At 39.8% G+C, this 68,386-nt stretch overlaps 1 protein-coding gene, 1 long non-coding RNA gene and 2 pseudogenes across 6 annotated transcripts; 3 read left to right on the forward strand and 1 right to left on the reverse strand.

Moving 5' to 3' along the window:
- The first annotated feature begins 29,679 nt into the window (after positions 1-29,679).
- On the forward strand, positions 29,680-31,967 carry LOC103927227 (L-type lectin-domain containing receptor kinase IV.1-like). The gene is made up of 2 exons (XM_009336123.2): positions 29,680-30,614; positions 30,690-31,967. Exons 1-2 carry the CDS (start codon positions 29,783-29,785, stop codon positions 31,784-31,786), a joined length of 1,929 nt encoding a protein of 642 aa, XP_009334398.2. The 5' UTR covers positions 29,680-29,782; the 3' UTR covers positions 31,787-31,967.
- A 1,130-nt stretch (positions 31,968-33,097) lies between these two features.
- On the forward strand, positions 33,098-34,137 carry LOC103927237 (annotated as a pseudogene).
- Positions 34,138-35,076: 939 nt separating this feature from the next.
- LOC103927223 lies at positions 35,077-38,069 on the forward strand (annotated as a pseudogene).
- A 606-nt stretch (positions 38,070-38,675) lies between these two features.
- Positions 38,676-43,581, reverse strand: LOC103927218. 5 transcript variants are annotated; one of them, XR_007258226.1, is made up of 5 exons: positions 43,061-43,579; positions 42,101-42,734; positions 39,375-40,684; positions 39,231-39,297; positions 38,676-38,890 (listed from the first exon to the last, which is right to left on the reverse strand). It is a non-coding gene; the product is annotated as an uncharacterized LOC103927218 (long non-coding RNA). The 5 variants fall into 5 exon arrangements; XR_007258223.1 differs by having other exon boundaries at positions 39,231-40,684; XR_007258225.1 differs by lacking the exon at positions 38,676-38,890 and having other exon boundaries at positions 39,030-40,684; positions 42,101-42,336; positions 42,582-42,734; positions 43,061-43,581.
- Positions 43,582-68,386: the final 24,805 nt, after the last annotated feature.

Consider the following 68,386-nt stretch of genomic DNA (forward strand, 5'->3'; position numbering starts at 1 on the left):
CTTACCAGTGATATCGGGCCATCCTCTTTACTTTTAACATCACTTGTAATACCGATTTCTCTACACATTCCGCTTGTATTCTAAATTAGATGTATGCTCTGAACATGTCATGCATTATCACTATCATTTTTACTGAAGACTGAATATTATTATATTATTTTAGAAAGGTTTGTATTTGAATATTACCTTGAGTAGTTCGCACAAAATTTAAATGCATGTTTCACATGTTCTCGCCATATGCATTCATTAAATAGCTTTTGTCACCCTCAGGTGTCGGTCAGCACGTGGCCATCCTGCTGACCGGGGCATGTCAGATTGGTATCAGAGCATGCATAAGACTTCATTCTTCCATTTGGTAATCATAAGCTTTCTTGTATCCATAATCTTTCGCCCTTCTAAATCTTTTTTGTCTCTTATCAGAATCATAGATCCTACTGGTGGGAATATACCTCGACGACCTCATTCTGGTCTAATGGGAGAAATTCAGCAGTTGACCTCTGTGCTACAAAATGCTTTTCTTGGTAGTAACAGGCCAAGTCGTACATTTATGGAGATTGCACATAGCCACGACATTATAGAACTTAATGTAGTTGGATCATGTAAGGAGGTTGAAGATTGGTTAGAAAAGATGGAGGACACCTTAGAAAGTATGAGATGCCCAGCGTCTGAATGGGCGAATACCGCTGGTTGCTTCATTCAGGGTAACGCGTGATACCGGTGGAAGTCAGTGACTGGGCTCTCACCCACGTAATTTTCTAATGACTTGGGCTACGTTCAGGATACCATTCAGCCTAAATTTTTTGAGCCCCGATTATCAGCTAAGGAAGAGACAGGAGTTCCTAGAGTTTCACCAGGGAAATCTGAGTATTACATAGTTTGATAGCACTTTTCAGCGCTTAGCAAGGCACCATGAGGGAACATATGGGAACCAGCAGAAGATGATGATACAGCTACAGATTGTTATGAACGATGACTATCGCAAGCTTTTGGCACCACATAAGCATGCATCCTATGAGGAGATGATTGAGGCAGCCTTGAGCATCGAACAGTCGAGGTGGAACATACTTAATCAGAATCAGCCTAGAAGCCAGAACCAACGTCAAAACCAAAACCAGACACGAAACTAGAATCAGCGGGGTTGTGGATTCCGATCCCAGAGTATGAAGGAGCCTTCTACTTCTTCTAATTCCTTTGGCCCTAGACGCTCTCAGTCGTTCAAGCGACAGGGTTAGAGATCTGGATCATCCAGTGAAGGCTCAGGCTGTGAGTCAACGAGATGATCTTTCAGCCACTTTAATCCAGGTGCGGCTTTGGACACATAACCTGAAATTGTGGTACTCCACATTCACCTGATGATATTGTTTATGGTTCAGGTTACAGTAGGAGGAATAATCTAAGTACATCAAGTTACGGTAGGGGTAATTATTCGACTTCTCAGAGTTATGGTGAGGGTAACAATTAGAGTACTCAGGTCCCTGCTTAGAGGTAGCAGCAGTTTTATGGAGTAACTTCAGGCAGTCATGCTCAGGGGAACCGAGCAAGCCACAAAGGCCAGGTCCTAGGACACGAGGCGGTCGTAACAGTGGTTCGGTATGTCAAGTCCATGGGCGTATCAACGCCATGACTCAGCTGGAAGTGGAGTAAGATCCTGGAGTTATCACTGGTACGTTACTAGTTTGTGGTAATTGGGCTCGTGTTCTGATTGATTCGGGTGCCACTTATTCATTTTTACTTCTTTGCCCACATAGTCACACGGGATGAACCTTGTCTGTGTGCTGGAGATGTGCCAGTGGTGAATGAATTCACTGATGTATTTCTGGAGGATTTCCAAAGGTTACCACATGCGAGGGAAATCGAATTCACCCTTGATCTACTTCCAAGTAATAACCTTATGTCTTTGGCACCATACCGAATAACACCAGATGAGTTGATGGAATTAAAGATTCAATAACAGAAGCTTGTGGATAAAGGCTACATCCAGCCCAGCAAATGTGCATGATTATTGGATTATAGATTCAGGAGCTACTGATCATATGACTAACAAGTCTACAAATCTATATGATTTTGAAAAACTCTCATGTCCATCTCAAGTGTCAGTTACCAATGGCAAGGGTGCTATAGTTGTAGGGAGAGGGAAAACATATTTGATTTCTAGTGATGTCGAGTCTGAGGCTATTTATGTTCCCTCATTCCCTTTTCAACTCTTATCTGTTAGAAAAATCATAAACTCACTAAATTGTCTTGCTATTTTCTCCCAAAAAACTGTGGTTTTTCAGGATATCACCACCAAGAAGACGATTGGTGAAGGTTTTTTCTTAAATGGTCTCTACTACCTTTCCAAGCATGTCCAAACTCCCAAGGTTTTTCAAGTCATTTCAAGCCCGGTTCAAGAACAACAACTTTGCACCAACGACTTGCACATCCTTCTAATGAAGTTCTGTCCTTTTTGTTCCCAAACCTATGCAAAGTTACAAGTTCCTGTGATGTTTGTCACTTCTCTAAGTTCACTAGATTACCTTTCACTTCCTCCTTGTGTAGGGCTAGTAATCCTTTTGCAATCGTGCATTCCCATGTTTGGGGACCAATCCTAGAGTCCTTTGATGGATACAAATATTTTGTAACTTTTGTGGATGATTTCACAAAGATCACTTGGTTGTATCTTTTAAAATTTAAAAGTGAAGTGCTAGAAGTTTTTCAAGATTTTCATAGACTTGTAAACACACAATTTTCTTCAAACATTCATGTCTTATGATCAGATAATGGCTCTGAATATATGTCTCATAACATGTCTCACTATCTAAGCACACATGGTATATTACATCAAACTAGTTGTGTTGGAACACCTCAACAAAATAGGGTAGTAGAAAGGAAGAATAGAGATCTACTTGAAAAAACTAGAGCTCTTATGTTTCACTCCAATGTGCCTAAAAAATTCTAGACACAAGGTGTTCTTACTGTTGCATATCTCATCAATAGATTACCTAGCAAGATATTGAACTTCAAATCACCTTATGAGGTATTGAAAGATAGACAGATCAATTTATCCCATTTGAGAGTGTTTAGATGTACATGCTTTGTTCACATTCAAGCACCAAATCATGACAAGCTAGATCCAAGGGCTGCTAAATGTGTTTTCCTAGGCTATTCATCCACTCAAAAGGGTTACAAATGTTACAATCCAACAACTAGGAAAATAGTTGTTTCAAGAGATGTGAAATTTGAAGAAACCATGCCTTACTTTACTCAACCTCTGGACTATTCTAGAGAGGGGGAGAATTTGCTTGATTTGTTCCCAATACCATATCCCAGTGAAGAGGATATAACAGATATTTCAAGGGACCAGGTATTGAATGAGGATGATGTTAGCAACTTGCAGAATTCTCCACATGTGGTCTTTGAAGAACCTATCTCACCAAAGCCCTCAAGTAGTCCCTCTAGCTAAGAAACTGCTCATGTGCCAGTAATTCAATCTCCTACAGTTCGTCGAAATTCGTGAGAGGAAACTTCCATCCAAGGTACATCATTATGTAACTTACAATGCCAGGTACCCCTTGACTTCTGTTATTGATTACAGCAAAGTTTCATCCTCTTTTGCTGCATTCCTCAGTGCAATTACTGAAACTAGTGAACGACAAAGCTTTCAAGAAGCTAATCTACATAGTGAGTGGAGAGCTGCTATGCAGAAAAGCTTCAAGCTCTTCATGAAAACAACACCTGGACTATGGTGAAACTTCCCAAAGGGAAGTACGATGTGGGAAGTCGTTGGGTATACAAGACCAAGTTCCATTCAGATGGCACGATTGAAAGGAACAAGGCTCGTTTGGTTGCTCGAGGATTTACACAAACCTATGAAGTGGATTACAAGGAGACGTTTGCTCCCGTGGCAAAGATGAACACTGTGAGGGTGCTGTTATCTGTTGCTATTAACAGTGCATGGCCTCTCTTTCAAATGGATGTTAAAAATGCTTTTCTGCATGGTGAACTTGAAGAAAAAGTTTTCATAAAACTGCCCCCAGGTCATCCTCAATCAAACAATCCAGAAATAGTGTGCAAACTTCATAAATTCATTTATGGTCTCAAGCAAAGTCCACGTGCATGGTATGCCAAGCTCAGTCATGTTCTAAAAAGAGTTGGTTTCTGTCGGAGCAATGCAGATTCTTCTTTATTTGTGCTTTCAAGCACATCGGGTAAACTTGTAGTGCTTATTTACGTTGATGATCTCATTGTGACAGGTGATAATATGTCAGAGATTAATGCTCTTAAACAATATCTCAATCACAAGTTTGCTATCAAAGATCTCGGCATTCTTAAATATTTTCTAGGGATCGAGATGGTACACTCTCACAAGGGTTGTTTTCTAAATTAGTGCAAGTATGTTATTGATCTTCTTCGTAAGGCCAACATGACAGATTGTAAACCTACTCGCACACCTTTGAATAGTAACTTGAAGCTGCAAGCTTATGGTGATCTCATTCCTAATATAGAATACTATCAAAGATTGGTCGGCAAACTCATTTATCTAACTATCACTCGCCCTGATATAGCATATGTCGTGAACCTTGTTAGCCTATTTATGCATGCTCCAAGCATAGATCACATGAAGATTGTTCATCGTGTGCTTCGATATCTGAAGGGCTCCATTGGTCCAGGGATTCTCATGCGCAACAATAATCACACTCATATCTCAGGATATACAGATGTAGATTGGGCGGGGAACGCTCTCGATCGCAAGCTTATCACTGGTTTCTACACCTTCGTACTAGGTAACCTAGTCATCTGGAAGAGCAAGAAACAAAGCATGGTTGCACGTTCTAGTGCAAAGCAGAATACCGTGATATGGCTTCGACTGCTTGTGAACTTATTTGGCTAAAAAATCTGTTATTGGACTTAGGGTTTCCCCATTAGCAACCTATGACTTTCTACTGTGATAATCAAGCTGCGATGCACATAGCATCAAATCCTGTCTTCCATGAGCGAACCAAACACATTGAAGTTGACTGCCACTATGTTCGAAATCAAGTGTAGTCCAAGGTAATTGATACATACTTCATTCGTAGTCATGATTAACTTGCAGATATCTTCACAAAAGGATTACCATTTGCTACTTTCCATCACCTTCTGTCGAAGCTTGGATCAATCAACCCGTTTGATCCAGCTTGAGGGGGAGTATTGGAAGAAGATTGGGAAAAAGAATCTATTTTTTGTCAGTTACCCTAACCGGTATGGGTGTATGCATGGGGTGCTGTCATTTACCTAGCCGGTAGGTAGCATGGGTGTGTGCATGGGGTGTTGTCTAACAACTTGAAGTATGGCTATCATTCTCCCTAATTCAAGGGATTTGCTGATCTTGCTTTCGTTGTTATGTGATTAGGTGTAAATCAAGGAAGGAAGATTGTTTCTTGTTCCTTGTTTTTCTTTTCTTCCCACGCTCATATATATGAGCTATCTTTGTACTTTGTTCACATAATAGAAAATACACCTTCAAAAACTCAATAGTATAAAGTCTTTGACTATAGTCTACATCCGATATTCAAGAAGAAATGTTAGCACAATATTAAACAAGTCGTTTTCACGTAGAAAAATCTAGTAAGTTAATGGAGTGCCTGTGATAGTACCCAAGTGGTTCATCTCCTATAGTGATTGGTGTCGATGGAAAAGAATCAACTCTTTCTAAAAAGAGTGAGTGTGTTTTTTGTGTATAGAAAAACCTCACCAGTTTTTGGTGGAGAAAAGGGTATTTATAAGGAGTATGGCCGGCCTTTAGTGTAGGATTTTGTGAGAATATTTCCGAGAAATTGTGTAAATAATATCTTGGAATAATTGTGAAGATATTCCAAAATAAATGTGATTGAGATTACTAACTTGATAGAGTTTGTCTTCACTTGAGAATGTATTAAAAATAGGATTTAGTAATTAATCCTATCTTTAATGGACTTTTCCTGCCATGAGCAGTCGTAGTCAGCTGCTTGAACTTCCAGGAATACTGAGCTGCGCGTGGAAGTATTTGAGAAGCTTTCTCATTTAATGAGGACAATCTTATCTTTCTTGGACAAAAATCTATGTGTCGCCTTATGAATTTTTGTGGTTATTTGTTGCTCCACAATTGGTTTGTCCATTCCATACATCAATGATTTTTTGTTTCTAACAAACAATATTATCAAGGAGAGGGACGACTTAGCCTCACAATGGGCTAACAATAATGTGGTTTAAATTCGCCTTTGGTAAGAATCGAACCTAAAACCTTTCATTTACAAGTTATGAGGAATATCACTAGATCATAGTACTAAGTGGCTACATCAGTGATTTTAATATAAACAAATTTTAATATCAGTTATCGAGATTGAACAAAGAAGTATGGAATCTTCTACCACGAGACTTGGCAGCTTGAGCATGGGAATGCATGGACTATAACTTAGGTCCAACGGCCACACATGCTTTCACATCTTCCAAGTAAAAACTAATCGCTTGTTAGACTTAGAAATAATACCGCATCTCATGCTGAAAAATGTAAAATCATAGAGTGAATTTCTCAAGTAAAATACAACTTATCTTAACAAGTTCCATTTTTTTATATTTATGATACAATTGATTGGGAGGGCGAAATCAAAGTTAAATCTTTGATGCATTAATGAATGTTTTTAATTAATTAAGCTACAAGACAATTTTTTAATTGAAGATGGATGAAAATCAAAGGTCAAAAAAACCTGATTGTTAGGGAACTACATTGGGTCCATTTGGCATCACGCTTATTGCGACTTTCTTTCTTATTTTATTGTCAATGATTTTGTCAAGCATGTTTGAATTTTCCATGAATCACTGGAGACGCTATTGTTTCTTTTGTTTTTTTTCATTTGATTTCTTAGTCCAATTAGACTGAATTTATGACACCACGTGCAATTGACAAAGAAATACTACAAAATTGTCAAAAGATCTACATAGTTCGTAAGACCATATCTGTGAGATAACGTAAGGAATACAAAGACTCATATAAACACAGAAAATTAAAGGAAATCCAAAGCTTAATTGGCAAGAAATTTAGTTCTTGACCTGAAAACCAATTCCTTATCCAACAAGAAAACGTAAAATAATAATAACTTTAAATACTAATTTTCTTCACTTATAAGTGAGATGTCTTAGATTCGATTCTCGTCAAAGGCGAAATTGAACCATATTATTATGACAAGTCCATTGTAAAGCTCAGTTCAATCTCCCACTCTCTTAGGGTCAATACTATCGTTTATTAAAAAAATATTAATTTTCCAACACGTGGCAGCCACGGCAACGAATCTTTGAACAAAGAAGAAGATACAATTGACAGAGAAGAATTGTAGACCAAGCCTTCTGAGTTTGATAGATTATTTCTTCATTCGATTAATTAATGAAATTCTAACGAACAGTCTACTCTAATTCCGTTTTCGATTATGACAGATGGCATTACTACCCAATATCGTCGTCAACGTGTCTTGTTGCATATGAAGCATGTTCAATCATAATTTAACTTATTCACTAGTACAAAAACATACTTGTGCGACGGAGCAAATTACATTGCTCAAGGTTATTTTGCGCAACGTTGACAACTAAGCGTCACGCAAAATAACCTTGAGCAACGTAATTTGCTCCGTCGCGCAATGTTGGGAAAAAAGCTGTAAAAGCCTTGATTTGGCGCCAGAAAATTGCTCAACGGACCAATCGCGTCGCGCAAATGGCATTTGCGCAACGTTATGGTTCACTGTTGCACAAAAACTATGACACGCCCTGATCCCGATATTCCCTGAATACCAGGATAGGCACGTGCTGGCCGACACCCGAGGGTGACGAAAGCCATTTATTAAGTGCAATTGCTGAAAACAATGATAGATAAGGCTTATAAATATAAAAGAATAATGAATATGCATTTAAGGAACGTGTTCAGAGCATACAACTAACTAGAACACTAAAAGAAAATAATATAAAATTGAATGAAACAAAGGATGGATCCTACACCGAGAAGACTCGAAGATACTGATGTGGAAGTACCTTGACGCCAGGATTGTACGCCTCGATTCTAAGTCTTGAAGGGGGTGCAAAACAAATATGAGTGGACCAAGTTGATATATATATATATATATATATATATATATATATATAATAAAACAGTTATCAATGTACTAACCCCCAGGTTTTATGAAAACACATATATTATGATAAATATAGGTTTTCCAAAACCCAGCATGTCGTGCAATGCCTCAAATCATAACTTGTATATATAATAATCATTAGTGAATGTCCGATAACCCCTAGGCCCCATGCCAGCTCCTCGTCTCTGAGTAGACAGTCAGAGGAAAACACACTCCAGGCCCCATGTTGGCTTCCCGTCTTTGTGCCAAATAGCAAGAGGAAACACACTTCAGGCCTTATGCCAACACCAAACCGTCTCCCAGGATAGATCGGATCTATCCCTACATCCCGTAGCAGAAATGACCACTAGGTAAGTACAAAACCAGTAAACATACATATATTGAAAAGTAACTTCATAGTATAAAGTCATCCATCATCTATACTATAAAAGAGGTGTTCTAAACATGTTCAAAACATCATATCGTCATTTATCAGATATTCTATAAGAACACGGGTTATAGGAAAAATAGTAATAATTCAAACTAGCCTCAAGAAACATGTTATCTCAAAGCGTTTCATAAAACATAATTGTGAAATCATGCTTTTTATGTATGCATTTATACTATCAAAACATGCATTTTTACAAGGGCTCCACTCACAGTACTTCGCCGTCGAAAAGCTATGCCACCTAGTGAAGATGGAAACACCACAATTAATTGTCCCTATGCACATAAATGGTGTATTTGGTCAAACTCTACTCAAACGACTAAATTTGGGAAAAAGGACATCGACAATGGGTTAAGGATGTCGAAATTAGCCTATGAGGGGTCCCGCATGAAAACCAAAAAAGTCAACAGTCAAAGTCAACATTAATCGGTCAAAGTCAAGGTCAACGGTTAGACTGGGTCAAAGTCAACGGGTCTGGGTTAAACCAGGTTAACCGGGTTTGGGCTTAGGGTTGGATCCGAGTTGGGCCTAAAAGGTTTAGGTCCAATAGGTTTAGGGTTTAAAGGGTGTTGGGCTTGAAAGCTCGGTCCAACTAAAAGGGTTTTGGGTTTTAGAATGCACGGGCCTAAGGCCCTAAAAGGAAATGCCCAAAGGCCTTTAAAGTAACAAAATAAAAAGACATAAAAGGGTTGGGTTGGGCTGCCTAGGGTTTTGGGCTTGGCGGGAACGGCCCAAAGGCTTGGGAGTTTCTTGGGCTAGGTTTCACGCCGGAGAAGAAGGTTGGAATTCAGCCAGAATTTAGACAAACTTTGAACGTCTATAACTTTGTCAATACTCAACGAAATCGAGTGATTCAAAAATGAAAATCGCAGTTCTCGAAGAGACGAAGAGAATGGTACCTCACACGACGTCGTCGTGGTTTGGTCGGAAAACACCTCGAAAGCCTCGGAGGTCGCCAGAAACTAGGTAAGATTCAAATGGATATAACTTCTTCAATACTTAACGAAATTAGGAGAAACAAAAAAGGAAAGTTGTAGTACTCGGCGAAATGAAGAGATTGATACCTGTACGTCGGCCAAGTCACTGTGGTTTGGCTAAAAAATGGCTTGAAAGCCACAGGTATTTGCTGGAATCTGGGTTTAGTTCTCGAGGTGGTTTTCTTGTGTCAAAACGTCCCTAAGACAAAACCTATTTTCATTAAAATCACCAAACCGTTGAAAATGAAGAATAAGTGATGGTATTTCAAGTTTCACCTAGTCGGGAATAGTAGAACTCGCTCGCGTGGGTGTGCAAACATGATTGGGTGGTTTCTGTGCTTCACAGAGGAGGAGGGAGAGAAGAAAGGCCCAACGATGGTGGTGATGCCATCATGTGTTTGTATGTTTGTGTATGTGTGTTCGACGGTGAGGAGGGAAGAGTGAGATCAAGAGAGAGATGCAGAGAGTTTCGGCGAGAGAGAGAGAGAGCTAGAGAAAGAGTTACAAAAATCAGAAAAGAAAGAAAAGGGGAACGGAACTGGGGAACCAACATATCAGGGGTGGGCCCCTTGGGCATACCATTTAAGACCCAAAAACCATTTTTAAAAGGAAAAATACCCCCAAACTTGGTGAAAATACAAAAATGCCCTTTTTGTTCCATAAATCCCGGGACGGGTTGTTACAAACTATTTGCGTGACACGGGTGTTATGTCGCTTAATTTTCTGGTGCCAAACAAAGGCGTTTAGGACTTTTTCCCCAACATTACACGACGAAGGTACACCTTCATTGCGCTAAAAAGTTTTGCGCGACGGAATGCTTTGTCGCGCAAAGTCTACGAGTTATTATTGTAGTTTGGATGAGGATTAATATAAACTTGTAAAATTGAATAGTATATATATTTATTAAGTAGCTTTAAATTTATTTATTTTGTACGTATAACACTTAAGAAATTGAATGGTATATATATTCATGTGCCCGCGCTCAGTGTTCTCCAAATGCAGTTCGCGTAATGGTGAGATTCCTCAATTTGAGCCAATTCTTTGACTTAGATCTAACAATCAATGAATTCTGATACTTCTTTGACATAGGTCGTATTGATTGAGTTGGGCAGCTGCGATCCTGCCATAGGCTCTTTGATCATTTGAGCAAAGGAGATCATGACTGAGCCAAGGAAACTTTGCAGATAAGTGGAAAGTGGGAGTCTGATTCCTTCCATAAGCTGGGCGTTCTGACGATTTTCATCACCGGTAAGTAAACTGCTTAGTCTTTAGGCTGGTTTATGCTTCTAGTGAGTTGCTCTCTGGTTTACTGATTATCCTCTTATGTCTATATAGATTAAGAATTTGGCTCAACTCCTAAGACTTCTCAATATATGAAGAAGGTGCAAATTCCTTTAGGTATCCCTGCTGAGTACATTGAATAGCGTTGGCTGCTTAGTCATTTTCGCTGAAAGAAATATGGGCTGCCCCAGAGAGATGAGATAAAGCAAAGGCATTGGCTCGTCCGATCATTATCGTGGACCCTGTTGCGAATGAAGGTGGAAAAAATAGACCTTGCACGCCTGCTCAAGAGATATTGGTTGAGAAAAAATCGAAGACTTCCTCCACTGCTCGTGAGGGTCCGCCTACTGCTAAAGAGCTTGTAATTGACTTGACTTTTTCCAAGTGATGAGGTTGCTAGATATAAGCATGTGATGCCTGCCATGCCGAAGATGGCTAGTATGATTGCTGATAGAGTTGCTCAACGTAGAGATTCTGTCGTGCCCCTAATGCCAAAGTCTATACCAAGAGGTCCATTAGGAGCTAAGTTCGGTTCACATTTGGAGACAGTTGCTACTATAAAGAGTGATAAGTTAGACTCTGCTACTAAAGTGGCGCTTGGGCCAATTCCTCTTGTTGCTGAGACTGGTTTGCCTATTGAGAAAGAGGAGTCTGCTCACGTAGGCAATTGTGAGAAATCCACCAAGCCTATTTTTGGAGAGTATATAGACATCTATGAGCTTTTGAAGCCTGATCTGCTTGAAGACATAGAAAGGTGTGCCAAACTTGTTGATGGCGTCAGAAGGGTTGTTTGCTCAAGTTTCTTTGCGAAGCATATGACCCAATATAGAAGGACTGCTCTGTTTGCTATGATGCAGACAATGGTGATTCTCGCAGCCGAGTTTATACTCCTTCACTAAAAGAATACAAAGGCTGCCAAGGAAATGACAACAACTATGGTAGCTGATGCTTATTCTTCTGCCGAGAATATCAAAAAGTTAGAGTATGGGTTCGTTGCTTTGAATAGTTTCAATATAACTACCCCCACTTCTTTGTAACTTGAGACCATTCGCTAAAAGATCAATGACTTGAAGGCTAGGTTTAATGCGATCCAAGTTAAGTATGAAAGTTCAAAGAAGGAGATTAGTCATTACATATGTCAGATTCAAGATCTTGCGTACCGTTTTGGAGCTTCGTTTTGCTGCCTACGCAAAGGATGAAGAGTTGATTGTTGCTTGTAATCAAGTAACCTATTTCTGGAAGATCACGATAAGCTTGAACCTCAAGTGTTGGAACTCCAAGGTGTGCTGAAAATCAACGAAAGTCTGAAAAAGGAAGTGGATAAGTTATAGCGCATCTATGTTGGTCTACTCAAGGAGAACGACCAGCTGAAGAGTGAGAAGGTTAGATCAAGGCTTTGCTTGTTCAATGTCACGCAAATTTTTACAAGTTTGGTTATGTAGATCACCTCTTCGGTAGGTTATCTGACTTTAAGTTTGCGGGAAAAGACTTCAAGACTTTAGTTATCAAGATAATGCTGAGAGTGTGGTGGCTAGTGAAGGTGTAGCAACCGAGTAGTAGTGGGATGTCCAAGTTGCTAAAGAGTACTTTCCTAGGTAACCTTTAGGATTTTCTTTATTTTCCTTGTTGTTTTTTCTTTTGCTCGAACTTTATAGGCCTTTGTTCTTGGTTTATCAAATTTGCTAGAAAATTTAATAAACTAGTTTCCTTCGCTTTTCTTCATCTTTGCTTCTTTTGTTTGCGCATAACCTTTAACCTTTAAACCAACAGTAGACGTGCTACTTTTCTATAATCAAACAAGCCCGCGTAGCCTATATGGTTGTAGCATTTGGTGTAAATCTTTTGCAAAGCTATTAACCATAGGGTCGGTAGCTAGACACCATACTTGGCTATTAGCTTCGGCTTTCTTCGATCCCTTGAGTTGTGTGGCCTGCATCACAACATAATAAAGATTTCTATGGCATGAAATTCGCTAACCTTTTGTGGCAAAAGTACATGGTCGCATAGAATTTCGTGGGAAAAGGTCTGAAAGAACATTTTGCATTTTACGTAACCAATTATATAAGTTACAAAGCAAGTATCACAACACTTTAGGAATCAGTGCAGATCTGAATGATCATTTTGCGTTTGGCAGAGATGAAGCTTATCAACTATGTAGCATATCAGTAGTACATAAAGTTTCGTATGTGCACGCTAATTGTTAACCTTTCACAAAAATGTGCAGTTTTATGAGTATAACCGGCTAACTACTTGAAGGGCAAGTTATAAGAAGTCTTTTGGAAACCATAGGCTACCTTAATGCACTCAGTAGCAACTTTGGGGTTCCAGGGTAGCTGTCCATAGAGCGTACTGAGTAATGTGCCTTCTCTGTCTTTGAGGCCTGGTTTCCCACAGATTAGGCCAAAGGCCAAAAATCTTTTAGTTAGCTAAGCCCTGAAAAATACCATTGTGGCTAATTCTAGGGATCTTGGTACATGTCATTGTGCACCTAGTTACACCAACGCAGCTCGACCCATCCACATCTGGATATTCAAAGTGTATGGTACCCTCTTGCATTGGAAAGCATGGTTGGTCTTTAGGTGGTGCAATTCCTGCAATAAATCCCAAAAAAGGCACAATCTTCATTAAAGTGCAAGAGTAATCAGTTGTTGTAAGCATGTAGCCGAGTGAAGTTACGAATAACTTCTAAATTTCTCATTGAAAAATGAGTGAAACGAATGAAAACTTAGCTGTAAGGTAAGAATTGCATAACAACTAGATAGTCCTTGGCTTGTGAGGTGATGCCCGTCGAGCTACTTGAATCTTCAAGCTTTAATGTATCATAAGGTTATGCATGGTACATCCTTAGATTACAGGCGTTCTATTACATTTTGATCTCTTTGTAGCTCATGGTTGCGAGGGTGCAGCTACCCTTACTGCCTATTTTACTAATCTTGTACAGACCTTCCTAGATGGGATCCATCTCTTTGAAGCCTTCATTACAGGCAGTGATGAAGACTTTTCTCAGGACTATATCTCTAGGCTAAAACTGCTGAATCTTCGCCCTTTAGTTGTAACTGGAGATGAGCTGCTACTGGTAGGATGCAATGTGGGTTATACCTTCTCGCGTTCCTCCTCTGCCAGATCTAAGTTTATGACCATCTCTTTTTTGTTCTGCTCGATGTTTAGCAGTAGAGTGTTGATACTTGGCACAATGACATTAGGAGGATGATTTCTTTTTAACCAAATGCCAAAGAGAAATGAGCTTCACCAGTTGCTCGTCATTTGGTGGTGCGATACATCTAAAGACATCCTGGAAGTTCGTCTAGCCATTTTCCCTTTTTGTCTGAGAGAAATTTCTTAAGGTAGTCGAGGATTGTCTTGTTGGATGCCTCGACTTGCCCATTGCCTTGGGGATACCTTGGCTTGGACATGTACTGCTTAATGCCATATTTCTAGAAGAACTTCGCCAAATCATTGCCTACGAATTGCGGGCCATTTTCTGTGATGATGGATAGAGGGATGCTGAACCGGCAGATGATGTTCTTTCTTATGAAGCACTTTATGTCCATTTGAGTTATTGTTGTCATGGCCTTTGTTTTTACCCATTTTGTGAAGTAGTCGGTTGCCACGATCATCAAGCATCTACCCCCAATAGCTAGCCCTACCAGGTTGATTGCCCACTGCATGAATGGCCAATGACTTGTCTACGAGTGTAGTTCGCTAGCATATAGTGTTGGTATTGTCTTGTAGCGTTGGCAGCTGTCGTACTTTTGTACTAACTGCTTAGAGTTATAATGCATAATAAGTCAGTAGTTGTCTGCGTTAAAATCCTTATGTGCTAAGGATCAGCCTCTAAAATGATTTCCACAAATACTTACATGGATTGAACTTAGAATCCTCAGGTCATCGAGAGGTGCTAGGCAGCAAAGATGTGGTCCGATGTAGAATCTTTGAACGAGAATATCATTCCACATGTAGTAGCATGCTGCCTTCATTTGTAGCATTCTCGACTCCAATCTTTTTATGGGGAGTATGTCATTGACCGGGTAGTCTTCATTGGGACTTTGCCAGTTCAGAGTTGTACTAAACTGTGACACCGGAGCTGTTACACTTAGTTTTTCCAGATACTCCACTTGAATAGAGCGTTTGAGTTGATGGTCGAAGGCGGAGCATAGACTGGCTGATGCATCCATGTGAGGGTTGTTTGCCCACAGAACTTGAGTAAAGGTGTAAGTTTGAAACACCTCAAGTTGCTTTTGTACCTTCTTTAGGCATTGCACCATTCTTGGATGTTTTGCTGTGTACTCTTCGGTAATCTGGCTAGTGATTAGCTGGGAATCAAAATGAATTGCAAGCTTTTTCACCGCCAAGTCTTTTGCCATTCCGAGGCCTATTAGTAGGGCTTCATACTCTGCTTCGGTGTTGGACGCTTTAAAGCCTAAAGTGACCGCTTGCTCGAGCATCTAACCATTTGGGGTGATAAGGACCATACCTGCTCATCAGTCCTTGTAGTTAAATGCGTCATTAACATGCAAATGCCAGAAGTCTACATTGGGTAAGGCATGTATAGTTATAGCATACTCGGTTGCCTCAGGGGTGTCATTGGGCCGCGTTATTGCATCGCCTAAGCTAGGCGTGAATTCTGCAATGAAATCTGCTAAAGTTTAGGCTTTTATCGCATTGCAAGGTTGGTAAACTAAGTTGTACTGGCTAAGTTCTGATGCCCATTTGATGACTCCTTGACAAGTGTCTGGACCATGTAGGATTGATCGTAGAGGATACAAGGTCATAACGATGATTGTATAAGCTTGAAAATATGGTCTGAGCTTCCAATCCTCAACAACTAGTGCGAAAATTAATTTCTAGATCTTTAGATATCTGATTTCCACTTTAAGAAGAGCTTTAACAGTGTAGAATACAGGCAGTTGGGCCCCCAGATCTTCTCGTATGAAAGCAGAGATCACTGCTACTTCTGAAACTGCCAAGTAGATCTATAAGTCTTCTGCTGCTTCTGGCTTGGATACTAAGGAAGGTGATATGAGATACTTCTTCAAGTCTTGGAAAGTTTTTTCGCACTCATTATCCCATTTATCTCCCTATGCCTTCTTGATTGCTTTGAAAAAAAACTTGCATCGATCAATGGGATGCCAGAGGAAGTGGTTGAGCGCAGCTACTTGTCCAATTAAGCTTTGGGTCTCCTTTAGGGTAGTTGGAGACTTCATCTCTAGGATTGCTCGGATCTGCTTAGGATGTGCTTCGATTGCTCATTGGGTTATTAGGTACCATAAGAATCTTCCTAATAATCCAAATGTGCATTTGGCAGGATTGAGCTTCATCTTGTATTCTCTAAGAATGTTGAAAGTTTTTGCCAAGTTGCCGATGTGGTTTGACCGCTGCTTGCCTTTCACCATGATGTCATCGATGTAGACTTCCATAGTTACTCTAATTTGCTTCTAAAACATCATGTTTACCAGTCATTGATAAGTAGCTCCCGCAGTCTTAAGGCCAAAAGGTATAACTTTGTAGCAGTAGGTACCTCACTCGATCACGAACACAGTTTTCTCCTCGTTGGGCTGGTGAATGGCTATTTGGTTATAGCCAGAGTATGTGTCTAAGAAACTGAGTACCTAGTTCTGAGGTTGAATCTACTAGAAAGTCGATTCGAAGAACCGACTAAGGATCCTTTGGGCATGCTTTGTTGAGGTCAGTGTAGTCTGTGCAAACTTTCTAATTGCCCTTTTCTTTCTTCTTTACTAGCACGACATTGGCAAGCCATGCTGAGTGTGCTACCTTTTCTATGAACCCGGCCTTTAGTAGCTTGTTGATTTATGCTTAAATGATCACCACTAGTTCGGGTGTAAAGTTTCTTCTCTGTTAGATCATAAGTTTGGCAGCGTCTTGGAGTCAATACCAGCCACGTCAGAAGAAGACCATGCGAAGATATCACGATTCTTCCTAAAGAAAGTTGTGAGTTCCTTAGTTTCCTTTGGGCTCAGATATGATCCAATTTTAACCGTCTTCTGTGTCTGCTAAGGTTCAAGAAAGATGTGCTCAACGTTCTCTTTGGGTTTTCATCTTGTCTCATCTGCTAATGAGTTGATTTAGACACCATCTTCTTAACTCGTCTGCTGATGCATTGATTTGGACACCATCTTCTTTGATTCCTTCAACACTCACATAGTGCATCATCGAGATATGGCCTGGTCAGACTTGATTTCTCCTACTTTTCTTCCCAGGATGCGGAATCAGGTCTTTTAATACTTGACGGAGGTTACGGCACCCAACTTTATCAGCCAAGGTCGCCTTAGAATCATATTGTAGGGAGACAGGTTTCTTATTATCATGAGTGTCTGCTTTGAAACAACTAGGGGTGTTCTCACGTTAAGTGTTATGTTGCCAATAACAATTAAGGTGTTTCTGTTGAATCTGGTAAGTACCTTCGCTCGGTGTATGGTTGTGCTTTCCAGGCCTATCTTTTGAATTACTATGAACTGACGTAGGTTGATCGCACTTCCGTTATCAAACATCATTCTTTCGACTATAGTGCGCGCTAATTGGAAATATATCATAAATGTGTCGTCACGTGGGAAGTTGACGCCTTCGGCATCCTGCTCGATGAAGCCAATGATGGGTCCAAGTTGATTATTGACTACCTGGATCTGAAAGACCAATAAAGCCTGTTGGATCTTCCTCTTCTTAGGTAGGATTCAACAAAGATGCCATTGATCTGAATTGTCTTAGTCGGTGGCTCTTCGTTGGTGTCTGTGTTTCTTTTAGGCTACTCAGTTGGCTTGTTCAAGTATCTGTTGATCTTACCTTTTTTCACCAACTTTTCTAGATAATACCTCTAAGTGTAATAGTCGTCGGTTGTGTGACCAGGATCTTGATGGAATATGCAGTACTTAGTGTGGTCCAACTTAGAGGTGTCTCCCTTTGATTGCTTTGGAAGCTTGAACCATGGCTCACTCTTGATGTCACGGAGGATTCAATGGATCAAGACATCGAGTCTCCTTTAGTCGGGGATCGATCCTTGCACTTAACCTTCAGCCTGCTTTTGTTGTTGTACTGTTTGTTGTCCTTCTTCTTTTAAGCTACTGCTGATTCTTTGCAAGGCTGCTCGAGTGCCTTATCTATTTGTCGAGCCCCGTCCCAGAGTGCATACTTTTCTGCCGGGGTGAATGAGGCAGCCAGAGTCAAATCTTCTCTCAAAGTCAAAGCTTTCTTTGGTTTTCACTAATGAATATTCATCTTATCACTTGAATAGCGGATCAAAAAGAAATCTGACCATCTGGTCCAGGCTATAGTGCATGTGGTACGTTCTTAGTAGGCGATCGGGTTACTTGCAAGCTATTAGTTGAACTTTAGTCGGATTGAGTGACTGCTTATCTCCGTCCGTCATGCTGCCTATTTCGATGTAAGGTGGAGGGTGCTCCTTGTGGGCCTAGCCGTAAATAAACACTTCGCCTGGAAGGTTGTCCATGTTTATTATCAGAGTGTGGCCCCAACCATTAATGTATGCTCGTCAGTGGCCTAATCGGGAGCTTTTCCGACCCAGTACCTAGGCCTTTTTAATAACACCAACGACGGCAATGAAACCAATCGTGTTTTTGCTGTAGAGCTTAACACTAAACGGAATATCAAATTACATGACATCAACAATAACCATGTTAGGATTGATATTAATGGTTTGCACTATGGGAAATCAACTCTAGTAGGATATTATGCTCAGAACAATAGGGGGTTCCAGAACTTGATGTTGACTTGTATATAGTTTCCTACAATTTAGAATTTAGGTTTTCCAAGTTAGGGTTAATCCCTTGTAATCTGGGATTGTAATTATTATAATTATCCTTTTCTTATCATGGCAACTTAGAATAATATAACAATTCAAAGCATTCTCTTCTTGGCACCAAAGCCAGGTTGAAATAAAAAATAAAAAAAAAAAAAACACCAAAACAAAGAAAAAAAAAAAAAAAAACCTCGTTGTGCTAAGTAGTTTAGTGCGCAATTTAAAACCCAACTTGCCATGCATAACAGTAGCATGGTCTATGATCAGCGAGCGGTGTTTCTATACCATTGTTGTAGAAAACTGCACTAAGCGACTAAGTGTCGTTGTTGTCCTTAATCACAGTGAGCGATTCCTCCATCTATATTGTCTAGGGATATATGCCAAAAGTCTCGTAACCTATAAAACTCTGCAGTGTGTAGCCCCTTGTTTCTTCTTCGCTTGTCCCCATATTCCCTTGATCAGCACCATCGCCTCTCAGCCGCGCCAAGGCTTTGGTGCACCGTCCTGATTCGTGACCAGTGAACAACTTTGCGTTATTACTGCTTCATCCTGATTCTGAAACAGCGAGCAACTTTCTGCATTGTTGCTGATGGTGATGTCACCCTTGTTCTTGGGAAAGGCACTCCTGCTTTATCTGATGCCATGAAACTTGATACTATTCTCGTGGTTCCATCCCTAAATAATAATTTGTTATCCATTGCACAAATAACCTTTGCCTTACATTGTTTGGTTATTTTTTCGACTTATTTTTGCATTTTCAAGGACATCCATATGAGGAAGACGATTGGTTATGGTATTAGACGAGGAAAGTTATACTATTTGGAGTTGACATCACAAAGCACTGGATTGTTGGCTCAAGCTCTTTTAGTTGACTCACCTCAAGGGGAGAATAATAAAGCGTCAGATGTCTGGATGTGGCATTGTCATCTTGGACACGCTTCATTTGGTTACTTGCGTAAGCTATTTCCTAGTTTGTTTGCAAAGACTAATGTTTCTCAATTTAAGTTTGGGGTTTGTGAAATGGCCAAAAGCCATAGAGCTACTTTTCCTTTGAGTTTGAATAAAGTTCTGTTCCTTTTATGACTATGCATTCTGATGCGTGAGGTCCATCTAAAATTACTAATCTTGATGGTACTCACTGGTTTGTTACTTTTATTAATGAACAAATAACTTGGGTTAATTTGTTGAAATTGAAAAATGAAGTCAATTTGGCCTTTCAGAAATTTCATAAGATGGTTACTGTGCAGTATAACTTGAATATTCAGGTCATTCAAATTGACAATAGAGGTGAAAATGTTAATGCGGACCTTCATGCCTTCCTTGATAGGCATGGTATTGTTCATCAAAATATGCGCCCTACACTCCTCAACAGAATGAAGTTGCTGAGTGGAAAAATCGACACTTGTTAGAGGTAGTTTGTGCTTGTATTTTGGCGGCATAACTCCTTTTGCATTATTGGGGCGAAGCCCTAACTTCGGCAGCATATCTTATCAACCGTCTCTCATCTCACACCATTGACTTCCAAACACCATTGCAAGCCCTCATGTCTCAAACTAATTGTCCACTAGTTTTGAATCTTTCTCCACGTGTATTAGGATATGTAGCATTTGTCCACCTCCACCCACGTGTATTGGGATATGTGTCACAATTGATGTAGTTTTTCATGAAAATGAGATGTATTATGATTCGTTTGAGTCCTCACTTCAGAGGGAGATACGAGATGAAGAAGTTTGGACCTTTAATTAAGTTACCTCAATTAGAATTGACGTGCAGCAACCCACATTAGCTAAGGAGCCCACGACATTTGGGCTTCAGGACAGCCAATAGAACCATCCCGTATCTTCTGGCTTTAAGAGTAGCAGGATTTACTTGTGTCTTCTGAGCTTCAGGATCAACAGGACCAGTCTATGGCTTCTGGATGTCAGGAACAGTAGGACCAACCTACGATTGGCAGGCTTTAAGGCCAGCAGGGCCAGCTTGTGGCTTTTGGAAACATGGAGTATGACATGAATTAGCAGCAACCCATGGAATCTGGGCCTATGACCCCACAATATGGCATAGGCCAAGTGCTAGCAGTAGAGTTGCATTTTTATGCTCCCTCGTCTTCAATTGATACTCATAACCAATCACGTTTCACTCTAGATGCTCCACCTATTTGTCATCTTCTAGAATGCATTAACGAGGTATTCCTAAACCTAGTTATAAGGTTGATCCTAAATGTAAACATAAATATCCTGTGAGTGAAGCAAACTTAGATTCAGGGTGAGATATCCATTGAACAATTATGTGTCTACTCACCACTTGTCAAAATCAAATAAGTTATTTGATTATCAATTATCTACTGTATCTATTCATAACAGTATGCATGAGGCCTTAGCAAACGTTCGCTGGAAAGAAACAATGAATGAGGAATTGAGATCATTGAAGAAGAATGCTACTTGCAAAGTAACAAACTTGCCAGCTATCAAGAACATGTGGGATGCAAGTGGGTCTATACGATGAAATACAAAGCAGATGGAACAGTGGACCGTTTTAAAGCAAGGTTGGTGGCAAAAGGGTATACACAAAAGTATTGGATTGACTTAATGATACCTTTGCACCAGTGGCTAAAATCAACACACTTCGGGTTTTACAATCCTTAGTAGCAAACTTAGATTGGCCGCTCCAACAATTTGACGTACAGAAAAGCCTTCTTACATGGATATTTGACAAAAGAGATATACATGGAATTCTAACTAGGAAGTAACGTTCCCGCCATACATAGACAAAAGGTGTGTAGACTCAGAAAATCATTGTATAAGTTGAAGCAATCTTCGAGAGCATGGTTTGGTAAGTTTGCCAAGTCCAGAAGAGCATTTGGATATAAGCAGAGTAATTGTGATCACACAATATTCTTGAAGCATCATAATGGGAAGCTTACAACACTCATTGTATATGTGGATGACATGGTAGTCACTGGTAATAATCCTAATGAACGTGCAGCTTTACAAAAATATTTATTTACTAAATTCGAGATGAAGGATCTTAAGTCTCTAAAATATTTTCCCAGGATTGAGATGTCAAACTGTAAGTTGGGAATCTTTCTATCACAAAGAAAGTATATTATTGACCTATTGAAAGAAACCGGTATGTCTGCATGTTAACCTGTGACTACTCCCTTAATAGAAGGAATGAAGCTCAGTATTGATCCGAATCAAGTACCAGTTGATGAAGGGAAATATCAAAGATTAGTGGGACGATTAATGTATTTGGCATACACTAGGGTGGACCTTGAGTGTAGTTAGTCAATACATGCATGACCCAGGAGAACAACACATAAGTGCCGTTATGATGATATTGAATTATTTGAAAGAAAGTCCGAGAAAAGGTATTTTTTTCATGAAGAATGGTCATTTCAGAATTAAAGGTTATACGGATGCTGACTGGGTTGGTTTGACAGATGATAGACGTTCTACATCTGGTTATTTTACCTTTGTTGGTGGAAACCTGGTCACATGAAGAAGCAAGAAGCAAAATGTAATAGCAAGGTCAAGTACAAAAGCAGAATATAGAAGTATAGCACTTGGTATCTGTGAGATTTTATGGCTTAAATTTCTATTACGAGATTTAGGTGTCAAACATAGTCAACCGATGAAGTTGTTTTGTGACAATAAGGCTGCTCGTGATATTACTCACAATTCAGTGCAGGATGATTGGACCAAGCATGTTGAGGTTGATGGGTTCTTTATTAAAGAAAAAATAGAAGGAAAAATAATTGAAGTTCCTCCAATCAGAACGGAAGATCAAGTAGCTGACATTCTCACCAAAGCAGTTTCAAGCGAAAAGTTCTCTAAGTTTGTAGACAAATTGTGCATGTGTAATATATATGCGAGTAAATTATAGCTATGGTCCTTTAACTTTATGTCAATTGTAGCTTTGATCCCTCAACTAAAAATCCATTAGATATAGTCCTTCAATTTGCCAAGCTATGAAGCATTGATCATTCCGTTATGTTTACCGTTAATGTGCTTGTGTGGCAGTACAATGGAACCCCCAATTATGTTAATATGGGTGCCGAATGGAATAAAGAATTAGGTATATAAGTTAGATTTTTAGTATAAATATTCTACAAAAGCAACAAAAATAAAAATAAAACATGATTGCCCCTTCCCATCTTTCATCCTCCCCATTCCAGAATCTCCATATCTCTCGTGGCTGCACTCCAAAGCCATCACACACCGCATACCTACCCATTCCAAGATTAAACCACCTTCAATCTTCATTGTTCAGGTAGATGGGGACCTCAGAATTACAGATAGTGTTACTCCATTCACTGCCGATTTGGGTTTGTTCTAGGTTTGAAGAACCATATGTGGCGGGGCAAACTAATGGGGTTTATTATTACATCGTTTGGGAGGAGCTGGGCAAAGCAAAATTGTGACAGTCTTGCTGTTGTACAGAGAACTATGTTTTTAGGGTTTTGAATTTTGTTTTCTTTTTTGGTCAGGGGTTTTCAAATACTATTCCCTCTTACTAGGATTTGGATCCTCTCCTGAGCCCAAGGAGAAGATCCTTCTGACCAAAGGACTTGGGCCGTTGGATGAAAATCCAACGACTATAATTATTATAATTTTAAAGGGACCCCCCTGTTTGTAGCCGTTGGATTTTCATCTAATGGCCCAAGTCATTTGGTTAAGAGGATCCTCTCCTTGGGTTCAGGAAAGGATCCAAGTCCCTCTTACTATACTTGTGGGTCCCATCTGCCAGCCATGTAAGCACCTCAACAGAATATTTAACAGTGTTAGAATGAAAGGACTGATGCCCCACATTTTATTAAGTTCAATGACTATATCTAATAGAATTTTAGTTGAGGGATCAAAGCTACAATTGACTTAAAGTTAAGGTACCATAGCTACAATTTACTCTATATATGTGATGAGTCGATTTTATATAATATATTTTTCCCCTATTCTTAGTATGTTTTTTGGTAATTATTTTGGTAGAATTTTGATACTTTGCTTTATATTTTCAATATAGGACATTTGACTTCCTCTAAAGCAAATAATGATCAAACGAACGAATTTTAAAGTGATTCAAATTGGAAGACGTTCGTGAGTCCATTAGCTTGTACCTATCAAAATATTAGATTTTTCTACCAAGTGGTTATTTTCTAGCAAAGAAATAAAGAAGCAGTGGGTGGTGCTGGAAAGTGATGTTTTGTGCTTAATTGCAATTTTTGGAGCTCAAGATGACCTCTAATAGGTTCGTGGTCTTCTGGAGAAGTGTTCAGAATAGTCCAAGTTTTAAATCTAGCTAATTTGGGCCAGTTTTGGAGTAGATATGGGTCCAAAACGTGGCCGTGAAGATTTTGGGCTTATTATCCTAATCAATATAGGATTATGTTTCCTAATTTATTTTAAGGGATACTTTGGATGCAGTCCCTAGTCACCAATATTTTTTAACTGAAACCTTATTGATTTTTATAATTTGATCAAAGTCTCTTGACTTTGTACATGTCAGCATATTAGCATTAATATATTTTATGTCAATTATTTTCTCTTTTAACTTGAAATTATATTTAACAAATCGCACCATTTATGAAATTTAAAATCCCATAATTATTGGATTACAAATGGTAAAAATCTCATGGGTTATGAGACTAAAAACAATGTATATAACAAACAATTGTGCACAAAGTTTTATGAATTTTACTTAGTTGTGTCAAGCGAAATAATGTACCCCCAGTAAATTAATTTTGCATGTACCCATGAACTTGACAACAGCAAAAATATTATCCTGCATGAACACAACAATGTACATACCCAAATAACATTGTACCCAAATAAAAAAAGGATAAGAGAAAAAACTCATGGGTACATTCAAACCACTAGAAAAACCATGTACCCACTAGTTTTGGCTCAACAAACTATTACAAAAAATACAAAGAATGTACACAAGAAAAAGAAAAAGCACGCGTAAAGATTGCCCTAATCAATGCTAAAAACCTCTCCGTGTGTGTTTGCACTTTGGAAGAGAATGTACCCAAGGAAAAGAATGTTCAAAAATTGTACAATTCACCAAGAAACACTCAGCATCATTTGTACACTACCACCCAACTTAACACAATGTGCACCACAAGGCAACCATTGAGATGTAGACATTAGGGAACACTATGCTCTAGGCTTAGAGGATCTCTATGGGGAAATTGCAGGCGTAGGCAAAGAATTGAGGGATATACGTGGTTGTGCCTACAATGGAGGTTGATTAACACAATGCTAACCATGAAGGTAATATAACTGATAAAAGTTTTCAAATTTCAAATCCCTAAAAATTAGGTCAACCAGGTCAACTTTCCCGAAACAAGCCAACAAAAGGATATGTGAAAATGAATAATACAATTGTGAAAAGAAAAAACAATTTAAAAATGACAAGTAATTATGAGTAGTTATAGTAACATGGATAAAGTCAAGGGACTTTGATCAAAAACTTAAAACCAATAAGGTTTCAATCAATACTATATAACAATTAGGGATGAGAACCTAATTTCTCCTTATTTTAATTTATTTAGTTTCCTAGTTTTGTTCTAAGTCCTTTTCTAGGAAGGATTGGATTTTCTATGTAGTATAAAAAGGCATTTGGCCGGCCCTAGTTCTTCTTCTTGATGTGATATTGGAAAGAGGAATTTGGCAAAAATTTAGAAATTTTCAGACTTTATTCTACAAGATGTTTTCACTCTTTTTCTAGTTTAATAAAAACTCTTTTGATTTTAATTATGAATATGCGTAACTAACTTTCACCCTAGCAACAAGGCCATGAGCCTTAACATAAATATGTAGTTTTTATTTAATTGCTTATGATATTATGCATGCGTACTTTGAGTTCTTAATCACTGTGTTTAAACTGTCTCGATATCTTAATGCTTAGCTATCATTGGGATATTTAGATAAGTAATCAGATGCAATTCAGTCAGAATACCACCGAAGGATTGAGTATTGCTTCTTGTGATTGATAGTTGTAATTTCACTTAGGGCGAATGCCACGTCGTAAAGGTTGCATGGTTTTTCAAAAGGTTTTCACAAAGCGTAATGAGTCATGCATGTTTATATTTGATCTGGATGCCACAGACGGATTGCATGTTTGATATACGTTCTATCTTGAATATCACAAGTAGAATATGCATTAGGAAGACCTAACTTTCAAAGTTGCATGGGTAATTTATAAGTAATTAATAAATCTACATAGGATTGTTAAGATGATAGCGAAACCCTAGTGCTTTTCCAAACTTATTTCTCAAAACCTTTTCTTTTTGGTCTGATTTCTTCTTAATTGGTTACTAGTTGTTTTTCCTAAATTGCTTTTATTAAATTTGTTTTCATTATACTTAAATTCAAAATCAACCATTTCTAATCTTTGTTTTCAAATAATTAACTAAGATTTTGGTTTTGCATAAATTGTTTTAGATAATTCATGTGGGAACGACCTTGCATGAGCATTTTTACTACAATTACCTTGTTCTCTTGCAAGTATTTTGTGTGATTTTAACCATATTTGTGCAGGTACTAAAAGTATCAAAATACACCAACTTGAGGTGGAGTGTTGACTTGTATATAGTTTCCTATGGTTTAAGATTTCCTAGTTACGGTTAATCCCTTGTAATTTAGTATTGTAATTACTGTAATCATCCCTTCCTTATCATTGCAGCTCTAGAATTGTATATTATACCTTAAATTGGGAAGAATAAAAGAAGGATTCAAAGCATTCTCTTCTCTTGACCCTCATTAGCGATCAATCAATGCAAGTTTGGGTGGGATATGGTGGCGCCAAGAAGAAAATCGATGTCACTTTGGCTCCAATCGTTGTTTATAAACCCCACATTCCACTCTTATCTTTGAAGTGCGACCGACCTTTCCATGGTCCATAACAAGATTATGTATGTTGGCATCTCCTCGTCCACATGCTCACTCCTCACTTGTCATTATCTTCTAGAATGGCGCCAAGGCATAAGAAATTGTTCTCTCACAACTTGCCCCGAGAAATTATTAGGTGGTACAGTAGTACCACGTCAGCCGTGATACTTCCATTCAAATTTTGCTATTTATCTGTCATTATTTTTGCACAGCTGGAATTTAATATCATTTTTACCTCTTAAATAAATTGAAAAAAAATGAAAAAAAGAAAAAAAAAAAAAAGAAAAAAGAAAAAAAGAGATCGAACGATCCCTACTTTCCTGATTACACCTGTGTTTTTTCGTCTTTGGAAGAACCAAAACATGCAAGAAAGCAACCCATGATTTCGATCTCTCTCTTTCCCTCCTCTGGGTCTCTCAAAGGTTGTGTCTTTCTGCGAAACAATCATCCTCCTCTGGGCTTCCCCTGGCCTCTGTACTTGCCCATATTCGGTTGAAAAAAAAAAAACCAGGATTCTTTTCACCTCCTCACTGAATTTCAAGAACAGAGCGTAGATCACGCGGTGAATTTCGACGTTTAAGGTTACGGTAAAAACAAAATCTAAAAATGGTAAAAAGGAAAATCCAACACAGCGCCCCAAATTATAATTTCAACGCGTTTCTGATCGAATTTTGGCGAGTTGGTAAAGAAGGAAACTGGGTTTGATTTGAAGGTTCGACAATTAAGATTTGACTGAGATTCGACCCAGAGGAGAGAAAGAGAGAGAGTGATCGAAATCATGTTCACCCACTTATGATTACCACCAGAGGAAGTAATTAGTACCATCCTTCTTGATTATCATCACCACCATCCCTCCATCCAAACGCAGGAAGGGGAAGGAGATCGATCTCCTATGTTTTTTTCATTTTTTTTCTTTTTTAAATTTATGTAAAAATTAAAAATAATATTAATTTTCAACTATATAAAAAAATACAGATGGCTAAATTTAAACAGAAGTATCATGCTGACGTGGTACTACAGTACCACTTAATAATTTCTCAGCATTTGCAAATTGATATGCTTTCATTCCCTTAAATTAGTTGGAATAAAATGCCGAAGCAATAGGATTATTATGTTTGATTAAACTTTGAATGTAGTCTTGGAATCCGTGAGGAATTACATATATTTGTCACTTTAAATTAGTTAAACTCGTGAGGGTATTGAATGTTGTCTTTAATCCAAATGTTATCTTTGAATGTCAGTGTAGGTTTCGATGGGGGATAGTGTAATTTTGTCTTGCCCTTTTTTTTTATCGTATTCCAAAGTACTTTACTTAATCATAGAATGTCCACAATTTTAATGTACGGTGATGCCCTTATAGTAGAAAAACTTTTATTTCAACTGCATACTGTTAGGGGTGTCTATTCTTATGTATTAAGACTATCTTGTTTTACTTTGCTCTCGTCATCAAATTATTTTCTGTTACTATTGTTGTTGTGTAGGAGGATGGGGAAAAACTATTGGAAGGCAAACTTCACCAACAGAATTGGACGATTTTTGACAATTGGCCGAACATCTCCTGATGAAGATTTATTGTGAGGAATTAGAAAATTTTATTGTCAGTATTGGTTGTGTAATCCACCAAATAGCCATATTGTATCTGTCATTTTGATTTTGTGAAAATTTTGAATTTTTTTTGAATTTCAAAATTGTGCCGGTGTCTGTTATTGTTTTTAGAACTAAGGCACAAATAGGCTGCTTATTTGTGTTTGCCTATTTCAGCACAAAACATCATATTGTGCCTTTTGATCAAAGGACACACTCATAGAGGGCACATATAATATTTTAGTTGTTATACTGTTGCTATTATTATAGGACACATATATAGGTGTCCATAAGCCTCTTACGGCATAATTATTTTTTTCTGTAGTGAAAGGATTTGAACTCGAGGACGAGATCTTTCTGAGAAGAGGAGTATGATGCAGCCCACAACAACTAGTTAATATGGTCTATGTATTATACATGTTGTTGGTGGCTTTTCATCTTTCAAAACCATGTTTTATTTAGATGTCTAGAAACTATAATCTTTAGTATTAATATTTATCCTATCAATTATTTTAATCCCCCTATTTAAAGGGATTCTTATGTACTCAAAAGGAAATCAATTTAGTGAATTATAATCAATCTAAGAAGAGAGTGAGTTTTTCCTCTTATGTCAAATGTTAGACTTAATAGTGTCAAGTGAATCCACGATTAGCGACATTGAGCGAATCCATTACTTCTGGTTGAGTGATTCCCAAGCAGCTATCTCCATCGTCTTCCCTACACCCCTTGGCTCTTTCTACGTCATTTCCCTTTCTTTTTATATATGATGAATGGGGTCGTATTCCTACGTTGGCTCTTTCTACGTCATTTCCCTTTCTTTTTATATATGATGAATGGGGTCGTATTCCTACGTTGTATGGTGAAGAACTAACTTGGCTCTTTCTACATCATTTTCCCTTCTTTTTATGATGAATGGCGACCCCTTTCTTTTTATGATGAATAGGGCCGTGTTCCTACGTTGTATGGTGCAGAACTAACATTGTCATCGCTGGAAGTTGCAACATCACAATCACATATAAAGTCTAAAATTAATTGAGTTGAAAAATGTAAAATTATCAAAGAGGTGAGCCAAAGGTACAACACCAATATTGTCTTCAACTTAATAATTACCATCTACATAAATTGTCAGGTGTAGGGTTTCATGACAAAAGATCTCGGTATTAGTTGGAGTCTAGTTAGGATATTTAAACTCTTATCTTCTTAGAGATACAATTGATCCGAGATATTTCGACAAGCCCTCTTAGTTGGGACCTAATTAGAAGGTCACATGTGGGAAATCCACACATCGACAACCACATGAATCCACGAGGACTCACCCTATACGCGGGCCAAGGGGACCCACCCATCACGTGGCAGTACAAGCCACTTCCTGGCTTTGATACCATGTAGAAGTATCAAAGAGACGGGCCAAATGCCCACTTCTAACAACACTGATGTTGTCCCCAACTTAGTAATTACCACCCAGTACAATTCGTCAGGTGTGAGGTTTTATCACAAAAAACCTCAGTATTAGTTAGAGTAAGGTTGAAATATTTAAACTCTTCATTTCTCAAAGATACAATCGATGTGGGTATTTCAACAAGAAGTTGCGTGCGGTGGCGGGCACTGAACAGTCTGGTTACTGTTTTTTTTCTACTACAAAAAGACAGCACATTTAATTAGTGAGACAATGAAGGGACAGCTCAGCTAAGTTGCATTGCTTATAAGATAGTTCCCAGAGGTTTTGGAGAGAACTAAGAATGGCAGCCACGTTTTTCAAGCTTGTAATACTCATACAAGCAACCCTAGCAGCAGCTCAAAATGTTAGCTTCATCTACAATGGTTTCCGGTCAGAAAATCTTAGCTTAGACGGTGTAGCCCAGTTCACACCCAACGGTCTTTTGATGCTTACAAATGACTCTCAAGAGAAAAGCCATGCCTTCTACCCTAACCCAGTCACCTTCAAGAATTCATACTCTGATACCAATGCTTTCTCATTTTCTACGACATTTGTGTTCGCTATCAGATCGGCGTATGCAACTCTGAGCGGTCATGGAATGGCCTTTGTCATTTCTCCAACAAGGGGGATTCCTGGAGCTTTTCCACCCCAGTACATGGGCCTTTGCAATAACACCAACAACAATGAAACCAATTGTGTTTTTGCTGTAGAACTTGATACCATATGGAATAACGAATTAGGTGACATCAACAACAACCATGTTGGGATTGATATTAATGGTTTGCGCTCAGAGAAATCAGCTCCGGCAGGATATTATGCTCAGAACAATGGGGGGTTCCGGAACTTGACCCTCATTAGTGGTCAACCAATGCAAGTTTGGGTGGAATATGATGACGCCAAGAAGAAAATCGACGTCACTTTGGCTCCAGTCGTTGTTGATAAACCCCAAATTCCACTCTTGTCTTTGAAGCGTGACCTTTCCATGGTCCTTAACAAGACTATGTATGTTGGCTTCTCCTCATCCACTGGCTCGTTCCTCAGTTCTCATTATGTTTTAGGATGGAGCTTTGCAACGAATGGCCAGGCTCAAGAAATTGTTCTCTCACAACTTCCTAAGCTGCCCCGGATAGGAGGTAAAAAAAGATCTAATCTTGTAGCCATTGGCGTGCCTGTGATATCGGTGAGTTTAGTGTTGCTAGCGATTTCAGGTCTAATTTATGGCATAAGACGGAGGAAGAAGTTTGCAGAGCTTCTTGAAGATTGGGAGCTGGAATATGGTCCTCAAAGGTTTAAATACAAAGAATTATATATAGCCACAAAAGGGTTCAAGGAAAAAGAGCTTTTGGGAACTGGGGGATTTGGCAAGGTCTATAGAGGCATATTACCTTCCTCTAAAACTGAGATTGCGGTAAAGAGGGTCTCACATGATTCAAGACAGGGGATGAAGGAGTTTGTTGCAGAAATTGCTAGCATCGGCAGGCTTCGCCACCGGAATTTAGTACCACTATTGGGGTATTGCAGAAGAAAAGGGGAGCTGCTTCTGGTCTATGATTACATGCCTAATGGGAGCCTGGACAAGTACCTCTTTGACCAACCAGTGGTCACTCTCAATTGGAAGCAGAGGTTTAGAGTCATCAGAGGCGTCGCTTCGGGGTTGTTTTATCTTCACGAAGGATGGGAACAAGTTGTGGTTCACAGAGATGTGAAGGCCAGTAATGTTTTACTTGATGAGGAATTGAATGGTAGATTAGGAGATTTTGGGCTTGCAAGATTATATGACCACGGAAAGGACCCTCAGACTACTCGTGTAGTTGGAACACTCGGGTATCTAGCTCCAGAGCATACTAGAACAGGCAAGGCTACAACACAAGCTGATGTGTTTTCTTTCGGTGCATTTTTGCTTGAAGTTGCCTGTGGAAGAAGGCCAATAGGGACACAAGGTCAAGATCGAGAGATAATTCTGGTTGATTGGGTGTATTCTTGTTGGAAGAGAGGTAATATACTTGAGGCAAGAGATCCAAACTTGGGTACAGAATTTATAGTTGAGGAAGTGGAATTGGTATTCAAGCTCGGGCTTTTGTGCTCTCATTCGGTTCCTTCAGCCAGGCCAAGCATGCGCCAAGTTGTGCAGTATTTGGAGGGTGACATTCCTTTGCTGGAGTTGCCACTTGATTGTCTTTCTGCCAGAGACTTAACATTTGCGCACCATGAGGGTTTCGATGATTTTGTAAAGTCATATGCGTCGTCAACGAGCAAGGGAATTTCATATGTTCCAGAGCCGACTTTACTCTCAGGTGGTCGCTGACTTCGAGCAATGAGGGTTTCTTTTTCTCTCTATAACTGGAATTCATAGCGCATATAGTTGCGGCCATTGAATGTTACATGTAACCTATTAGTCTTGTAACTTGTTAGTTGTATAAAGGTAATGCAGGAACAATCCATATGTTGGTTGGGTAAAAGTAATTTATGAAAAATTATAAGTACCATGATATTCTTTTAGGGAGATAATCTACTGCAGTTAAACTTGCACTGCAAGGAGAGAAAAGATTCAAAGATTTGTATATGATAAAAGGACTAAAATCAACGTTCTATTTTTTTTCACTAAAATAACAAATTACATTACAAATATTCAAACAATACAACTCAGACACCAAACACGAAGCTAATAAAAGGTAACGAAACTATTGGAAGTAGTCCAATGGTTATTAGGGTTTCCTGAATACTAAGGTAGGTTTACGGTAACACTAGACAATAGGGGGATTGGTCAACTATTCTTCTTTGTTCTTTATGGGTATTGATTGTTCCCTAGGTGGTTAAGAGTCCGGTTTATCTTTGGGTTGTCAATCTTCTTAACCTTAGTTGTCAACTCCCTTAATTCAAGGAGTTGTTATTTGTCTTCCCTAAGCCACATGTTGTGGCGTAATTCAAGGAGTCAATCTCCTTATATATTGTTGTACAATTGTAAAGAACTTATGATGGAAATACAATACAACCTTTGAAAATCAAGAGAAACTAATGTACCCAAAGGGGCCAAACAAAACCAGAAAAAAAGTGGTGAGCAAACAATTCCAAGCTAGTTTGTGACTGCTTATGTAAGAAGTACTTCTAATCATACGTCATTTTTTCAAAAAGTCAAAGTACTTCTTGAAAAAGCATGTGGCATGTATTTCTCCATGAAGCACATTTACATCTCAGAGCTTAGGTGGTTGATCTCACACCCCAAAAATGTCAAAAAAAGAACTTCGAATATGATATCTAAAAGTCGATAAATCTTACTCTCTTTTTTTTATTCTAGCATAGGCTAATATGACTCAGGGAAGTACTCTATTTGGTGTATATATGTATGCTTTTTACTTCGATTTTAATCACTTTGTTTCAATGACAGCTCTTAAATCTTTCAACACTACTTGAACTTTTTTTTGGGACTAATTGGATAAAATTGATATTTTTGTCATCCAAAGAACTTTTTAATGTGACTGTAAAAACCCACTTTCGCAATGTGGTGTGGCATAAACAACCAACAGCCTCTGTTACCTTCCTAATTAACTATCTGCTACTGCTTCTATTGTTTTTATTTGCTTAAAATCATACATCGCTTTGAGTTTTGGAGGCAAGGATGACTCTCTCTACTGAGCAGCCTGAGCTTGTGTCACAAGTGGAGAACCATAAGCTTTCTTCTGGGACCAATGAAGAAATTGCCGCATCAAGCGATGCATTCGTTGCCCCTGAAATTAATTCGTTTGGCCGGTCATTTAGAGATTACAATGCAGAAAGCGAAAGGAAGAAAAGCATGAAGGAATTCTGCGGGTGTAACCATTAATCAAATGTACAATTTCGTGAAGAGGATGAGGGAGAAGTACAAAAAGTTGAATCGATTCAATATGAGTGTATGGCAATGTTGTGAACTCCTGAACGAGGTTGTGGATTACAGTGACCCTGACTTGGATGAAACCCAAATTGAGCACTTGTTGCAAACTGCTGAATCAATTCGGAAAGACTATCCTAGTGAAGATCGGTTACACCTTACTGCTCAAATTCATGACCTTGGAAAAGTGCTTCTTCTTCCACAATCCGTAGGACTTCCCCAATGGGCTGTTCTTGGAGACACATTCTTTAGGATATGCTTTTGATGATTCCATTGTTCACCGCAAGTATTTCAAGGACAAACTGGACTACAACAATCCTTCCTACAACACCAAATGTGGAATCTACTCACAAGGGTGTGGACTCGAAAATGTGACCATGTCATGGCGGCACGACGACTATATGTACTTGGTCGCCAAGGAGATTGGAACAACACTGCCTCAGGCTGGCTCGTTCGTCATCCGGTATCACTCGTTTTATCCTTTCCATAAGGAAGGGGCATATAAACACCTGATGAACAAGGAGGATGACGAGAATCTCATGTGGCTTCAAAATATTCAATAAATATGACCTATGCAGCAAGAGCAAAGATCGAATTGATGTCGAAAAAGTTAAGCCATATTACTCATCTCTTATTGACAAGTATTTCCCGGCGAAGCTTAGATGGTGATTGTCTACATATATGTGGAGTTCTACTCTCTTTTAGCAATGTACATTTATGATCGATTGTATCGACTTTGAAGAGTTGTATTCTATGCTAGGTGTACTCATATCATATACACAAATAAATAAACAAGGATTGAACTCTTCAATCTTCAACACGCCAGCTTTTCTGTGTGTTTTTCAATTCGCCTCCAGCTACTTCCGCTAGATCACCTTAAAATTCCTCTGAAAATATTTTTCTACATGCAGGTTCCCCTCTGTCCTTGTAGTTTTTATGAACTCTTAATTTCTTTGTGAGATCTGAATCTAGATGATAATGTAGCATTCCTTGACGATTTTTGCAATTTACATGGAAATTTCCAACTTTTTGTGGAAGTATACGAGAATTCTACGACGGAAAATTGTCAAAAATAAGTGTGACTTAAGTTGAGTGGTTCGATTTCAAATTACATTATGATTTTTTTAAGATAACCTGCAAGTTGGGAGACAATATCGGTGTAGTTAGTAATGAGTTGCTCACATGTCTCTCAGAAATCTAGGCACTTCTTTTGTTTATGTTTTGATAGATAATAATTTAAACAAACGAATATTAAAGTAAGAAAAATTGAGAGAATGGTTTTTCATTTTTGTTTGCGTTACCACAAGTAAAGGAATTGTACTGCCATGGTAGGCCCAACTTAACTAGCTTGGAATTGATCATCATAAAGATAGTAATTTAAAAATGTTATCTTTTATCTAGCGATTAAGAAATGTATTATTAGTCATCTTTTGATTTGATATCAAGAGTGTACAACAAGTAATTGCGTTTTCAATCGTTAATATCAAATATAAGGATAAATGACTATAAATTCTTAGTCACTTAGTGACCAAGAGAACGACTCTCAAAAGTAACTAGATAAGATGAGTTAGGAGTCTTGTTCCTTTCTTTTTTATTGTCAATAGAGTCTTGTTCCTTTCTTTTTATGTTCAACTCAGTCTTGTTCCTGTCTAGGGTCTTTTCTTGGTCCTACTTTGTATGGTGAAGAATTACCTTCTCATGGCTGGAGGTTGCACCTACACAATCACATATAAAGTCTGAATTAATTTGAGTTGAGAAGTTGCGTACGGTGGTAGGCAGTGGACAGTTAGGGATCTGTTTTATTCTGCTACACAAAGACAACACATTTAATTGGTGAGACAATGAAGGGACAGCTCAGCTAAGCTGCATTGCTTATAACAAAGTTCCTAGAGGTTATGGAGAGAACTAAGAATGGCAGCCATGTTTTTCAAGCTTGTAATACTCATACAAGCAACCCTAGCAGTAGCTCAAAATGTTAGCTTCATCTACAATGGTTTCCGGTCAGAATATCTTAGCTTAGACGGTGTAGCCCAGTTCACACCCAACGGTCTTTTGATGCTTACGAATGACTCTCAAGAGATAAAGGGCCATGCCTTCTACCCCAACCCAGTCACCTTCAAGAACTCATATTCTGATACCAATGCTTTCTCATTTTCTACGACATTTGTGTTCGCTATCAGGTCGGTGCTTGCAACTGTGAGCGCTCATGGAATGGCCTTCGTTATTGTTGGAACCCCCAGTCCCACATCGGACAGAGGGAGAAGAGAAGAGTGCTTTAAATAGAAATACCCCTCTCTAACTAACATCGAGGCCTTTTGTGATAAAACCTCACACCTGAGGATTGTGCAGGTGGTTAAGTGGGGACAGTATCGGTGTTGTTGGAGTGGACCCTCGGCCCGTCGACCTGAAAATTTCTACATGGTATCAGAGCCAGGAGGCGGGCCCGTACTGCCACGTGATTGGGTGGGTCCCCGTTGGCCCCGCGTGATTGTCCACGTAGGCCAAAGATGCCACGTGTTTGGGTGGGTCCCCATTGGCCCCACGTGATTGGGTGAGTCCCGACATGGCTCCACGTGGTTGCCGATGTGTGGAAATTCACGTGTGACCCATAAGTGGGGTCTCACGTGCGGGGGAGTGTTGGAACCCCCAGTCCCACATCGGACACGTGCGGGGGAGTGTTGGAACCCCCAGTCCCACATCGGACAGAGGGAGAAGAGAAGAGTGCTTTAAATAGAAATACCCCTCTCTAACTAACATCGAGGCCTTTTGTGATAAAACCCCACACCTGAGGATTGTGCAGGTGATTAAGTGGGGACAGTATCGGTGTTGTTGGAGTGGGCCATCGGCCCGTCGACCTGAAAATTTCTACAGTTATTGCTCTGAAAAGAGGGATTCCCCAAGCTCAACACGGCCCTTTCCTAGGCCATTTCAATCGAACCAACAATGGCAATGTCACCAATCATATTTTTGCTGTAGAGCTAGACACTACCAAGCAGATCGAGTTCAATGACATCAATAACAACCATGTAGGAATTGATATTAATGGTTTGAACTCTGTGAAATCTTCTACCGGAGGATACTATGCTGAAAACAATGGTGGGTTTCGGAACTTGTCCCTCACCAGTGGTCAAGCAATGCAAGTTTGGGTGGAATATGATGGTACCAAGAAGCAAATCAATGTCACGTTGGCTCCAGTCAGTGCTGGTAAACCCCATGCTCCACTTTTATCTCTGAAACATGACCTTTCCCCAATCCTACACAAAACCATGTACGTTGGCTTCTCATCCTCCACCGGTTCTCTTCCTACGTCTCATTATGTTTTAGGCTTGAGCTTTAAAATGAATGGGCAAGCTCAAGAACTTGTTCACTCACAACTTCCCAACCTGCATAGGATAGGAGGTAAAAAAGTATCTAAGCTTTTAACCATCGGTGTGCCTGTGATGTCTGTGAGTTTGGTTTTGCTAGCAATTGTTGGCATTATGTATGCCATAAGAAGGAAGAGGAAGTTTGCAGAACTGCTTTAAGATTGGGAGCTTGAGTATGGGCCTCAAAGGTTTAAATATAAAGAATTATATGTTGCTACAAAAGGGTTCAAGCAAAAGGAACTTTTGGGAAGGGGGGGATTTGGTAAGGTTTATAGAGGCATATTACCTGCCTCTAAAACTGAGGTCGCAGTGAAGAAGGTCTCACATGAATCGAGGCAAGGAAGTGAAGGAGTTTATGGCAGAAGTTGTGAGCATTGGCCGCCTCCGTCATCGAAACTTAGTACAACTTTTGGGATATTGTAGAAGAAAAGGAGAGCTTCTTTTGGTCTATGACTACGTGCCTAACGGAAGCCTAGACAAGTATCTCTATGACCAACCAGTGGCCACTCTTAATTGGAGCCAAAGGTTTAAAGTCATCAGAGGTGTGGCTTCAGGGTTGTTATATCTTCATGAAAATTGGGAGAAAGTTGTGGTTCATAGAGATGTCAAGGCGAGTAATGTATTACTAGACGGGGAACTGAATGCTAGGCTAGGAGATTTTGGCCTAACAAGATTATATGATCACGGAACAGACCCTCAAACTACTCATATTGTAGGAACACTTGGGTATCTAGCTCCAGAGCATACAAGATCAGGCCGGGCCACAACACACACCGATGTGTTTGCTTTCGGGGCATTCTTGCTTGAAGTTGCCTGTGGAAAAAGGCCAATAGAGCTAAAAGGTCCAGCTCAGGATGTGATTTTGGTCGGCTGGGTGTTTTCTTGTTGGAAGAAAAACAGTATTCTTGAGGTAAGAGATCGAAAGTTAAGCACGGAATTCGTAGCTGAGGAAGTGGAACTGGTGTTGAAGCTTGGGTTGTTATGCTCTCATTCAGATCCTTCAGATAGGCCAAGCATGCGCCAAGTTGTGCAGTATTTGGACTGTGACATTCTTTGCCGGAGTAGTCAGTTCTTGCGCATCCTTCCAGTGGCTTAGTGTTTGCGCCCCATGAAGGTTTTGATGATTCTGCAAAGCCATATCCGTCTTCATCAAGGACGGGGTTTTCTTCTGTTGAGTCGACACTTCTCTCAGGCGGTCGCTGACTGCTCTAAGCAATTAGGATTCTGTTGCAAACTGGTATTCGCATAAAATAAAGGGTGCAAACAATATGTATGTATAGCTTTTTCTTGATAGCTTGTCAATGTAATATATGTTCATCTACTGATTTGCAATATAGACCTAGCTATTTGCTTGTTAATTTGTCAATCTTCTTTCGTGTTTTATACACTTAACTGAAAAATCATTGCATAACGAGCCCGCTTAAAATTGATAAAAGTCGGATTATTATGAAGTCACTGGATAGTTTAATCACTATGTTTCGGTATATAATGATCTTTTAATAACTAGTTAGTATGAGATTTTGGGCTTGTTACTATATGACCATGGAGCAGACCCTCAGACTACCCATATAGCTGGAACATTTAGATATCTAGCACCCAATCATACAAGATTAGGCCGGGCTACAACAAGCATTGGTGTTTTACTGTACGCTTTACTACTTTAGTGTATTTGCTTCTTGAAGTTGCCTCTGAAACAAGGTCAATAAAACTAATCCGTCCTGATTCGTAGTTCCTCAATAATTAAGTTTATCTTCGAGCTTCTCTTTATTGACCTTGTTTCAGAGGCAATTCAAGTAGGTAGTTAAAATAATCCTTTCAAGATAGAGGAGTACTAGGATTCATGCCCGCACGATGCGATAGGTCGAAAACTTTGTCATGTAGTTAACAAATACATACAAAAAGGGGCAAGTAAAGAGTCCATGAATTTCCATAGTGTACCAAGTTAGTAGAAATGTACTCCAACATGACCAGGTCAAAAGGAGATTCCTTCACTCTCAATATGGTTTATCAAAAGTAGTGTCTTATTTCTTCAAGCCAAACATGTAGGACAACACCAATCACAACTACAAATACTAACACTGTGCAAAAGAATTATAAAAACACTCATGCACCATGTAAGAACAAACCTCACAATTGGTCTTAAGAATTGTTTTTCCAAAGAGACCCATTACAACGCGATCTGAAAGAAAACAAAACATGAATAATATCAAGGAAAGTACATTTTCTCTGTCAAGTAAAATATACGGCAGGTAATGAACAAAATACAAAGTTCTCAGCTTTAATTTAATTATTATCGAATATTGAGGGAAATTAACAACTACCCAGAAATGTTTGCTCAAAATTAATTGATAATATGAATAATTTAATTACACAACATTTACAAAACCCAAAGTTCTTAGCTTAACTTGATCTTACCATTTAAGTGGAAGAAGTAAAAAATTACACATAAATGTTTGCATACAATTAATTGATGAAACAACCAATTGGGCAATCAAAAATTTCAGATGAAGAAATCATACGAACGGGTTTCCATTAATTTTGATATCGAAGTTTAACTTTTTGAGTCACTTGCTCCAAATCGTTCTCCTGCCAAAAACATAAACAAACCCCCAAAATAAGGAGCTCTGTTGGTCCCCAAATATTAACAACTATTTCACGTGTACCTTTCATGAAACAGGTGGTGATCACTGCTACTAAGCAGGATTGAAGATTGAGTATCTGATTATTATAGGAATTAGAAGTGATCTTCCAGACAATATCAAATACACAGGGATAGGCAATCAAACTAATGGTGCAGTGAAGACAATAAAACATGACCTACTACTCCCTCTCTCTCTATGCAAAGGCGGCATGGCTCTCATTCACCAAACCCTCATCGAATGACAGCCACCTAGACCCATCCCAATCCGTCCCAAAACCGTAGGACAAAATTAACCTTCCTAACTTAGCATCATGACCGCTTCGGATCTAAAAACTTTTGGCACAGAGAGTGCACATGCATAATTAAAATTCACAGATCTAGTGCATGGATGCATACATTAGTAAAGGGTACATTTTACCTTGTGCCCGAGATACTTAAGTCGTGTGCTCTCCATTTTCCAAACGGACTTGAGTGTTGCAGTAGCGTCCTGCAAAGAAATCACAGATACATTAGCTGGAACAGAGAATAGACATATTTTTTTGTTTCAGACCGCAGATCCAAGAACCACACTTATTTCACCGATTCTTGGTTATGGACAGAAAAGGGAAGCAAGGGAATGGATGTTTACCTTTGGAATTTTTGTACTCTCTAATGAAAGAGGGGAACCCAGAATGAAAAACAAACCAAAGGGCAAACAAATAAATAGACGCCCAGAAAATCCCCCAACTGATTAAAAAAATAAAAATAAAAACAAAAAAATTAAAAACCAAAAACCATGCTGCCTAACATAACAAAACAGTACAAAAAGATTTGGAAAATTTGTTTTTGGGCTTTTCAATCACCACATTCACGCAGATATAAATGCAAGAAACAATAAAAAAAACAGAGATTTTAGTACAAAATGTAATTGAAAAAGACACTTATCTGAGCATGCAATAGAGTATGGACGATGAAGAGTGAATCCCGGACTAAGGGACCATACTCGCGCCTGTTCACCATCACCCCTCTCTCTGTGTTTTTCTCCCTGAAATCCCGATGATCCCCCTCTGTTTCACCGTCATACTCTCACTCACTGAATCAAAGATCGACACAGACATCCTCACCCCTCCCTCTTCCCCTCTCTCTCTCTCTCTCTCTCTCTCTCTCTCTCTCACACACACACACACACACAGAAATAAACTAAATGAACAAAGTCCCTACCCCATCCCAATCCGTCTGAAATCCTACGGACAAAATTACCATCCAACCCCCTCTCTCATATCACCTGACAGCAAGATCTGAACCCTTGATGGGGTAGTGTGGTGATTTTGACTCCCAAACTGTAGTGATCCCCTGCAAAAGAAACCGGCAAACAAAGAAAAAAGAACAAACGATGAGCAATAAAACTCACAGACCATAATACACAAAATTCCGTATAACGTAAATTGATAAAGCATTTTACCCAATCCAATTGAATTCCTGATCACAACACATAAGATAAACTAATAAACGATTTTATCCAAACAGCCATTTAATTTTAAACATTTAAAACCGAAGAGAACCAAATGCGCATATTTGGGAAAAAAATGGAGTGTTTTGAGTATCTAAATCTCACCCTCAACACTTTAAAAATGCAGCGGTCCCAATGGAAAGAGAACTTGCAAAACGGCGTCCCAGCACAAACACAACATATAAAACAAACAAACGAAGACAAAAAAAATTTTAAAAACCTGAACGATAAAATTCAAAAATCCTAGGATAGAAAATCGCAAACGACATAAAAATTATGAAAAAAACAGACACCGCTTGACACCAAATGCTTGACGCCAATGACGACCCCAAAGGCAAGAAAAATCCCAAACCAGTTAAGAAAAAAATTAAGAGTCCATTCCTCTGTCATATTCTTTTCCCCTGTTTTGCTACCCCTAATCCCAAATGTGTCTTCGATGCTCTTTGTCCCCTTTTTCTCTCACCCTAATATCTCACCTGCAAAATCTTAACGCTGCTGCCTTCCCCCACCAACAAACCCTCAACACCCTGTAATGCTATTTTCCTCCAAATCTATAACAAAAAATGCATGCATAAACACGGTAGAAATTTGCAAAAACCGACAACACAACCTAACTAAAAATCTCACGGATTAAAAGTTTCACCCAAAAGAATCCCCCATCTCTCTTATCAAATGAAAACTCCAAAAGCAATTCAATGGTTGATAACAACCCATTTAAAATTGAACCCAAAAAATTTAAAAGCTTCTCTCACATTGATTAGTCGTTCATTCTGCACCTGCATTTTACTAATTCTACGTTAAGAGTTCTATGTACAACTCAAAAAAGCAGATTTTAATAACTAAAAGGACGGACAGTAACACCATATGACCGTGTTATGATAAAAAATGATAAACAAAGATTCGCTCAAAAAGCAGAGCGTAAAAAAACTCCCAAAAACAAAGATCAGGATCTCTTCATCCGAATTATAAGTATTGTATATAAGTCTTCAAATACAGGACTAATGTGTTATAAGTATGGTGTGTGAAAAGCATTTACATAACGTTGTTCCAAATCAATAGTTGGACAGAATAAAGTATTTACATAACGTTGTTCCAAATCAATAGTTGGACAGAATAACATGATAAACTTTATTTTGAGCAGGAACGTGAAAAACTATCTAGCAACACAATCTATCAAGAGATGTAAGTTCTCTATGTACATATATATTTATATCAACTTGTCATATTTAATAAAACTAAAAGCATGACAATAAGGGAACCTTGGCTGCCATAAGTCATATCCGGCAGCTGCTTCAGCCACCCCCACTGGAATTCAGGTTGAGTGCATTTCATTCGAAAATCCATCACCATGAAAAATGAAAACAAAAAATCAATTCAAATCCAACATATCCAACAACCCAAATATTATAATAATCTAATCAGACAATAAATAATTAGAGATGAAGCTCAATTACCATAAAGAAATGAGGGGTTGTCTGGTAGAAGCTACTTCAAGCTTCATCAAATATATAAAGTCAATTACGTTTCCCGTTCTCGGAAAATCAATTCTAGGCCCGCTATGAAATATTAGAAGGTCCGTAAACTCATAAGGCTAATATAGTAAATTAAGTCTCCATCTATCCCTTGCAACGCAAAGCAAAAGAAAACCCCTCCTTTTCATAATCCCATACAGGGTGAGGTTAACACTTGCAGAGAGGGAAAATGCCTCATCACTTATGCCATATTTATTGTCTAACATACCTTGAACTGCCAACTCCACCATTCCCTAGGCCAGCAGATGCCATACCGATGTCTGATCACTTCACTACTGCAACACAGCAGATGATGGTACTAATTCCCCTCCTCGCAACACTCCCTGCTCCTACGTCCACTCCCATCCAAGCACCTATCTTTCTATTAAACAACATAAAAATTCAAATTTCTTTCCACAAAAGCATTAATTAAAATTAAAATTCATAAAACATAGAAATTGAGCTGAAATTGCTGAAACAAAATTCAAATGAAAAATTTTAAAAATTGCAGAGTCAGTTAATTACTTAATTTAGCTCGGATCCACACCAAACTCACTCCAATTTTTTAAATTAAGCACCAAATACAAATACAAATTTAAAAACCACCGCCGATCCTCCGAAATGAATCGGACTCCAACAAAACAATTAATTTTCGGCATTTTCAAACGCAATACATCCAAAATTCAGAAATCGGTTCGGACGACTGACCTGCAAGCTTTTCGGGGAGGCCTAGAAGCAGAGCTCGCTCATTTTAAATTCCGCTCCGCTCCTGGAATTTTTTAGATTTGAGCAGAAAATTTGGAAAGGAGAAGAATTTGATCGGAGAGAGGGAAAATTCAATCTACTTCAGCATCAAACACTAAAGTACAAAACTTTACGTTTTCCCTTCTCAAATCTGACATCTTCGAGAGCTCCGCCCTACTTTTGATGGTCGTATCTGAGTTCATTTGTGGGTGTCGGCGACTTGCAAGGACGGTGGATCCACGAAATGGAGGTTGGTTCGTGGGCAGGAGGAAAATTCGATATGGGTTCGCGTGGAGGTGCATCAGTGATTGTTCAACGGATTTAACTGAGATGATGAAGAGGAATGGGGTGAGCAGCGCTGGGGCTAGATTGAGAGAAATGGAGAGAGAAGTCTCTCGAATTTGATAGGAAATGAGAGAGAAGTCTCTCGAATTTGATAGGGTTGTAGGAAATGAGCTCAGAGCGAGAAAAGGAAAGGATGGGGGATTTGATTAGGGGTGGAAAAAATTCCCGAAAATCCCGAACCGAACCGAAAAAATCCCGATCCCAAACCAAAAATTTCCCAAACCGAAATTCCCGAAATTTTCGGGATGCTATCCCGAACCAATCCCACAATTTCGGTATGGGATTCGGGATTGGCTTCTCGATATTTCGGGAATCCCATACCAAACCGAAAATATATAATATTAATTATTATATATATTTATACATATATATATATATTATTCTTTTATAATTGATGCTAGTAGTTTCTAATTCATGCTCAGCAACCTAGAATGCCCTACACCTTGCATATTTTTCATGTTCTATTTGATATTCATGTGGATTTTATTATTGCTGCTGTCATGGCTGATGATTTCAGAAGGCTTGATTCTTTTGTCTCTCAACAGATTGCAAAAAGAGTTTAATTAATTTGAATTTTGACTATGATAAAAAGTGTCAAGCATGCCAGTGTTCAATTAAATGGTAGTGTGAATGAAATGAAATTCCTAGTTCATAAATGTGTTCTTGAATTATATATTTGAAGAACAATTCATAATTTCATATTTCAATTTGGGATTCCCGATTTGTCCCAAAATCCCGAAAATATTTCGGGATTCCCGAAATTTGGGATTCCCGAAAATTTGGTTTGGGATTGGTCTTCAAATTCCCGTCCCGAAAAATTTCGGTTTGGGATTCGGGATACTAGTTTCGGTATGGTATCCCATACCGAACCACCCCTAGATTTGATGGATGGTTACCGAGCTAGATAGAGTCGGGAGAGAGAAAGCGGGAAAGAAAAGGCGGTGGCAATTTTGTAAATAAAGTCAAATTTGGCTCAAACCTACGGACACAAATACCCCCTAACTTTTAAGAATTAACTTCCCCGCCCACCCCAGATCTGATGGTTTTGTTGTAAATAGCATGAAATCGAGGGGCAAACAATTGACTGTAGCCATGAACAGTGCCGATGCCCCTCCAACTTTAGAATAGATAATAAGTAGGTAAGTACAGATACCTTTTATATATAATTGATTGGGTATTTTTCCAGCTATCTACTGTGACGTTATAGAGAATTTAAAGGGATTTAATCAATTTGGATTTCAGAGGATTTTAAAAGACTTTATAAGTAGTAGATTTCAAAGAATTTTAATAAGTTCAATGATTTTATATGGATTTTAGTAGATTTATATGGATTTGTCTTATAAATTTCCATGGATTTTTATGGATTTCTTAGGATTTCAAAAGATTTTAAACTGTACAAACTCTTGCCAAATGTTCTTGTTGAGAAGAAAATGCCCAAGTTTTGCTTACTTCTGCGGCAATTTGGTTACAACCATCAGCTCAAATAGAAACGCTTGAATGCGACAAGGAAGAAAAGTATTCATGGCAAGGAAGAAAAGAAACATAAACAACTTACATTAAAGCAAAGAAAGAGTCAGCTATGACTACTCTAATTAAAAAAAAATGAAAGAACCGTTAACCATTTTTGTAACTAATAAAAAGTGATTTGCGTTCATAAGCTTAGGTACTGATTTGAAACTTATACTCTTTAACATTTTTTTTAGAAAAAAAGGTACGAAAATATGCACAATTAGAACTTGTTAGAAATTTTAAACGAAAAATAAAAATAGTGAATGCTAAAACGACAACAAGTGGTAATAAACCACAATTTGATGGCACCTTATTATACGATTAGGGTGCATTTGTTGTATCGAATTATTTCGGACTGGACTAGTTTCATGTACTAAGTTGGATTGACTTAAAAATAGACTACGTTTGACTGATTTAGTGAAGTGTTCCAACTAAGAAGCAGGATTACTAACAAACTCTGAAATTATGTTATTTAATCCATATCTGCTAATTCAGACACTCAAATATCTTTTCAAACACTCAAAATTCAGACACATAAATGCCTTTTCAGACACTCAAAAAAATTTTCCTTCATCAACCATGCTTTCATGGAACTCCCATTTGCAGAAAAATCACTTTAAAATCTCCAATTCCTCCTAGTTGACATTTCATTTTCTTTCGATTTCTTTCTTAATTTTTTCACCAACCAAACACCTTTCAAAACCCCCAATTCCTACTAATTGCTTACCTTATTTGTCGCACCAGATTCAAATCACAGTTCGCTGAATTTTCATGACAGAACGCGACTGATGGGGGAGAATCAGTGGAAGCAAGCGTTTGTGAGGTTGAGAGAGCGATGTGTGTGTGTGTGTGTGTGTGTGTGTGTGTGTGTGTGTGTGTGTGTGTGTGTGTGTGTGTGTGTGTGTGTGTGTGATCTAAGATAGCAAAAGACTCGTCTTTACCGTCGTTTAGGTCAACCCAGCAGGAGACCCTAAATCGACCTGGGTTTTACGGGACATTGGAGATCGGTGAGAACTATTTATGATTTGGTCAATAGAGAAGGAGGCTGCAGCTGCTACTCATGTACGAAGGAGAATGATTGGGTTGGCTACTTGCAGACGAGGGAGACGGGATTAACAATCCGTAGTTTTTTGGCGGTCTCTCTAAGACCTCCTAGTGAGCGATTTAGTAGATGCGAGTCCTCCTTTATCCCATTAAACTTAGTCTAGCATATAACAAACACATGCCTACACTAATATCTAATTCAGTCCAGTTCGATTAAACTTAACAAGGCCAAACAAAAGTGCCCTTGGTTACCCTCGAATTCAAATTTTAATTAAAAATTGTTAAACGGTTTTGTTGGTACATATTTTCTAATAATGTATGTAAATTTGTTTTTGTGGGTAGAGTCACCAAGCTTATACTACTTGAAAAGATTCTCGATTACTCAAAGATGGACCATTAACCATGTTCATGTATGACATACCTAGGCATAGCTAAGTGGTTAAATCTGTGTAAACCCTTCTCCAATTAAGTTTTAATTTTCATCCCCAAGTGGGTAGGGTGTTGGTATTCTTTCTACCTAGGCATTCCGGGTTTGAAACTCCCTTCTCTTGTAAATTCTTATATTATTTTTGAATCATCTCCCTCTTCATAACAACAACAACAACAACAAAAAGAGTTTGAATCTCCCTCAACATTTATTATATTTAAAAATATAAAAAAAAGAGTTTGAATCTCCCTCCCTATCATTTAGATTAATTTAGTGTCCACCACCGCTTGGATAAAATAATGTATGTCGATGCAATCTTCCTTTGACGAAAATGCACATGCAAAATAATAACACCTAAGATTAAGGTCAAAAGCCCCATGCACCCACAATGAATGGGGGGTGGGGGGGCTTTGGCCAAAGAATCTCCAATGCCAAAGTTATAATTCTGAAGAGAATGTGTTTAAGAGTTTGTAGGTAGCAAATGACTTAGCATTTTAGTGGGATGAGTGGGGTATTTATAGGAGAGTGGCCGACCCTTAGGGTGAGGAGTAGCCGGCCCTTTATGGTGAATTTGGGTGAATAATTGCAAGATATTATGTGAAATAATATCTTGAAATTAACATGGCAATTATTCCTAATGTAAATAGGAAGTTTTGGGAGTTACCTTTTGAATAAAACAAAATAAGGGATTGATAAGGAGTGATGAGAGGAATATGAAATAAATTCCATATTGTGATCACCTTTGACTCTCCATTGATTGAGTTGTTATTGTCCAAGGCATACATGTGGGAATTCCGGTGTGCCTCGAGGGTAGTCTCGTCTTTTTCACCCAAAAGTTCACGTGTCACCTCCCTAACTTTTTGGATTATTTTTGGCTTTACAAATGCCCCACGCCTGCTGGGTTGCTTGCAGGAAATGGCAATAAGTGTAGAGATCTCCAATTGCTTAGGGAAACATAAGATTGTTTCCTAATTTGATGCAAATTCTCACTTTGACTTGGAATTAGATTCTTCTAGGAAAGAGAAATAAATAGCCACCAAGCTTATTTGAGCCTACCTTAAGTAGGGGATTAAATTAACTTCGGAGGGTAATTATTTATCCCTACAAGAAAGAGAGAAAGCTAGAGGATATTTGTTCCCCCTCCTGTCACACCCCGAACCTGGAGTCAGTGGGACCCCACGCCCGGTGCGCGAATAAAAGTAAATATAGAACTAAAACGTAAAATAAGAACTTCTTTTATACAAGTAACTATTACAAAATCCTTACAGAGTACAAAAATAAGGAAAAATCTTAAATCCCTTGTCTAACCCAAACTCAACTCCTCTGACATCTGTCTTGTCAAATAACTCATTTGTAAAATAAAGGGTGAGGGTGAGCAACAAGTCACTCAGTGAGTAAAATATGTAATATGCCAGTCAAGCAATGTCATTTTAGTTACTATGGAAAATACAGTAATAATATCAAATCAATATGCATGTAGTGCCATATCACATAATCCCTTTACGTGTTCATTATATCCTTCATAAATAGTAACTCACCACGTGATTCCTATTGGTCATTCTGCCCTAATGTCTCCGTGTGCAGTTTGCATTTATACCTTAGATTAATGCAACACTAAAGTTCTCATGCTCCATGAACAATTCCAAATATCCACATATCACTATATTAATAATTCTGAAAGTATTCCCACAAATCCAACATACTTGACTTGAAATAGAGATATTTGAAAATAAGTATAATTTGCAACATATTACATAAACCACTCACCTTGATATTCCAAGCTTTGACAAGATAACCCTATTAACAATCTCCACACACCAAACCCCTAATTTTAACGGATGTTCCAAGATGAATACTAACCAAATGGAGTACCAACTCCTTGTTTTTGGGGCTCTCGGAGCCCTCTGCATTGACAGGAGCATATTTATGCAACTTAGTTAGCTTGTTTTCTTGCATTTACATAGTTAATTTCTATTTATTATAGTGATTTAAGTTATTTTCGTATGTTTGTAGGTCCAAATGGCAAAGTTGGCAAGAAAGAGCATTTGGACCATTTTAGAGCAGTTTTGGGCTTGGAATGGATAGCATAAGTATGGAGCAAGGTGGATGGACGAATTTGAAGATCAAGAGAGGCTAGGAATGTGCTTAATATCTAGAGAAACAAATTTGGAAGCATTGAAGATAATGAATCAGCTACAAAGAAGGAACATTATCCAAATTACCTTATCTTATCCAAACCTTATCCAACATTATCTTATCTTATCTTATCCTAATCCTATCTTACCTTATCTCCAGCTGTAAGGAGGATTCCTTATCACATTAAACCACTTCCCATCTAATTTAAGGAGTCTTAAAATCATGCAAACAAGTAAACCTTTTCCCCCTAGGAACCTGCCGCACCTCTCTCTCATTTTCCTCTTTGGTTTCTACCATATAGCTGACCTTTTCCTTATGGATTTGAAGTGTTAAAATCCTTTTCCTAAGCTACTTTTGTGCTGCACCTAAGCCTATAAATATATGTCTATGCCGTATAATTCAATCACTACCCATTGTGCCACAGCAAGGAAGGAAGAAGGATCCACTTGGAGCCGTGCTTGCCATTCAAGATGTTGGATTGTTGGAGCGTTTCTAGGTGTATTCTATCTTTGTTTTCAATGTTTAAATTTAATTATCTTTGTTTTGTGAACATGAGGAACTAAATTTGTTTTAGTTAGAGGTGAATTCAAAACCATGATTATATTTGCAATATGAATTGATTACTTCCAGTTGTGATTTCATAAATCGTGAATGCAATTTACTTAACTGTTTGATTAAGAACTTATTCTTGTATGTTGATTAAGGAGGCCAACTTAGTTTGCATGCATGAATTTGATACTAGAATATAAGGGAGTTTCACCTAATCGTTATGAACTTATATTCATAAGTAGTGGAGGTTGCTAGTCACGATCGTGTTAAGTAAATTCCTGGCACGAGTATCATCCTGTTCATAGTTACGAATGCCTTGTCAATGCTTATAATTTTCACAAAGCTTAATGATCTTTGATTATATCTCTATTATGTTGTTCATGTAGAGAGCTATTGAAGAATAATTTGGTTGCTGATGTGTATCCCATCCAATTCAATAACTTAAGGAAAATCTGAGGGTTAATTAGTGATGTTCACGGTTAATCTGGGACATTGAGGTTCATGGTTTATTGGAAAAGCAACTGGAAATCAATTTGTATGCAAGTGTATCATGTGTGGAGAAGGACCCTCTAGCTAGCCTATCACCCATCAATTCACCCCAATTTCGTGCAACTTAGTTTAAGTTTACAATCTTCTTGTTTTTACATTAATTTCATCCAAAGCAATCCCCCCCCCCTTTAATTAAGTGTGTTAGATTAGTTAGAAACATGTTTGAATCTGTCCAATTTAGTATTTTGAGTCTTACTAGTCTAAAATTCATCCAAATAACTCCTTAGAGTCTGTCTTGAGTTTATTTCCTAGTATTGTATTGTTTAGAGTCTGTTTAGTGTGTTTTGAGTTTTTAGTGTCTAGTTAAGTGTTTCTAAGTCTAGTTTTCTGTTATTGAGTCTAGTTTAGTGATTTAAAGTTTAAATTGAGTAGATTAGCATCCCTTTTAATCCCCGGCCTAAAACAATCCCTACTTTCATATACTACAATCATAGGGTTTTAATTTGAGTGTTAGAATATTTCACATCATGCGTGCAGAGGAAGGGAAAGAGTTTGAGGGAAGGAGAGAAGTGAGAGAAATGTAAATAGAATGAGAGAGTGATAAAAATGATCCTAGAGAACGAGAGGTGTAGGGAGAGGAAAAAGACTAAAAATGTAATAAAATTTATGAGTGGGAGTGAGATGGCAGAAAATGGGTGAAAAGGAAGGGGAGGTGGCGTGAGTGAAGGAGAAGATGTGATGATTATTGTTGAAAAGATAAAAGGGTCATGATGATGTTTGTAGAAAAAGAGAGAAGGCCAACTAAAAGTGGGAGAGGCTGATTGATGACAGTGGGGAAGGATCCCACTTCCTAATTTTAAAACTTCACATAAACCTAACCAAAAATGGGTTCTCACACCTCCCCTAGCATTCTTCTTTGCTTGCCTGTGCAAAGAACTGTCTTCCGTTGATTTCTTTGTCTTCTTTGCGCTGTACCAAGGTATGAAAAACTTAATTTTTTTTATCTTATTATTAGGTGGTGCTGCCGCAGGCCAGTCGTCGAGATGGTGCAGCATTCGGCTAGCAAGGGCCAAGAGTCAGCTTGGCATAAGCCAAGGAAGTGGTGTAGCAGAAGCCACGGCTTGGGCTATTCAACTTTGCTGAAACCAAGGGCTACGGCTTGAAGTGCTGGGGTGCACTGATGGGCGAGCCACATGGCTCAAACCCTTTAGGCTTTTAAACCTAACGCGGGCCAGGCTGGCGATTGTGAAAAATGAGGAGGTCGTGGGCTTCATGGGTTGTTGGAATGTTAGGTATGTAACCTTCTTGCCTGCTGGTTTGAGGGAGAAAAATTAAGGAAAAGCCAGTATGGGCTGAGCTTACTACTGCCTGGTTGAGCCGAGAAAGCTAGGTCATGGGGCTTGGCTCGTGGAAAGTCGAGGTTTCATCATAACCTGTTTGATCTCTTGAGCAAAAAAATGATCATGACTTGGCCAAAGACACCTTGGAGATAAGTGTAAAGTGAAAGTTTAACTCTTTCCTTGAGCTGCACGCTCCAACGATTTTCACCACCAGTAAGTGAATTGCTTAGTTTTTAAGCTGCTTTGTGTTTTTACTGAGTTACTTTTGGCTTGTTCATTGAATGTCCACCTCTGTTTATGTAGATTTGAAGTTTGGCTCAACTCTAAGGACTTCGTCGAATATGAAGAAGGTGCAAGTCGCCCTGGGCATTTCTGTTGAGTACCGTGAATAACATTAGTTACTTAGTCTTCTTCACCAGGAGAAATGTGAGCTACCCCCGAGTGAGGAGATAAAACGGTTCAAGGCTGAGGCATTGGCTCGTCTGATCACTGTCGTGGACCCGTTGTGAATGAAGGTGGAAGAAAGAGATCTTCCTCGTCGGCTTAAAAAATGGCGGTTAAGAAAAAATTGAAAACTTCCTCCGCTGCTTATGAGGGTCCACCTGCTGTCGCGAAGCTTATGATTAACTTGACTTCTTCCAAGGGGAAAAAGATGAGGCTGGTAGATATTAGCTTGTGACATTTTCTATGCCGAATATGGCTTGTATAATTGCTGATAGGATTATTCATTGTAAAAGGTTTCATTATGCCCCCAATACTGAAGTCTATACCAAGACGTCCGTTAGGAGCTAAGTCTGGTTTACCTTTGGAGAGACTTGCTACTACGAAGAGCGATAAGGTGGACTCTGCTGCTAAAGTGGCGCTTGGGCCTATTTTTCTTGCTGTTAAGACTGGTTCGCCTATTGAGAAAGAAGAGTCTGCTCGCATGGGTAGCTACGAGAAAATCCACCAAGCCTGTTTCTAGAAAATCTGCTGAAATCTGTGCACTTTTGAAACCTAATATGCTTGAAGACATAAATACGTGTGCTAAACTTGTTGAGGGTGTCAGAGAGGTTATTTGCCCAAGTTCCTTTGTGAAGCATATGACCCAATATAGAAAGATTGCTCTGCTTACTATGATGCAAAAACAACAATTCTGGCAGGTGAGTCTATGCTCCTTAACTAAGAGAATACCAAGGCTACAAAGGAAATGGCATTGACTATGATAGTTGAAGCTTATTCTTATACTGAGAAGATCAAAAAGTTGGAGTCTAAACTCGTTGCTTTCAATGGGTCCAATATCTTTGCCCTCATGTTACAGCTTGAGCCCGCTCACCAAGAGATCGATGACTTGAAGGCTAGGCTTGACGTGATCCAAGTTAAGTATGAAAGTGTAAAGAAGGAGATTGGTCCTTACATACCTCAGATTCAAGATCTTGAGCGTGCCATTTTGGGACTTCGTTCAACTGCTTTTGTAAAGGATGAAGAGTTTATTGCTGCTTATAATCAAGTAATCAACTTCCAGAAGACAGTCGATACGCTTGAACCCCAAGTATTGGAACTCCAAGGTGTGCTGCAGATCAACGAAAGTCTAAATAAGGAAATGCATGAGTTGTAGCGCATCCGTGTTAGTCTACTTGAGGAAATTGAGTAGTTGAAGAGTGAAAAGGTTAGACTCGAGGCTTCGTTTGTTCAATGTTAGGCCGATTTTTACAAGTTGGGTTATGTAGATCATCTCTTCGATAGAATGTCTGTGTTAGTCTGCTTGAAAAGTCGGAACAATTGAAGAGTGAGAAGGTTGGACTCAAGGCTTTGCTTGTTCAGTGTCAGGCCAATTTCTACAAGTTGGGTTATGTAGATCATCTATTTGGTAGGGCATTTAATGTTGAGTTTGATGGGAAAGACTTCAAAACCTTCTCAATTTCTCTTGAGACTTGCTTGCCTTTACTTTCGAGGCTTTCATTGGTAAAGTAGTTAAAGAAGTTGGTGCCTAGGTTGAGGTAACCGAGGGTGAAGCGTTGGATGATGCCACTACTGAGAGTGTGGCGGCTGCTGAAGGTCTGGCAACCGAGTAATCGTGAGATGTCCAAACTACTGAAGAGTATTCTTCTAGGTAGCCCTTAGGATTTTCTTTATTTTCCTTGTTGGTTTTTCTTTTTTCTTGAACTCCATCGGTCTTTGCTCTTTGTTTATCAAGCTAGAAAATTTAATAAACTTGTTTCCTTTGTTTCTCTTCATATTTGCTTTTTTTTTTTGGTTTACGCCCAATCTATTCTACTAAGCAGATAACTATATGGTCAGTAGCCGAATACCTCACCGTTGGTTTTGGTGTAGAACTTTTGCAAAGTTATTAGCTATATGGTCGGCAACCGGACACCTTACTTACAGAAGTAGACTAATCTGCGTGACCACTTGGCAGTTAGCTTTGACTTTCTTCAATCCTTTGAGCTATGTGGCCTACATCACTACATACTAAAGATTTCTGGGGAATAAAATTTGCTAACCTTTCATATTAAAAATATGTGGTTGTATGGAATTTTGTGGGCAACGGTCCGAGAGAACACTTTCCACTTTATGTAACCAATTATGTGGGTTGCGTAGCAAGTATCACAACCCTTTATGAATCAATGTAGATCTGAGTGATCATTCATTCCTTGGCAGAGATGAAGCTTATCTGCTGCGTAGCATGTTGATAGTGGATAGAGCTTCGTATGTGCACGCTAATTGTTTAACTTTTCATAAAAATATGCAGTTGTATAAGTTTAATGCGACTAATTGCTCGAAGGGCAAGCCATAGGCAGTCTTTAGGAAATCGTAGGCTACCTTAGTGCACTCGGTAACAACTTTAGGGTTCCAGGGCAACCATATTTAAGGCGTACTGCGTAATGTGCCTCCTTCATCTCTTCGGCCCGATTCCATGCGAATTAAGCTAAATACCAAAAATCCTTCAGTTAGCTAAGCCTTGAAAATGACCATTGTGGCTAATTCTAGGGATCCTGACACAGGTCATCATGCACTTAGTTACACTAGGATAGCCCGACCCATCCACGTCTGGATACTCGGAGTGTATAGTTTACCCTCTCGCACTAGATAGTAGACCCAGATTGGTGTCGAGAAATTAGTGTACCCTCTTGCACTGGAGAGTATGGTTGGTCCCTAGGGGGTGCAATTCCTACGATAAGTCTAAGAAAGGGCAGGATCTTCAATGAAAAGCATGAGTGAACAGTTGTTGTAAGCAGCATACACTCGAGCCAGGCTTGTGAATGACTTCTTTGATCATTAAAGAAACGTGTCAACTTTGCTAAAAGGTAGAAATTGCATAACAACTGGATAATCCTCGGCATGTGAGGTCTTGTTTGTCGAGTTGATTGAGTCTTTGAACTTTGATAGGCCTGGAGGGGGTCTAGGTAATGATAACAAAATACGGGATTCATCGTTTTGGATCGTTCCTATCGAGCGGTGATGATGGCCTTTCTTAGGATAAAGTTTCAGGCTGGAACTGCCAAATTTGTCGTCTTATTATAGCTGGAGATGAGATGCTGCTAGTAGCATGCGACGCGGGTCACCTTCTTGCATTTTTCCTCTGCCAGGTCTAATTTTGTGGTCGTTTTATTATAGTAGAGTGTTGATGCTCGACACTATGACATTAGGAGGGATGACTGCTTTTGAATTGAATGCCAAGGAGAAAGTAGTTTCACCGGTTGCTCGTCATTTGGTTGTACGATACGCCGATGGAACACCAGAAGTTCGTTTAGCCACTTTCTCTTCTTGTCTAATAACGATTTCCTGAGGCAGTCGAGGTGTCTTATTAGATGCCTCGGCCTACCCGTTGCCTTGGGATACCTCGGCGTACACATGTGCTGCTTGATGCAATATTTCTGGAAAAACTTCGCCAAATTTTTGCTTATGAATTGTGGGCCTTATCTATTACAATAGCTTGAGGGATGCCAAATCGACAGATGATGTTCCTTCACATGAATCGAAAATGACTCATTTGCAAGTGTAGTTCGCTGGCAAGCAGTGTTAGTACCAGCTTGTAGTGTTGGTAGCTGTCACACTTTTGCATTAACTCTTTTGCATCTTAATACATAGTAGCCTAGTAGTAGCCTGCATTAAAAGTCTTCAGTTTTAAGGATCAACCTCTGGAGTGATTTTCACAAAATCCTTCGTAGATTGAACTTAGAGCCTTTAGGTCATCGGGGGGCACTAGGCAACAGAGATGTGGTTCAGGGTAGGATATTCGGATGAGAATGTCATTCCATATGTAGTAGCGTGCTGCCTTTAAGCTTTCTTAATAGGACTTTGCCAGTTCAGAGTTGTACTAAATTATGACACTTCAGCTGCTGGCTTCGCCTCTACACTTAACTTTTCCAGATACTCCATTGGAATAGAACGTTTAAGTTAATGGTCGAGCGTAGAGCCTAAGCCGATTAGTGCATCCGCGTGGGTGTTATCTACCTGCACAACTTAAGTGAAGGTGTAAGTCTAAAATGCCTCAAGTTGTTTTCGTACTTTGCTTCGTTGTTAGATGCCTTGAAGCCTAGAGTGATTGCCTGCTCAATCATCAAACCATCTGGGGTAATGAACAAACCTACTCCTGAGCCCTTATAGTTAGATGCATCATCAACATGCAAATGCCAGAAGTCTTCATTGGGCAAGGCAGGTGTGGCTATGGCCTGCACGGTTGCCTCCGAGGCATCGTTGAGCCACGTTGCTACATCGCCTCAGCTAGGCTTGAATTCTGCTATGAAATATGCCAAGGCTTAGGCCTTTATCATCGTGCAGGGTTGGTAAACTAAGCAGTATTAGCCAAGTTCCAATGCCTATTTCATTACTCGTTAAGAAATGTCTAGACCATATAGGATTGCATCGATTAGTGGGTCACGAGAGGAAGCAATTGAGCACGGCTTCTCGTTCGGTGAAGCTTTGGATCTCCTTCAGGGTAGTTGGAGACTTCATTTCTAGGATTGCTCGAATCTGCTTAGGATGTGCTTCGATTCCTCGTTGATCATATGGTACCCTAAGAATCTGCCTAAAGATACTTCAAACGTGCATTTGGTGGGATTGAGCTTCTTCTTGTATTCTTTAAGAAAGTTGAAAGTTTCCGCCAGTTTGCCAATGTGGTCTCACTATTACTTGCCATTCATCATGATGTCGTCGACGTAGACCTTCATGGTTACTCTTGCTTCTTAAACATCATGTTTACCAGTCATTGGTAAGTAGCTCCCGCGTTCTTGAGGCCAAAAGGCACGACTTTGTAGTAGTATGTGCCTCGCTTGATCATGGATGTGGTTTTCTCCTTGTCAGGCTTGTGTAAGGCAATTTGATTGTAGTTGAAGTATCCATCCAAGAAACTAAGCAATTGGTTCCCGGAAGTTGAATCTACTAGTAAATCGATTCGAGGAACCAAATAAAGATCTTTTGGGCTTGCTTTGTTGAGGTCAGTGTAGTCTACGCATACTCTCCATTTGCTCTTCTCTTTCTTCATTACTAGCAAGACGTTAGCAAACCATGCTGAGTGTGCTATCTCTTCTATGAACTCGACCTTCAGTAGCTTGTCGATTTTTGCTTCAATTCAAACATTCTTCTCCAGCTACCGTCAATCAAGAATGATGTGTTCAACATCCTCTTCAGGATTCCATCCCATTTTATCTGCTAGTGTGTTGACTTGGACATCATCTTCTTGATCCGTTTGCTTTAATTACTATTTGGTAGCTTCGTCGTCCCTTTGAACTTTGGTAGCCTCTAGGGGGTAAAATACTTCTTCTTTGACTTCTTTCGTACTTGCACAGTGAATCGTCAAGATGTGGCTTGGTCAAACTTGGTTTTTCCGACTCCTCCTCCCGGGATGCCAAATCTAATCTTTTGATACTTGGCAGAGGTTATGACATCCAACGTCTACTTTGAGACAACTGGCGATGTTCTTACATCAAGTGTAATGTAATCAATATCGGTCGAGATGTGTATGTTGAATCCAGTAAGTACCTCCACTCGGCTTATGATTATGCTTTCCAGGCCACCATCTTCTGAATTATTGATAATTGAAGTAGCTTGACCTCACTTCCGTTGTCAACCATTATTCTAGTCAATTATAACGTGGCTAGTTGGATAGATATCACTAGGACATCGTCATGTAAGAAGTCAACTTATTCAGCATCCTGCTCAATAAAGCCAATGATGGGTTCAAGTTGGGTGTTAACTGCCTGGACTTGTGAGACTAATAGAGCTTGTTAGATCTTCCTCTTCGTCGGCGTCTGTGCTTCTTCTAGGCTACGCAGCTAGCTTGTCCAAGTATTCGTTGACCTTACCTTATGTCACCAACTTCTCTAGGTAATTCCTCCCAGTGTAGCATTCATTGGTTGTGTGACTGAAACCTCAATAGAATGCATAGTACTTGGTGTGATCTAACTTGGGGGTGTCTCCTTTCGATTGCCTTAACAACTTAAACCATGGTTCACTCTTGATGTTATAAAGGATTTGGTAGATCAAAATCGAGAACTTTGAACAGTTTTTAGGTGTCATTGTTCCGATAAAGGATCATTGGGCTATGGTATTACTTTAGGAGCCTCTCTGGTTTCCATTTCTTTTGAAAAAGGTGAAATGCAGCATGGTGAGTCTACCTGCTCGATCTCATCCATGAAAAGTGACCTGTTTATATTGGTCGTGTCTTGTTGGAGCGCCTCGTCTGTAACTTCATTGCGCTAGAAGCTGCGCAATCATTCGGTCATAAGCATATCTATTTCTTCTTGAATTTACCTTTGCTGGGGTAACGAAATATTCGCTACCCTCGGTCATGACCTGCTGGTCTAGTCTGCTTTTCCCTATGCTCGGCTTGTCTATGTCGTGGCTGCGGTGCATGTGGTACGTTCCTAGCAGGCGAGCTGGTTACTCGCAGGCTACCAATTGAACTTAAGCCAAATTGAGTGACTGCTTATCTCCATCAGTCGTGTTGCTTACTCTGATGTGAGGTGGATGATGCTCCTTGTAGGCTTAGCTGCGAATGAACACTTCGTCTAGAGGTTGTCCACATTGATTATCGAAGTGTGACCCTAACTATGAATGTATGCTCGTTCGTGGGCCTAACTGAGAATTCATGCTCCTCCGTGCGCTAAGACCAGAGTATATGCTATCTCGAGGACCCAAGTGGGAATGTACACTGCCATAACACTCGATTTATTTCTGGTCAATGGGCTACTTTGCCAAGATGTTGCTAGAAAGGTTCATCAGGACACCTCATATGGGGCACACTGCATCTCGGTGCGCTGCACAAGCTAATTCACCAAGGTCATCTGTTACGCGAGGGCACTTGTCAACTTTATAACTTGTCGAGACAAGTGTTGTTTGCCATTTTGGGGTGGAAGAGCTTGGACGGTATGCATCTCCTTGAGTGGTGGAAGTGTAATGGACTTCGAGCGTGAGATTTAAGCTGGAATATGTCAAATCTGCATAAAAGCATTAAAAAAAGGTCTAAAACACTAAAAAAATGGGTCTGGAACCCGAAGAATTGTTTGCAGACCTCATCGGATGGTTGGATCGAGGAGAACGACCAGCTAAAGAGTGAGAACGTTGGATCGAGGCTTTGCTTGGTCAGTGTCAGGCCAATTTTCACAAGTTGGGTTATGTAGATCACTTCTTCGGTAAGCTGTCTGACTTTGAGTTTGTTGGAAATGACTTTGAAACCTTCTATGTTTCTCTGAAAGACTTTCTTGCCATTACTTTCGAGGCTTCCATTGGTGAAGTAGTCGGAGAGGTTGGTGCCTAGGCTAAGGTAGCTGAGGGTAAAGTTCTAGATAATGCTGAGAGTGTAGCGGCTGCTGAAGGTGTAGCAACCGAGTAGTAGTGGGATGTCCAAGCTGCTGAAGAGTTCTTTCTAGGGTAGCCTTTATGATTTTCTTTATTTTCCTTGTTGTTTTTTCTTTTGCTCGAACTTTATAGCCTTTGTTCTTGGTTTATCAATTTTGCTAGAAAATTTAATAAACTTGTTTCCTTCATTTTTCTTCATCTTTGCTTCTTTTGTTTAGACCTAACCTTTAACCTCTAGACCAGCAGCAGATGTGCTACTTTTCTATAAGCAGACAAGCCCGTGTAGCCTATATAGTCGTAGGTTTCGATGTAGATTTTTTGCAAAGTTGTTAGCCATAGGGTTGGTAGCCAGAGGCCTTACTTATAGAAGCAGACAAGTTCACGTGACTACCTGGCTATTAGCTTCGGCTTTCTTCGATCCCTTGAGCTGTGTGGCCTGCATCACAACATAATAAAGATGTCTATGGCATGAAATTTGCTAAACTTTTGTGGCAAAAGTACATAGTGATGTGGAATTTCATGGGCAAAGGTCTAAAAGAACACTTTGCATTTTATGTAACCAATTATGTAGGTTGTGAAGCAAGTATCACAACACTTTAGGAATCAGTATAGATCTGAATGATCATTTCGCGCTTAGCAAAGATGAAGCTTATCAACTACGTAGCATGTCAACAGTACATAAAGTTTCGTATGTGCATGTTAACTGTTCCTTTTCACAAAAATGTGTAGTTGCATAAGTTTAGCTCGGCTAACTACTCGAAGGGCAAGCCATAGGCAATCTTCTGGAAACCGTAGGCTACCTTAATGCACTCAATAGAACCTTTGATGTCACATCCCGCCCAGGCGGATCACTTCCCGGGTCCACTCCACCACCGTAGCACGATATTGTCCGCTTTGGGCTTACCATTCCCTCACGGTTTTGTTTTTGGGAACTCACGAGCAACTTCCTAGTGGGTCACCCATCCTGGGATTGCTCTAGCCCTCTTCTCGCTTAACTTCGGAGTTTCTACAAAACCCGAAGCCAGTGAGCTCCCAAAAGGCCTCGTGCTAGGTAGAGATGGGAATATACATTTAAGGATCACTCCCCTGGGCGATGTGGGATGTCACAATCCACCCCCCCTTAGGGGCCCGACGTCCTCGTCGGCACACACGCGGCCAGGGTTAGGCTCTGATACCAAATTGTCACATCCCGGCCCGGGCGAATCACTTCCCGGGTCCACTCCACCACTGTAGCACGATATTGTCCGCTTTGGGCTTACCATTCCCTCACGGTTTTGTTTTTAGGAACTCACGAGCAACTTCCCAGTGGGTCACCCATCCTAGGATTGCTCTAGCCTCCTTCTCGCTTAACTTCGAAGTTCCTACGAAACCCGAAGCCAGTGAGCTCCCAAAAGGCCTCTTGCTAGGTAGAGATGGGAATATACATTTAAGGATCACTCCCCTGGGCGATGTGGGATGTCACATTTGAGGTTCCAGGGCAGCCGTCCATAGGGTGTACTGCATAATGTGCCTCCTCCGTCTTTGAGGCATAGTTTCCCACGGATTAGGCCAAAGACCAAAAATCTTTTAATTAGCTAAGCCTTGAAAAATACCACTGTGGCTAATTCTACGGATCTTGGCGCACGTCATCATTCACCTAGTTGTACCAGGGTAGCCCGACCTATCCATGTTTGGATATTCAAAGTGTATATTTTACCCTCTCACATTGCAGAGCATGGTTGGTCATTAGGGGGTGCAATTCCTGTGATAAATCCCAAAGAAGGTATGATTTTCATTGAAGTGCAAGAGTGATAAGTTGTTGTAAGCATGTAGCTGAGCCAAGTTGCGAATAACTTCTGAATTCTTCATTGAAAAATGAGTGAAACGAATGAAAACTTAGCTGTAAGGTAAAAATTGCATAACAACCGGATAGTCATCGGCTTGCGAGGTAGTGCCTATCAAGCTGCTTGAGTCTTCAAGCTTTAATGTAGCAGGAAGTCATATATGGTACATCCTCAGATTATAGGCGTTCCATTACTTTTCGATCTCTTTGTCGTTCATGATGGCAAGGGTGCAGCTACCCTTACCGCCTACTCTACTAATCTTCTACAGACCATCCTAGATGGGATCCATCCCTTTGAAGCCTTCATTGCAGGCAATGATGAAGACTTTTCTCAAGACTAGATCTCTAGGCTAGAACTGTCGAATCTTCACCTTTTAGTTATAAGTGGAGATGAGTTGCTACTAGTAAGATGCGATACGAGTAATGGCCTTCTTTTGTTCCTCCTCTGCCAGATCTAAGTTTGTGGCCATCTATTTTTTGTTCTGCTCGATGTTTGGCAGTAGAGTGTTGATACTTGGCACAATGACATTAGGAGGATGATTGCTTCTTAACCAAATTCCAAGGAGAAATGAGTATCACTAGTTGCTCATCATTTGGTGGTGTGATACGTCCAAAGACATCCTGGAAGTTTGTCTGGCCATTTTCCCTTTTTGTCTGAAAGGGATTTTTTGAGGCAGTCGAGGATTGTCATGTTGGATGCCTCAACTTGCCCATTACCTTGGAGATACCTTGGCTTGGACATGTACTGCTTAATGCCATATTTCTAGAAAAACTTCACCAAATCTTTGCCTACGAATTACGAGCCATTTTCTGTGATGATGGATGGAAGATGCTGAACCAAAAGATGATGTTCTTTCTTATGAAACGCCCTATGTCCATTTGAGTTGTAGTTGTCATGGCCTTTGTTTTCACCCATTTAGTAAAGTAGTCAGTTGCCATAATCATCATGCATCTGCCCCCAGCAACGGGCGGCATTAGCCCTACCAGGTCGATTGCCCACTGCATGAATGGCCAATGACTTAACTGCAGGTTTAGTTCGTTAGCATGCAGTGTTAGTAGCATCTTGTAGCGTTGGCAGCTGTTGTACTTTTGTACTAACTGCTTAGCGTCATAATGCATAGTAGGCCAGTAGTTGTTTACATTAAAATCCTTATGTGCTAAGTTCAGCCTCCAAAATAATTTCCACAAATGCCTACGTGGATTGAACTTAGAACCTTCAGGTCCATCGGGAGGCTTTAGGTAGTGGAGATGTCGTCCGTTGTAAGATTTTAGAACGAGAATATCATTCCACATGTAGTAACGTGCTACCTTCATTTGGAACTTTCTCGACTCCAATCTTTTTATGGGGAATGTGTTAATGACTACATAGTTTTTTATGGGACTTTGCCAGTTCAGAGTTGTACTAACCTGTGATACCTTATGCTTGGTTTTTCTAGATACTCCACAGGAATATAGCGTCTAAGTTAATGGTCTAAGGCGGAGCCTAGGACCGGCTGGCGCATCCATGTAAGCATTGTCTACCCACGGAACTTGAGTGAAGGTGTAAATCTGAAACACCTCAAGCTGCTTTTGTACCTTCTCTAGGTAATGTGCCATTTTCGGATGGTTTGCTGTGTACTCTTCGGTAATCTGGCTGGTGGTTAGCTAGGAATCAGGATGAATTGCAAGCTTTTTCACCGCCAAGTCTTTTTCCATTCCGAGGCCTACTAGTAGGGCTTCGTACTCTGCTTCGATGTTGGACGCTTTAAAGCCTAGAGTGACCGCTTACTCAAGCATCGAACGATCTAGGGTGACAAGGACCACGCCTGCTCTTGAGCCCTTGTAGTTGGATGCGTCGTCAACTTGCAAATGCGAAAAGTCTCCATTAGGTAAGGCATGTATAGCTATAGTGTACTCGATTGCCTCAAGGGTGTCATTGGGCCGCGCTATTGCGTTGCCTAGGCTAGGCATGAATTTTGCTATGAAATCTACCAAGGCTTGGGCCTTTATTGCATTGCAAGGTCGGTAAACTAAACCGTACTGGCCAAGTTCCAACGCCCACTTCATTACTTCTTGAGAAGTGTCTATACCATGTATGATTGATTGTAGAAGATACAGAGTCAGAATGATGACTGTATAAGCTTGAAAATATGGTCTGAGCTTCCAAGCCTCAACAACTAGTGCGAAAATTAATTTTAGATCTTCGGATATCTGATTTCCACATCGATAAGAGCTTTAAAAGTGTAGAATACCAGTAGTTGGGCCCCCATCTCTTCTCGTATAAAAGCAGAGGTCACTGCTACTTCTGAAACTGCCAAGTAAACCTATAAGTCTTCTGCTGCTTCTAGCTTGAATACTAAAGGAGGTGATGTGAGATACTTCTTTAAGTCTTGGAAAGTTCTTTCGCACTCATCATCCCATTTATCTCCCTGTGCCCTCTTAATTGCTTCAAAAAAAGCTTGCATCGATCAGTGGGCTGCAAGAAGAAGCAATTGAGTGCGGCTGCTCGCCCAGTCAAGCTTTGGGTCTCCTTCAGGGTAGTTGGAGACTTTATCTCTAGGATTGCTTAGATCTACTTAAGATGTGCTTTGATTGATTGTTGGGTTACTATGTACCATAAGAATCCGCATGATACTCTAAACGTGCATTTGGCGAGATTGAGCTTCATCTTGTACTCTCTAAGAATGCTGAAAGTTTTCGCCAAGTTGCCAATGTGGTTTGAGGGCTGCTTGCCTTTCACCATGATGTCATCGATGTAGAATTTCATAGTTACTCTAATTTCCTTCTTGCACATCATGTTTACTAGTCGTTGATAAGTAGCTCCTGCGTTCTTGAGGCCAAAAGGCATGACTTTGTAGCAGTAAGTACCTCGCTCGATCACGAACATAGTTTTCTCTTTGTTGGGCTCGTGAATGGCTATTTGGTTGTAATGTAACTAGTTTCCTGAAGTTGAATTTACTGGTAAGTCGATTTAGAGGACCGAATAAAGATCATTCGAGCATGCTTTGTTGAGGTCGGTGTAGTTTACGCAAACTCTCCAATTGCCCCTCTTTTTCTTCTTTACTAGCACGACATTGGCAAGTGATACTAAGTGTGCTACCTTTTCTATTAACCCTGCCTTCACTACCTTTTCTATGAACCCTGTCTCCAATTTGGCAGCAGAGTTAACGTGCAGCCTGTAGCAAGCTATCTTGGGGTTGATACCAAGCATGTCGAAAGGTGACAATGCGAAGATATCACAATTCTCCCTAAGGAAATCCGTGAATTCCTCATTTTCTTTTGGACTCAACTGTGAGCCTCTCCATCTGCTAAGGATCAAGAAAGACGTGCTTGGTGTTTTCTTTGGGTTTTCATCCCATCTCGCCTGTTGATGCGTTGATTTGGACACCATCTTCTTGACTCGTCTGTTGATACGTTGATTTAGACACCATCTTCTTTGACTCCTTCAGTACTCACATAGTGCATCGTCGAGATGTGGCCTGGTCAAACTTGATTTCTCCGACTCCTCCTCCCAGGATGCGAAATCAAATCTTTTGATATTTGACAGAGGTTACAGCATCCAACTTTATTAGCCAAGGTCGCCCTAGAATCCCATTGTAGAAAGACAAGTTTCTTACTATCGTGAATGTCTACTTTGAGACAACTGGGGATGTTCTCACGTTAAGTGTTATGTTGCCAATAACAGTCGAGGTGTGTCCGTTGAATCTGGTGAGTACCTCTGCTCGACGTATGGTTGTGTTTTCCAGGCCTATCTTTTGAATTACTAAGAACTGAAGCAGGTTGATCGTACTTCCATTATCAACCATCATTTTATCAATTATAGCGTGGGTTAGTTGGACAAATATCACAAGTGCGTCGTCATGTAGGGAAGTCGACGCCTTTGGCATCCTGCTCGGTGAAGCCAACGATGGGTCCAGGTTAATTAAGTATTGACTACCTGGATCTGAGTGACCAATAAAGCCTGTTAGATCTTCCTCTTCTTGGAGTTGTAGGTGGCGCCCAAGTGCTAGGATTCAATGAAGATGCCATTGATCTGAATTATATTGGTCGGCGGCTATTCGTTGGCGCCTGTGTTTCTTTTAGGCTACTCAACTGGCTTGTTCAAGTATCTATCGATCTTACCTTCTTTCACTAGCTTCTCTAGGTAATACCTCCAAGTGTAGCAATCATCGATTGTGTGACCAGGATCTCAATGGAATATGCAGTACTTAGTGTGGTCTAACTTGGAGGTGTCTCCATTTGATTGCTTCGACAGCTTAAACATGGCTCACTCTTGATGTCGCATAGGATTTGGTGGATCGGGATCAAGAACTCAGTATAGTTCTTGGACATCGGGCCTCCTTTAGTCGGGGATCGGTCCTTGCACTTGACCTCCGGCCTATTTTTGTTGTTGTACTGCTTTTTTTCCTCTTTCTTTTGAGCTACTATCAATTCTTTGCGAGGCTGCTCGAGTGCCTTGTCTGCTCGTCAAACCTCATCCTAAAGTGCATGCTTTTCTGCCAAAGTGAATGAGACTGCCAGAGTCAGATCTTTTCTCATGGTTAATTTTTTGAATAGCCGGTAGTCTGCTAAAAGTGTTTTTTGGAAGGCTACACAAGTTATCGCGTTGTTGTATCCGACTATCTTCGCTTTCTCTGCTTTGAACTTCTTCACATAGTCACAAAGCGACTCCTTTGGGTTTTTCTTAATGTTGAATAGGTGGTCGGACTTCTTTTTGATCGAGCGATAAGTTGAATATTCCTTGGTGAAAACCAAAGAAAGCTCATCGAAACTCCAGATAGATTGTGGTGGCAGGGTTTGGAACCAGTCTTATGCCTCGCCATGCAAAGTAGTGGCTAACATATGGTTTGGAACCAGTCTTCGTCAGTGAAGTTGATTGAGTCATGGGCGGCACAACATATGGTATATTCATGTGGCCGAAACTTCAAGCCTTCGTTCTTGCTTTCTTGTACCTCATGGTTATCGGGACTCGCCATGACCGTTATTAGTGCTTTTCGCATCTCCTTAGGCAATCGTAATGCTTCCTTGATGCTAAAGTGTGTCGGTAGACCTTCTCTGGTGGTGAGGGTCTTTTCCTCCTCTACCGCGATAACTTTGCTTTTTGAAGGCTCTTCTATCTTTACGTCAACCATGTGACAAGCAATGGTAATGCACTGTTGGAAGAAGTCATTTAGGAAATACTCATGCAAAGAGACAGGAAAGCATGGCTCTTGCTCTATAGGTTCCCCAGCGCATTTTGGCTTAGCAACTCTTATGTTTCTTTTTGGGCTTCCTATTGTTGCGACGGCAGAGCTTTGTCCCTTGCTTCACCTTTGGCTTTGTGGCTTGCAGTCTTGGCTTCCTTGTCTTTTTGGTGGTCACCAGAGTCCATCCTTCGTCATCGTCAGTAGGTGCATCTTGGTTGCTTGCCCCCAGTGATGGTTGTGCAGAAAGTGCCATGTGATTTGAGCATTGACGGGAATGGTCATGCATTATTTGAAGAGGCACATGATCGAAAGATCCAAACACGATCGTAGTAGTGTGTGTTGTGGCCGTGTCTTCTAGGTCGAGTTTGATTCGCCCTTGTTGTGCCAGCTTCATGATGAGTTCCTTGAAGATGAAGCACTTGCCAACGGGATGACTTACGATACGATGATATTTGCAGTACCTGGGATCGTCAAAGCGATTCATCTCTTCAGGATGCTTGCTTTCAGGCAACTCAATTACTTTCTTCTCTAACAGGTTATTTAGCATTGCGGCCATGTCAGAGTCCGGGAAAAGGTATGTCTTCTGTTCCAGTTCCTCAAGGTGTTTTTGTACCTATCTTGGGTGCAAGGAGGCTAACTTCTTTTCATCTCGGTCATTTTGTGCTTAGAGTAGATAATGATAGGTGCGAATGAGGTCTTGGTAGGGGTAGTGTTAATGGTAAAAGCTTCCTTGGCGGGCTTCTTCTAATGATTGTCCACCTTCGAAGCAAACACGTTGTCCTTCTTGAAGTCGATGATTGGCTCATTTTTTCCATGATGGGTGATACTCAACTTCATGTCGTGGGCACGGATGGCTAACTTTCATTGGTTCACGGTCTGATGCCTTGAAGGATGTAGTGTAATCCTCATTCCATTCCTTAGACGCACATCTCGATCGAGGAGATCCCTAAGAGTTTGTCTTTGCAGTCAAGGCTTAGAGCGCGCCATTGGTTGATGTAGTCAACGACTGACTCGTCCTTCCATTGCTTCGTACTTGTCAACACCAATATGCTTACAGTGCGGCGGGTGCTGTAGAAGCAGTTCTAATGGATTCAGGCTCTAGGTATGTGTACCAGTCAAACGCATTTCCCTTCAAAGAGCGAACAAACTGCTTTGCGAAGGAGTCTCCTTCAGTCCCCGTGTTGTTGCAAGTTTCAGCGAAATGGACAACATATTGCTCTGGGTTTCCACTTCTGTCAAACTGCATGAACTTTGGCAACTGATAACCCATCGGCATACGCAAGTTATCAATTCTCTTAGTGTATGGCTTCGAATATAGTAGTGTATCCCGCGAAGTATCTCCCAACTGTGTTTTTACGGCGTTGGCAATTATGTCCTGGAGTTGCTGGATGGAAAGATAGCCCATGAGAGTCGTTGCTTGGTCTGGCTTCTGCTTGACTTTTTCTATCAAAGGCTTCTCATCTTCATCGTCCTCCTTCTTTAGTGGATCAACCTTTGGGTCGACCTTCACGTCGTGCTACGCATCCAGTTGGTTGACGAGTGTACCGATTTGCAAGTCTTTCTCCTCTGTGGTCCTTGTGAGCCTTACAATTGTTTCCTTTATTTGAGCCAGTTACTCTTCGATTGAAGTCGCCCCGATAGTCATGACTTACATGGCTGAGCTGCTACTTGAGTCGATATCGAAAGGCAAGGACTCAGAGTACCTTCTCGGGCTTTCCTCCATTGGCGCACTTAGTGAGGCCAAGGTGATCATGGGCTAGTTCCTTAGGCGCTCTTGTTCCTTCGGCAGAGTTGATGCAGGGGTGGAAGACACGACGAAAAGAGTTCTTGCCTTACTTCGAGTTGTGACACCTAAAGTGCCACCACTCGTGGCGAGGACGTTCTTATCCTTTGCGTTGGTTGCGAGAATAGCTTGAACCTTCCTTGACGCCATTTGTGCCCTTTTGCATATTTGAAGATGAAGATGAGAGGTATAGAGAAGTCTCATTGGGCGTGCCAAAATTGTAAACACGAATATTCCTGCAATGAATGAGACAATAACACGTGTACAAAATAATGTTTTGTATTAATTTTGCGATTTACAATCTCTTTTACAATTTGATCCTCTGATTTTATCTTCGTAAGGTATAGATCTGTGGATGGGTTGTTAATCCAAAGGGTCATCAGGGCTTGGTCTAGGGATGAATAATGGTGTGGATTTGTTGATGTTGTTGATCCAAATAGCCATCAGGGCTTGATCTTAGGATGAAAACATATGATAACCAGATCTTGAAGGGCCTTCGGGGCTTGATCTTAATGAACAATTGTGTGGATTTCTTCGAGGGTCGTTGGGTTTAACCTTGATAAACGAGGATGAATGGATCTTCTAGGGCCTTTGGGCTTGATCTTGATGAACGATGATGAACGGGTCTTCAAGGCCCTTCGAGGCTTGATCTTGATGAACAAGGATGAACGAATCTTCAAGGGCCTTCCAGGCTTGATCTTGATGAACAGTTGTGTGGATTTCTTCAAGGATTTGACAAAGAACAAATAGAGCTTTCTTTATCCTGGATTCTTGGGAATTTGGGAGGTTGGATGCTTAAAAGTTTTAGAGTTTCATAACTTCAAGGATTTGGGAGTAAAGAAATGTATATGTGAATTGGTCTCTTGAAATGAAAGGCTTGGCCTTCTATTTATAGAATT

This window comes from the organism of the source record quoted next, unplaced genomic scaffold (genome assembly GCF_019419815.1).
Source record: "Pyrus x bretschneideri cultivar Hongxiangsu unplaced genomic scaffold, Pyrus_bretschneideri_v1 Contig2, whole genome shotgun sequence".
Taxonomy (NCBI): domain Eukaryota; kingdom Viridiplantae; phylum Streptophyta; class Magnoliopsida; order Rosales; family Rosaceae; genus Pyrus; species Pyrus x bretschneideri.

What these genes read in the sequence shown, in the direction of transcription:
- LOC103927227 (XM_009336123.2), top strand. Translation starts at nt 29,783, where the DNA reads ATGGCAGCCACGTTTTTCAAGCTTGTAATACTCATACAAGCAACCCTA. An exon ending in TAAGCTGCCCCGGATAGGAG is followed by an intron (nt 30,615 to 30,689) that starts GTAAAAAAAGAT and finishes TAGCGATTTCAG; the next exon opens with GTCTAATTTATGGCATAAGA.